The 66,341-nt window shown below is 43.4% G+C and overlaps 1 protein-coding gene across 2 annotated transcripts; it reads left to right on the top strand.

The window, feature by feature from the left end:
* The first annotated feature begins 15,002 nt into the window (after positions 1-15,002).
* Positions 15,003-62,230, top strand: LOC129385030 (uncharacterized). Of its 2 annotated transcripts, XR_011894640.1 has the most exons (4): positions 15,003-15,309; positions 23,481-23,598; positions 57,206-57,378; positions 61,362-62,230. XR_011894640.1 is itself a non-coding variant. In XM_072288088.1 (2 exons), the coding sequence occupies exons 1-2, from the start codon at positions 57,081-57,083 to the stop codon at positions 61,553-61,555; spliced, it is 492 nt and encodes a 163-aa protein (XP_072144189.1). In that variant the 5' UTR covers positions 56,162-57,080; the 3' UTR covers positions 61,556-62,230. The 2 variants fall into 2 exon arrangements, 1 of the variants encoding a protein (XP_072144189.1); XM_072288088.1 differs by lacking the exons at positions 15,003-15,309; positions 23,481-23,598 and having other exon boundaries at positions 56,162-57,378.
* The last annotated feature ends 4,111 nt before the right edge of the window (positions 62,231-66,341 follow it).

Here is a 66,341-nt window from a genome sequence, read left to right as displayed (position 1 = left end):
CGCTTCAGGCTGACTCTTGCGTCACCGCTTCTCAAAAACTTATCTCGGTTCACGTTTACCTTTGCACGCACTGCAGATTAACTCCAAAATACGGCTCGTGGCCCGCGGATAGCACGCTGACAGCCATGCGCAGACAAGGGCGGGCTCGTGGAGTTGACGCACGCTCTGCTCCCCTACGGGAACCAGCGCTGGATAGGCGGCGCGTCGAAAAGAGTGCGTTGCACGCCGCCCTGGCGACGAAACGCGGCATATTCCAGCCGCTCGACCAGACGACACACACGTGCGCGGCCGTATTATAGTTCGTATGTTTCCGTTTTCGCACCGCTTCAAGTGGACAGTTTTCGTAAAGAAGCTAGCGCCATCAAGTGAAGAAATGACGAAAGAAGCCTTTTAAGCTTTATATATTTTTCACAGTGTGTCGCGGCGAGCACGTGTGTTTCTTTAATGGTTGCGCGTGTGCCGTTGCCATGCGTGCGGGGCAGCCTGCCTCGCAAATCTTGCAGCTATGGCTCCGGTCGTGCTGCGCTATGGTTTCGGAAGTATTAGTTGGCCTAAAGACATTCCATATTTCTCTGGCTAGACATAAAAAATTCTGATGTTACTTCGCCACAGCAGTCAATGGAGAAGAAAGCTTTATCGCATCAGCTGACTCGCGCAAGCAAGGGTTTGAGTGCTCCGCTGCTGGATCCGTAACAACGCTGGCTACATTTAGCACTAATTACATACATTTACCGGATGCATCTCAGTGCCGAGTCTTCAGACGCATGCGCATTTAAAAAAACATAGGCGGCTTAGTCGTGCGTGCGCCGGCAGTATGCGCACACAACTCGTATTACAAGGCAGCTTCCCTCCCACATAATTCTTGGCAATGAATGGATAATATAAACTTTTCGTATCGTTCGCTTCGTGCGGTGGCATTGGAAGGGGCTTGGCGGTGGTATTGCGAAGCAAAAATGGTTGGTACATATGCCGGATGGTGCATGCTATTGCTCATTTTGTTTCCGACGACATGCCGACTGCACATTCTGCTGTTTGGTACTGGCTGCCACGGCTGACCGTCTTCACTATCGAATAAACCAAGCACACACGTGAAATTCGATTTAGAAACCAGCCCGACACCGCTTGACAGGGCGACAAGACAGGAACTTACTCCGCTCGCCTGACTGCTTGTATCCTACGCCGCCTCCGTTCTTGTTCGTAGGGTTTAGATGGAAAGACGCAGAAGAATACATCCTAGCTCATCCCGACGTAGTTGCGGCACTTGTATACGCAACGGTATCGTCGGCGTCCTTTTGTTTTCCTTCGACTTTCAGCGCACGCAACGCCACTACCAGTAGCAATTTTCGTCCGCGGGAGCGGCTGAGTTGTGAACGTTCTGAGCGCCAGGGCGGCGCTGTAGGTGTCGTGAAAACTCCAGCGCTGGTTCTCCATGGGCGATGGATGGATGGAAGGTGGGAGCGTCCCCATTGAAACGGGGTGATGGCAGGTGCCCCCATGCTCAGCTTTTTATTTTTGTTTAACGGTGTTGTAAGTTATTCAAATTCGCCATTTTCTCTAAATACGTCTTCTATACTCTTTTAACCTTATGTTACCTCTCTGCTTTTGGGCCACCAATCCTCCAATCGTCTTTTGCTAATTTCCACCGCATATTTATTTACATGACTATTGCTGTCTCTGAACCCCAGGGCCTCATGAAGCGTGACTGTGCCCGCATCGACATCCGGATGGATACTATCACGTTCCAGTATGAGGTGCTCTATTGTTTCTACATATTCACCACACACAGTACATGTGTCTTCTTCTTCGTTAAATTTATTTTTATAGCTTCGCGTTCTAAGACATCCTGACCTAACTTCAAAGGGTAGTGCGCTGCCTCTTGAGTTAGCATAAAACGAGACTCCAACTAAATGCTCGCCCCCTAGCGGCCGCGCCGAGAAACAGCTCATACAGGTTCAAGATTGAAGCGAAAGAGGGCGTCCTGTCACGGCATGCGCTGAATGCTTCGTAGTTCTCAAATCGTCCCGATGCCGCCGCGCGTAAGTCTGAAAATGAAAAAGAAAACCGGATGTCGAAAGACATGTACCACCATGCGTGTCATCACCGTGAAAAGACAGCAATGTATGATTTAATCTTTTCGCTAAAGAAGCAGACGACGCGTACCGCAGAGCGAGTTGGGTAAACTTCGCATTGCGAAAATGTGACAACTGATACAGTACCGATTTGTACAAAACACTTCCTTCGGGTTTTTTTTTTCTTCCGGGCGAGCAGAAAATTGCTTTCAATATCTTGTTGACGTTTCAAATTGAGGAGTGGGCTTTGTTTAGGCAGGTGCTTTGATAAATTATAGTGACGTGCTTAAGCTTAAGCTTCATTTGTTTTTGTTCGCTTATAGCTTTCGGCACCAGCATTGGTGTTACTATTACTTTAAGCAGCAGAAATATTCTCGGTAATGTTCCCTTGTCTGCAGCCACAGTAGCAGGAATGATAACTGTCTCAGAAGGTCTGAAGCTGATCGTGACATGTTATCGCGCGAGGCGACATATTGTTTTCATAGCACGCTTTAATTTAGTGGCGCAAGCAGAAGATGCTGCTTCCTCATTCAACGAATTGAGTTGTTAGTATATTTGCTCGCAAGAAATTTAGAAGCAACAGCAAACAGCGCTCGTTCCAGCTTTGGAGCGTTCGACCTGCGCACAGCGGCGCTAGTTTCTTTCTGACACTGCGCACACACCTAAATTCCATTATGACTGGTTCAGTTCGTTTCCAAGTCATGCACTTACTCTATTACAAGTAATTTTGCCCAAAAGAAAACCTTCGCTAAATCTTGGAAACCTGTTGGGAGGAACTCAACTTGGTCCGACTGGTTGTTATACACTTCTTTCGTTTCACTTCGGTTTGAGAATTTCTGCGGGTGGCATGCAGGTGTACTACTGATTGTGTTTTTGCAAGGAAGGAACCGGAAACCGTAAGATGTGAGAGGAAGTTCTTTTCAGAAAGTTCTTTGCAACATGTCCCCCTCCCCCAAAAGAAGGGGAAAGAAAGCGGTACCTGTCTCTATTTGGTCAAGATCTTCTTTGCCGTGTGCGTACAATGTATACAGCGCCAGTAGCGAAAACATTTTTCGTTAAGCTGCACACTTCCACCCGGCGAGTTAAAACATGGCGTCATGAAAAAGGATTATATGTACCCTGGCATGCAAATTGCTAACATTGCAACCAACCCGAAACAATGAAACATTGCTTTATTGTTTGTCATGACGCATTTTATTTCTGGGCTAAATACGCATGCTCACAGAGGGTGAATATATCTGAACCATATGACTGTGTTGTACCGGCAATTTAAAGCAAATGCCAAAGGAGAACAGTTTATATGAAGACTTTCTTGAAACATTTGGTGATGGTGCAATAAAAGCTATCTCTGAGACCACATGCAGACCCGATTTAGAGCAGTGATGACATTCGGAAAATTCTGATTTTGTGAAAATCCCGCTACATGCCCGGTGCGTTTAGGTGGTTGTATGATGCGCCTTCCGTTGGAACATTCCTTCACCGGCCGAAATGCCACGGATATATGAGGGCTCATGCGCTTCGCGTCGCGCAATACAGACAGATAACCAGTCAGTGAGTTCAAAAGATGATAAGGAGTGGTGAGGGGCTGTGTGGGTCGCATCACGGTTGATAATAATTCCGCGCGGAATGACAAGGTTCGAAAGAGTGATAGGGCTTATAATAGTTGGAGCAATCCTGATAAGGTTGATGAGGAGTGATAAGAGTTGATAATGGTCGGATCAAGTCAAATTAAATTGATAAGGACCGATAAGAGTTGATAAGGGTACGATCATGCCCGGTAACATTGATAAAGACAGATCAGGGTTGATAAAGTTCGGATCAATTGCGATGAGATTGATAATCACCGATAAGTGCTGATAAGGGTCGTATCGATTCCCATAAGAATGATAACAACAGATAAGGGTTGATAAGGGTCGGATATTGTCCGATATGGTTGATAACGACCGATAAGGCTTGATAAGTGTTTGTACTGGTCGGATCAAGCTTCGTAGGATTGATAATGACGCTGGGCTACGTGGAAATGAGGAAGTGGCACAATGATTACGCAAACTAAGGCAACTACAGTAGAGTTCTGGTCTGAATTTTTTTTACAGAAGGGTGTTTTATGCATTGAATAACAAAAGTATGTGGGATGCTCGAACATTTCGTTGCAGGCTTTGGGAATAAATATCTCCAAACTAGCGTCATCCTGAAAATTCTTTCAAAGTGGATACGTCTTGCAAACTCACCAGCTACTAGTCGTAAATTACAATATATACCATAAAGTAAATAACTGAGAAGTTAGGTAGTGAATTATAGTTAATTAGTAGAATAGGTATTTTGATTTCTCGTGCAAGTAATGGCCGCGTATGAGTAATTCAGCTCAAGGACTAGAAGTAAGTTGATCTGCTACGGGCGATTTGTGAAACTTATGAATAAGCTAAAATGAAACAGCCTATATGTGTGGTCCTGTGTTGAACAATACGAGGTATGACGTAATTTCCGTGAAACGAGTTTGCTGAAGGCCTCGAGGAAAACCGCTTCTGCGGTAAAACTTAGTTTGTCTGGTAAAAAGTGCTCAAAACGTTAGTGCTTGTGTAGGTCACCTGCTGTTGCTTGCATGCAAAGTATGGTATAATGTGATTCACCATTGATACACCAAAGCGATGTAACCACTTGTTTGCTGTTCCTTGATGCAGTAACCTAGGGTATAGTACGGTGACATCGCGGAGCATGCATGGTGATGATTATTGTTGTGTGCATCGAGACCAAAGCTAGTCATTCGGCTGACTTTCCCGAAACGGCTGGACACGCACGTACAATTGCTGCTCGACCGCTCGTCGTCAACGTGGTACATATGGTAAGTAAGCCGTGGCCTAGCTGTAAAGCGCCCGCTTCGGCTGCGGAAGGTTGTGGGCTCGATTCCCACCGCCGCCGGGCACCTGTGTACACCGGCCTGGCATTCGGCTTCTTTCAGGGCTGAGAAGCTTGGGAAAGAAGCCTGCGCCCTTAATTCCTTCCGAAACCCCCGTGGACACACACACACGCACACACACAAAAGGAAAAAAAAAGTGATGATGTTTGGGCCGCTCCCATGTCGGCTATTTCCCGTGTGACGCCAAATGTAACTAATTAGGTGGGGACGCCTTCGAATTGGAGGCAAACACCCCTTTCCAAGCGTTGAGGTCCCATAATGGTCTAGCACCAGGACGGGAGTGCGCTTGTACTCATTTTACCGGTAGGTACTGGTAAAATGGGTACAAAAGGTGCCGCCTTGGTGAACCATTACGTCCCTCTGATTAAAAAAACCAATGATGAATCTAACCCATGGTTCACCAAATCCCGACGCTCAGTGAGAAACAGGAAGAAGCACCACTATGAAAGTACTAAACTCTTACGCACGTAAGGTGTTAGGGACACACACATACAAGCAAGGCTTAAAAATTTACTGTTCCGCCCGGTCCTCAGCAAAAGATGAATAGTTCACTCAAGAATTACCATCTCTTCCAAAATCTAATCCTAGAAAGTTCTGGCACATAATAAGCCCAGATCAGGAACCCCAATAACATTTCTTTAAACAACAATAACACTCCCCTTCCAGATATTCACTGTGCTTCTACTTTCAATACTTATTTTTCTTCTACATTCACCACAGAAGACCAGTCCGATCTGGAGGATGTGCTGGAAGTAAACTACCAATATATGCCACCTTTAGAAATAACAGTTGGAGATGTCGTATGCCTGATAAATAACTTCAACTTGACCACATCTTGTGGCGTCAACGACATTAATTATAAAATTCTGAAAAACACTGTCATAGTGCCTAGTAAAATTCTCTTACATCTTCAGGCAAATATTCTAATATTTGCCTGAAGTGGCGTGCTGCCCTCGGACTGGAAGATAGGAAAGGTTGTACCCATATTTAAGTCAGGTAACAAAAATACGCATCGGAATAATACCATTCAATATCATTAACACCTATATGCTAGAAAATGCTTGAATATAGTAATTGCATCAAATGTCTATAGTCCCCTGGAAGCCAACAAATTTTTCTTTACTAATCAACACGGATTTCGGAGAAATTTTTCATGTGAGACTCAATTATTGAAATTAACAACTGGTTAACATACTAACATGGAAGAGGATGCACAAACTCATCGGGGTTTTCTAAACTTTTCAAAAGCGTTTGACCTCGTAGCACATTGCCATTTGATTTTAAGATTATCTGCTTTTAAATCAGATTCTCTTACACTAACATGGATTAGAAATTTCTTATCTAATTATCAGCAATTCACAACAGTTCATAATCTTTCCTCTTTCACACATTACTTCAGGTGTACCACAAGGCAGAGTTCTTGGGCCGTTGCTATTTCCAAGATACATAATGACTTACCGAATAACATTTCCTCACAAGTGCCCATTTTTTTTGGGCGACCGCGTTCTTTATCGTTCCATCGAGGGTGCCAACTATCATACAATCCTTCAAAAAGATCTAGAACTTATTTCTCTTTGGTGCATCACTTGGTTAATGAAGCTAAGCATTTCTAAATATAAAATTATCACTTTTAACCGCAAGCATACTAACACTATGTCTATTTATCACATAAATAACATCACTATTTTGCACGATACTCAATATAAATATCTTGGTGTTAACCTAACTTTGACTCTTTCGTGGTCAATGCACATTGCATACACATGTATCAATTCTTTGAGATCATTAGGGTACATGCGCCGCAAGTTACATAATTAAACTAAAGATATTCTTAAACAAGATTACCTAGCATTTGTTCGATCTCAGCTTGAACAATCTGCATTCATCCGGTCTCCCCATCAGAAATATTTGATTGAAAAACTAGAATATGTTCAGAATAGGGTTACGCATTTCATTTCACATTGTTATGATCATAATAAAAGCATAACACAAATTTAACTCGACTTCCCCCTCAGATATTGCATGATCATTGTGATATAGCCCTGCTATCATTTCATAAATACGTTCATAACGCAGCCGCATCAGTTCTGCATGTTGAACCACCTCATTACAGCTCTGAACGGTTGTACAATCGGTTCAATTTCATGTGCATCTACGGTAAACCTAATTCATTTTTATTTGCTCCACTTTTCTAAGAGCCATTCGCCTTTGGAACGACCTTACTTACACCATAGTTACAGAGAGTGACCAAGAAAATTTTCAGCTTCTTCTAACAACGAATTTTTCAAACAACTCTCATTAATCTAACATACTACATATTGTTTTTGTCATTGCCTTTCTCTTTATTAATGTGCAACTATGAGTTAAATACTGTTTTGTAATAGCCTAAATATATCCCGCTCACTCTGTAATTCTATTGTTTAGATTTTACTGTGTGAAATTTTTTTGTTGTTGAACAAGCTGTTACATTCAAAAGCCATCGGTTTGTACACGAACCAATCGAAGCTTTTCTTTCGAGAAACCCGTATGGGTTTCTCGAAAGAAAAGCCTCGCAATTGAAGAAAACTTCGTCCTGGCCCGAGATCGGAACCCGGGACCACCGCCTTTCCGGGGCAGTCGCTCTACCATCTGAGCTAACCAGGCGGCTAGCAGATGGCAGGGCGAAGTCGGATTTGTCAACAACTCGAAGCAAAGGCAAGAGTTTGACGTAATATTTCTGCGGAAACCCGCTCGGTGGAGAGAAGTAATTAGTAAAGGGAAAATGAGACATCCACCCAAACGTAGCTAAGTGCTACAAATGAATGTCTCATTTCCCTTTATTAATTACTTGTCTCCATCTCCTAAGCTACGAGGAGCTACGCAGGCAGCGCTTGTTGACACGTCCCCCTTCCTCGCGCGACGACCTCATTGCTGGCTTGGCTACCACCTCCGACCAGTCAGCGTTGCTTGCTGAAATGAAAGCGTTCGTTCGGGAGGAAGTTGCACGCCAGCTCTCCTTGATATCCTTCGCTCAGCCGCCGCATCTCCAACAGCCTGCATTGAATTTTGTGCCTCCGCTCCGTCACGCGGTCGAATAGGAAATTGCCGAGGTCTTGCCAGACCAGAAAAAACATCTTGCGGCTGCACGACTAAGCTACGTTGACGTCGTTGCGCCGCCTCAACAGGTCGCGGCTGCTGCACCACTCAGCTACGCTGAAGTCGTTGCGAGGACTCAGCCACTCTCTTCAAATGTGCCTTTCTGTTCTGCTGGCTTCGTGCCTAGACCCCAACTGCCGCCCGCGGTGCAGTCATGTCAGTAGCCGCCCCATACAACGCGTCCTGTGACATGGATGGAAGCTGCCCCGGAAAGCCCGGGGGCGTATTCCCGACAACCGATCAATATGCTTTGCGTGCGGCTACGCCGGTCACGTTACACGTTTTTGGAATCGTGTGCAGCCGCCTAGCGCCGCACCACCGTGACAAGCCAGTCCAACCATCCACATTATGGCCCCCCGTCGGCTATGTCGCCGACATTGCGCCCGATCGCAACTACCCGCCGCTCACATTCTCCATGCCGTCGCTCATTGTCGCTGACGAGACCTCGCCCCGTAACTCGGGACGAGGAAAGCTAATCGTCGCAGTCCAAGAGGCAAGGGTTGCGACAACGTCGACACAGAATCGACACAATCCTTCCGTACAAGCCGGGTGCATCTGAGTGTGCGCCTATTTCTGCTACAACCAGACATGCCGAAGGGAGTCGCGATCTCGCGTAGGACTTTGCTTCAAATCACCAAGAAGAGTGTTAGCGGCGACACCACTTCTGCGCCCACGTCGCTCCCCGGAGCGCTTGTGCAGCTCTCGGTTTCTTCCACTGAACCTGGGCTGTCGTCGAAACTACTGCCCAAGTTTGAAGACCCCTATACCGCGTCTCCTCGAACGCACATCTCCGATCAACTACTTGATCGAGCCCGTTGAATCATCTTCGGACATGCACCGTCGTGGACGAGACATCGCCTCAAGGCCTACTGTGACCCACTCATAGTGAAAAGCTGTTAGGTTCTCCTTTTTTTTTTCTCGGGGGTAATTGTAGAAAAGGATTGCAACGACACAGTGGGTCGTCCTCTTGTGCGCTTTTGCTCGTGAATGCCGCTCGTGCTGGAAGTCCGTTACCTGCTGTGACGGTCGGTCCCAAACATTGGTGACTAATAAACGTTTTTAGAAAACAAATTAAATTAAATAAATAAATGAATAAATAAATAAATAAATGAACGACCCTTTGGCAATAGCCGTGACATCAATATTTGCCAAGACATGCTCAATGCTTCTTGCCAGTTTGTGCGCAGTAAGTTGGTTATGGAAGGAACAAACATATCGTAACGCTACTACACTTCGCAAAACGCTTACTCTCCCAGCGAGCGTCGTCTGCCAAACGGCGAATGCAACAGCACTATAGAAAAGGTACTGAATAAAAGGGAAAATGTCTCATGCAAGTGGTAGAGCCCAGCGGCTACCTCCCCATTCTATCACCCCTGCTGGACGTAAGTGAACACGCATCATCCGTAAGACGATCTATGCTGGTTGTGAAAGGAGGACAATCGCAAGCTCCGTATACAGCCGCTCAAATACAAGACCCCTCTGTAGAAGTCGTGGTAAAAGCTGATTTGCAAGATAGCTGGTGAAAATTGGATCAGCACTTGTGAGCGAAATAATGATTAATTAAGGAGTGTCGGGCCCCTCTTAGTATGGCTGCCTTCTTTTCGTATTTACAACGTGCAATTCGTGATTACTAGTACTCTGTCGAAATATGTTGCCTTTAATTATTGTGTCGCAAACATTTTTCAAAAGCTAATGTTAAAGATAATCTGCGTTTTGTTTCGGATTTACCCATTACGTTTCAAGGGAAGCAAAGTGGCGAAAGCAATGTTTATTGAAATTTCAGGAAAGAATGTATGTGCTGAACAGGTATAAACGTGTCTGTAATGAAATATGCTGGTATTTGCTGGACGGTTGCAAGCTGATTGCTTCTCGAGCTTAAGTCTCGCATTAGTTCTTTCAGCTGAGAAATGGCCCCGAAAAGTTTGCAGACAGACGCGAACTTTAAGGATTTTCCCATTTTGCTTCCCAGAGCAGGCAATCACGCTTGCGAACCAGAGCGGCAGAATCGGCGTTGCTCTGCGTTCATAAAAGGGTTGATCCCAAGGGGATCGCCTTTCTCGTCTCATCTGCCTCACACTAATGCGCTGCACATTATGATTGAATGAGCGCTTTCTTCAACACTTTTATTCTTCTTTTCATTGCGCTCGTTCGCGTCTCTCAATAACGGTTATAGTTAAGTTTTGTTGTTCCTTTTACGGGAGCTCCATACTTTCCGCGTGCTCGCTTCCACATGCTCTCACGGTATTGCTGGTTTGCTTATTGCGTGTTACAGCGAGCTGCCTGAGAGGCGGCCTTGCTGCCTATGCTTGGTTTCAACGTAGCAGGGAAATATGGTTTTCAGTAATCCCACCTCTTCGAAAAACTTTGGATGGCGAGGACTTTTCCAATTGCTTTGTTCCACGATCTGAATTGTACTAGTGGTAGATGCAGCGGCATACGTGTGCGTGTACTGGCGGGTAAAAAATTTTTTTTTGAAAGGAACCTTTGAACCTTTGAACCTATTTCGCAAGGTTTAGTCGTCACTAACGACCAGGATTGGTGAGGAATGAGGCCAAAACTAAATCGGAACGAATTGTGTACGATGCATACAATATTTCTTTTTGCGTCTTATACCGTGTTTTTGTCTCATAAGTAATGAATTCAAGTCAGCAGAATACTTATACGAAAGTTTATATACTTATGCAAAAGCTGTTATGCTTGCGTGTCTTAAGTACTGCCTTGATTTAAACGTGGCAGCGCGGTTTTGTGTCTTCCAACTTATCAATCAGGTACCGCTGGTGGGGATCCCACAAGGCGGTGGCACATTCTAATTGCGGCCTTACCAGCGACTTATGTGCTATCATTTTAAGAATCTGAGGGGCAGTTCTAAGGGTTCGTATAAGTAGGCTAAGCATTTTCCCGGCTTTCCTGACGGTCATATCAATATGGCTGGAAAAGGACAGATCAGCAGTAATGAACCCCTAAGTATTTTTTTTTTCGTTAACCTTCCTGAATATGGAGTCTCCCAGTTTGTAAGTAGGTTCATTAGTGATTTTAGATTTATTGAATGTTACCTGGCAACATTTATCAGTATTCAGACTAAGTTCCCAGTTTTGACACCAGGAGGCTATGCTGTTGAGGTCCTGCTGGAGTACGTCTATATCATGTTGATTGCGAATGGATCTGTAAACAACGCAGTCATCTGTGAAAAGTCTAATTTGTGAGGAAATGTTTGAAGCGATGTCATTGATGTAAATTAAAAACAGCAGCGGCCCCAGCACCGAGCCATGCGGCACTCCAGAAGTGACTTGGACAAAACTAGAATTCTTGCCTCCTATAACTACGCATTGTATTCTGTCGTTCAGGTAGTCTTCAATAACCTGCATGACTTTCGCATCCAAATTAAGAGTGCTCATTTTATGTATTAACAAGTCATGTGATACGGAGTCAAAGGCTTTGCGATAATCGAAAAAGACCGCATCTGACGCATTCTTTTTTCAGCAGTATCGGCAAGCTCATGAAATAGTTATATCAGCTGAGTGGTACAGCCCCCGCCTTTGCGAAAACCATGCTGATATTGAAAGTAAAAATTGTTTCCTTCTAAGTGCCTTATTATATTGGTATAAAGAATGTGCTCAAAGTCTTTTCACATATGAAACAAAGGGAAATTGGCCTATAGTTAGATACGGAGGACTTGGAACCGCTTTTAAACACTGGAACTATATGGGCTTTCTTCAAATCTTTAGGGAGCACGCCACTTTCGAGGGTTTTGCAGAATACTATTTGTAAGTATTGAGATATAATGAAAGAACAGGCTTTGAGTATCCTCGGAGAGATTCCGTCTGGTCCAGTTGCTTTGGCTTCATTAATGGAGTTGAGACAGTTCCTGATACCCTCCAATGTGATAGTAATCGGAGGCATTATGTTTGGCACACTGGATGTAGCGTTGGGAAAAGTATTTCTATGTTTCGTTTTCAGAAATACTGATTTAAAGTAGTTGTTAAAACAGTCCGCTTTAGCGTTGCTTTCACATATCTGAATTCCGTTGTGAAGAATACTTGAAATACCTGCACTCACCTTCCACGTCTTTCTTAGATAGCCCCAAAATGCTTTTGGATTTGTCTTGATAGAATCAGCTAGTCCGGAGAAGTACATGTCTTTGGCGGTATTGATAGCCTCGATATATTCTATGTGTTGATGAGTTATTTTTCTATTTTTGATAAGCATGAGTCCTTCGCTTTATCTTCCTTTTAACCTCATAAGTCATCCAAGGTTTGTCTACTTTTACTTTGTCTGAGATGCATTTGAAAGGTACATGTTTTTCAATCAATGATGACAGCACGCTTTTAAAATAATTCCACAGAACGTTCACACCTTTGGATGAGTGTTGTGTAAAAGCCTGAAACGCTGCTTCCAAACCAAGACTGATTTCATTAAAATTTGCCCTAGAGTAGTCATACACTTTGCGAGTTTCATGGGTAGCAGGAATTATTTGTGGCAGAGTAAGCATTGCAGTGACAATTTTGTGATCGCTAATACCAGGTGAAACACAAACATCATGAACAACGCTCGGATCCTTGCAGAATAGCAGGTCAAGGACGGTATTTCCACGTGTATCGTTCATCACGGATTGATGAAACCCATATTTGCAAACCATATAAAAAAAATGCTGAACAGGTTTCGTCTATACGCATGCTCTAATCTCACTTTAAGTTCGGAAAATTGAAGTCACCTGCTAGCACAATTCGATTATCGGAAGCGAGGCCAGTGTATCATCCAGTGATGTGATAACTTGTGGTCGTGCGCTGGGTGGACGATAAACTACGCCCGACGCTATCGTTCTTTTATCAGGAGTGAGGAGCCTGCACCAAGCTGATTCATGATTACTGGTTTCCACGTCTGTTGCGGTACACTTCAAGAATTCCTTAGCTAAGACAAATACTCCGCCGCCCCTAGAGTTCCTGTCTTTTCTAAAGACTTAATATGTTGAAGGAAACACTTCGCTGTCTCTTATTGAGTCATCTAGCCACGATTCAGTAGCAAAAACGATATCTAGATTCGTCATCTGGAGTAGGGCATAAAACTCATCAACTTTGTTTTTAATGCTTTGGCAGTTTCTTAGGAGAACAGAGCATTCCGAATTTTGGGGCTTCTTATTTCTTAAGACTGGTCATTCCTTATTTAGTTTTTTTTACTGATTGGGTGTCTTCATCCCACACGAACGCCTCTCCATTTATAATTAGTTTGTCGTATGCCAGGGACAACTTGTCTTTACCATTAAGTTTTCTTGGTTTACCAACAGCCCAGAGCTTCTGACGAATTTCTCTGACACGCCGAGAGTAGTCCCGTGAGATTACATAATCAGGCCCTTTTAGTTTATTGCCGTTGCTTAGAATCATTTCGATATCCTTGCATGATGCAAAGTTTGCGATAATCGGTCATTTACGCCCAAGAGTATGTTTGCCTATCCTATGGGCCCTCTGAATCATCTCTACGGTTACTTTTAACGTCAAAGATTCCTGACAAAGATTCCTGACAAGGTTTTCCGAAGTTTGCCAGCTTTCACGTGGTTCATTGTCTTCGAAGCCGTAGACAATTAAGTTCATCCTTCTGCTGTTGTTTTCTAAGTGATCTATGTTTTTGCTGTCGTATCAACGTTTCCAGACCGTATTGCCATACCGCTATTCGTACTAACAGTCTCGCGTTCTATGCCCTCAAGGATAGCTATCCTTGACTCTAGGGAATCTAACCTTACTCTGAAGTCACCCATTATATTTTCAAGCTTATTTTGTCTTTCTAGAATGCCACTTAGTCTACTAGGAATTGTTGTTTGACCCTCTTGCAAACTTTGAAGGATAGCAGCCGTACCAGACCCAGGACCGGGGTCTTTTTTCAGTGTCGCCCGACAGCAACAACAATTTGGCGAAAAGCGCCTTCACCGACGTAACTAAATCGCACATCCTTTTGTGGGAAAGGCAGCAGCAGCAAAAAGCGATCATCACTTCTATAGCAAGGAATCGGAAGTCTTACCTGAAGTATGCAAAAAATGCCTGGTTAAAAACATGTTCACGCTATTGCCACTGCCTTTCCCACTGAAGTCGAAATGGTACAGATGGGGCCTTTTATACTGTGTGTCTTCTTGAAGGTCATGTGGTGGGCCCGTCGACAGGTGATATGAGTAATCACGCCAGGATTCTCGCACGTTAAAGCGAAGATCTGGCAGGCTGTGAATCGTATGGCCGCTATCTTGAAGGGGGTGCGTCCTTGTCTCCGAGAACATGCTGTTGTCGCAGTCACCGATGGCAAAGAGCAGCAACTGAAGCATGCAAAAATGCCTGGTTAAATGCATGTTCACGCTATTGCCGCTGCCTTTCCCACTGATATATATATATATATATATATATATATATATATATATATATATATATATATCATCAGAAGCCAACAAACAAAGACACTAAGGACAACATAGAGGAAATTACTTGTACTTAATAATTGAAATATAGCGATGATAAATTAATGGCAATGAAAGTGAATGAAAAAACAACTTGCCGCAGGTGGGGAAGGATGCCACGTTTTCGCATTACGCTTGCGATGCTTTAACCAATTTGCATATATATATATATATATATATATATATATATATAGGGGTTTTCTTCAAAGTTCAGCACGCAGGACCCGACGTAGCATACGCAGGAAAGAGACGACGAACTTTTTGGAAGACTTCTTTTACTTAACGTTTATGGCTGGTGGACCAGCCTTCGTCAGAGTAGAGTAAATATATATATAGTAAATATATATATATATATATATATATATATATATATATATATATATATATATATATATATATATCGCTCACGGCACTCACAACTTCGTTCTGCCTTGTGCAGGGCATTCTCGGATTCGCTGCACTTACAACTGCCGGCTGCATGCGGAGCAGCAAACTGCCGCGGTGATACTGACCAGTGGTCCGCCGAACTGCCAATGATGAGTCATCATCTGGAGCCACTATCACTCAACAATATGGCCACCACGACTGCGCAACAAATTACGCGCAGCACAGGAGGCCGCCTACGGGCAGCTACCAATATGCAGCGCGGAGCCACTTCATCGGTGGACACCGCTACAAAGGGATCATCGCACGCCTTCGACTTTTGCGGGCATGGCGGGCCCGACGGACCCGGCACACCTTTGTTCAGCCTTGTGCAGGTTAGTGCCAACGCGAGTTCATTTCGTGGCGACTATCGTGGTACTGTAGTCCTGCCATGCCCTCGGCGTTGTCGGAATATAGCGTATGAATGTTTTCTTGCTTGTCGTTTGATTTTATGCAGTGATGTGGAAACTAACCCTGGTCTCACGCATTAAGAACTCTATGAAGAAATGCTAAAGGGCCAAGCTAAGCTTCTTGATGAGGTTCTTGAACTCAAGAAGTAGTTTACTGAATTGAAAAATATGGTGCATGACTTGAGTGCGGCGCAAGAGAATTCCCAGGAACGATGTGCTTCTGCTTGCAATGACAAAGTGGAACATCGATTGCATTCACTAGAATGCATTGGGAACTTTCAACCCCCACCCCAGCAAAAAAAAAAAAAAAATACCTGTCAACCTTGAAGACCGCAGCAGACGGTCGAATTCGCTTATTCAGGAGATTCCTGAATGCCCTGATGAAACTGATGCAACCCTCAAGTAAAATGTAGTGAACGAATTAGTTACAGAAAAGCTTGGCGCAAAATGCGATTCCATCAGAAGCATTCACCGACTAGGGAAACAGTCCGGTAAAATGCCCATCATCATACACATTCGAACGTTAAATGAAAAGAAAGTAATATTAAAAAGTGCCAAAAAGCCTAAGGGATCAAAAGTGTCCTTATAACGTGATTATTTACAGTTAACGCTAAAGAAAGGGAAGTTGCTGTGAGATAGCGCTAAAACTGAAAGGCAGCAAGGAAAAAAAGTAATCTTAGTTCATGACAGGTTTATAGTTGATAAAGAACCATTTTATTGGGATGAATCGCAAGACAGGCGAGTAAAGGCAGGAGAGCGTCATTCGACCAAGCCGCACACATGACCTCCCCTAGCACCTAGTTACAAGCAATTAAGGCTAATAAATATTAATACCCTAAGCATGGCGAATAAAACTGAAGCTCTCGAGATACTTCTCCTGCAACAAGATCCACAGATCACTCTTGTTAATGAGGCTTGGTTACACGATCAACTGCCCGATGATGATGTCTTCCCTTCATCCTACACTGTTTTTCGTAAAGACAGGCGCAGTAGGGAGGAGGTGTAGCAATCTTAGTTAAAAGCTGTATCGACGCTGTGTTAATGGAAGACTGACGAAATAGAATGCATATGTGTTATGGTGACTTGCTTGGGTCACAGTGTAATTGTATTTGGGATGTACAGGCCACCAGATGTCACCCAGAATATCTTAGCACATTGAAAAATTACATGGCTAAATTTGAAAATAAGGCTCTGCCTATTGGTGACTTGAACTTACCTGGAGTAGATTGGGAGCGCCTTGATGCTGGCATTAATACCTAAAACATGTTAACATAGTTTTTTGACGTTATGCTTATGCATGACCTGTTACGAGTAGTTCACGTACCAACGCGAGTAGAGGGAGATTCCACCTCAATATTGGATCTCGTGCTTATTAACCACAATTTCTCTGGACACACTGCAGAAGTAGGAGAAGGTCTCTCTGTTCCAGTAACAGCTATAAAAATTCATTACTTCCTTACTTTAAAGACTACTCCAGGGCTAACAATGCACGCATAGTTCAACACATGGAAACATGTCTATCCGATTTTGATGATGCAGTTGTCGGTGTACTCTGGACATGGTTCAAAGAAATGTGTCATTTCTGCTTAGATAACCTTGTGTCAACGAAGTGAGAAAAGATTAACAAGCAAACACCTTGGCTAACTCGCAGCATTATTCAGATGAAACGCAAAGTTAAGCGATTAAAGAAACAAGAGGCAGCGGTGGCTTTGACCTATGATGCGCAGAACAATCTTGCTCAAGTAGTGCGCAGCTCGAGCGAGTATTCGGTACTTCCTTGCCTAACATTATTAAAAGTGACCCCTAGTAAATTCTGGAATTATATCAGCGAAAAGAACGAAAACCGGTATCACAAATGCCAGTCGACGGAATCAACGTAACGGATCAGAGAGCCATTGCCCAGCATTTCAAAGAATATTTTCAGAGCATGTTTAACACTTCCGTATCAAACTGTGCATCTAACACGACAGTCTTTTCACGTGCAGACGCACTCTTCATTTCTTATCCTGGTGTGATATCTGTGCTGCTAAGTTTGAAAACTAAAGCTTCGTGCGGTTCCGACAATATCCCAAATGTATTCCTACGACGATATGCTTTTCCTCTAGCTAAATTTCTGGTTATTACTTTTCGCACTTTGCTGACTGTACAACTACCCAGTGATTGAAGGACGGTCTGAACTGTTCCCATCTTTAAAAAGGGAGACCGCCTGACTCTAGGAAAACGGTCCTGTTTCACTAACTTCGCAATGCTGTAAAAGTGTTGAACATATCATAGCTACTATAGTATAACAAGCACCCTCGAGGGACGCTGCATATTGACGAAATATCAGCATGGTTTTCGGAAGGAATTATGAACCGTATCTCAACTTGTCGCAATATTTTAATCTCTCGCATTCATCCTCGATAGACAGGGTAGAATAATATGCTTTTCTTGGATTTTGCAAAGCCTTCAATAAGGTTCCTCATAGTAAACTCATTTCCAAACTTGAAACAATAGGCATTCCACACCTATTTGCTGTCACTATCATATACCTACACATTAGGGTCTTCACCATTAGAAGAACAAGAGCAACATATCTTGGTGTGACACTCACTTCAACGCTGTCTTGGAATCTTCATCTTGGTAATGTTGGTTTATCTATCTTCCGTAAGCTCTGTGTCCTGAACTATCAACTTAAAGCTTCTCCCACTAATGTTAAGCTCCTCTGCTATACTCCTCTTGTGCGGCCAAGACTGGAATATGCGTGCATTATACGGTATCCTCATACTAAGTTCAACATAGATAGTCTTGAACGTATTCAGAGAAAGGTCGTAAGGTTTATTCTTAATAAATTTTCCGCATTAGCCTCACCTTCTGATAAAATACAATTAAACGGCACTCCCCTATTATAGACACGAAGGAAAAATTTAGATTAAAATTTCTTCCCCAACTCTTGGAAAAGAAACGAGCGCTAGATGCATCCACATATTTGTCGCCCTTAACTAGCAGGCCCACCCGACATCACAATGAAAACGCTCTAACCGGATATTTTGCTGCCACAGACCTATTTAAGTTTTCTTATTTCCCAAGAACCATCAATAAACGGAACTGCTTTACCAAAGCAACTGATCAAACTGTGAAGTAACTTTTCTGAGCCTGTATTATGATACTTTTTCTTTGATGTTTCTTTTTGTATTTCTTTTGTACTTGTGTCGACCACCCTGCTCGAACCATAAGTGCGCAGTATTGCATAAATAAAAATGCATGCATACATACATACATGCATACATGCATACATGCATACATGCATACATGCGTCCATACATACATACATAGCTGTGCAAAGGAAAGAAAAAGTGGGATGGAGGCACACGCGCTCAGTTTTTCAAAGAGCCGGCTGGCTTCGGAACGAAGTAAGGATGCGGGCGATCGTGGCCTAATGCAATAAAACAAATAAAGCGATGCCGCAGATATGCGAGCTCGAGTTGTGAATCGATGCGGTGCCATAATCTGTTCTTCCCTCTTGAACGTGGTGGCCTAAGATTAGTCCATCTCTTCATCAGGCAAATTGTTTCTCCCCAGTTTTTCTTTCGAGACAATGCCCACCCGTTCTTGCCTGAAATGTTGCAGCTCCGATTAATTCGTTATCTTCCTAATGTAAGTGTCATCAGATGCCAAAGTTGTCCCAGAGGCTTCTTGTAGCTTCCTCAAGGAGGTCGCTGACTCATTTCTTTTCTGAAAGGTTAGATTCAGACTGGAATACATTTCACCGTGAGTCAAAAAGCAATTACTGCTGCACTAGTGGACTCAATTTTCCCTGATCGTTTGTATCGTGCGCCTTATTTAGGTCGGCCTTATGAGTATGTACTTAGGCGCGTCCGTAAAATGTCATACCCGGAGCTAAAACATTTTTCTTTAAATTGCATTCGGAAACACTTCGTGTCCAAACTTGGTTAAACTCGAGGGGCTGATTTGTGCCGTTTTACACGAACTGTCGACTCTGTCCACGTGACGAGACCATAGATACCTGTTTCATAGAATGTAGAGATGCTATATTTCTTGGGACACTCTCCAACGAAATATTAGAATGGATGTCGACCATTGCTAGAACATGAGAATGTAACGCTTTTGGTCAGTGAGAATGACATTAGGTGTTGAATTTCATTATCTTTATGAAACAGTCGTATCCGTTTGTTTACCTGTGTTATGGAATTTTGTGTTCTTAGTATATAGGTCGTAAGTTACATGTTAAGGTCCGTTTCTTTCTATCTTGCAACATTTCGAGTTCCATGCATTATTTCTTTCTTGCTTTTGTTTTCTTCTGTGACCTGAGATGTATATTCGCATTTGTTGATTGAAGAGGAGCACCATATCTTGAGCAAGCACCTCCTTATTTAGCGTTGCACATCAAAAAAAGCGGCATGATGGCGAAGAAGGTAGCGCTAAATAATGCATTGGACTGTCGGGAATCGACCAAGTAATGCGTGCACTCCTTGAGGGTCAGATCACCGAAGCCTAATAGCATTGGGTACGGTCTGCCCCTGGGAGAGAGACACCACTTTGGAAAACCGAGTGCTGATGGCGTTGCACTCCGGATGGAATAGTTCCGGGATAGTGACCTGTCTGCTCATAGCACTACAGTTACTGCTTCTGCGGCAGCAGTTACCTTGCTGCGGCAAGTCTTATAAAACACAATACTGGGCAGCCGCTGCTTCGTAGTAGAGAAGCACCCTTTTATGCCAGGACAATTTCGTGGGCACCGACCGAAACATTGAGCGTCACATAAAAGCTTGCTTGCTACCTTCTTAACGCCTGTGAGTGCGTCCTTATACGTGAAGTGAGAAATCGCTATTCGTATATGCTTGCTTATGCATGCAGCACTTTCTCCACGTACACTCGTCTTCACCAGTTGCCTTTCGATGTCTTTATCTCGAGCGTAAACTAACGGCGTTCTCAATACAGGGATAGGCGCGAAATAGGCCCTGAATAGCTCTGGGTTCCTAACTTGAGTGGCGCCTAATTCACTATTTATAGAATTGGTTTCAAGGGCAGTTGCGAAGCGATTTGAAGGGCAATTTCGTAGATTGCTAGTTATCTATTTTTTGTGGTTGGTGATACGGTATTCTGGAATGTTCAGCACGCAAAAAGGCTTTCTGTGTTCGCAAATCTGTTCGCGGATGCGCTGCTAGTGTGTTGTTCTTCTCCCTCCGCAAGGAGACTTTGTGAGCTGTTGCTTCCTAGAGCTGGCCGAAACGTAGTTTTTCTAGATAGTGGCATATTCTTATGGGAACAGCGGAAGAGCGCCTCACGTAAGCATGACAGTTACGTTACACACTTTGGTTTGGTAACTACCTCAAATGCTGTGTTTACGACGATTAAATGAACTTCAGCGTTATACAGTGGCGTAACCCGTGAATGGAGAAGTAACGTGATGAATACATCACCTAAGACAAAGAAAGAAAGAAAGAAAGAAAGAAAGAAAGAAAGAAAGAAGGAAAGAAAGAAAGAAAGACAACGCAAGACAACATGTTATGTAAAAAAGGATTCCTGAGTTTTTGGTTTCATTGTTTCGGATGGTGAAAGTGCCCCATACTAATTATGGCACGTCGAAATCCCCTGTTATGGTTTTACTTCTCTCATTCACACAGCTGGGAAGGAAATTGTGCACATGTATGAGCTAATTATCAGATGCAACGGGACGGCCGATAGACACAACAACCCGTCAGTACATTAACTACAATTCTACACGGTATACTTTCTTGACCAGCGATGTCGCTTTGTTTTCGAAGTGGCTGAATTCGCTTGGCAGCGATGGCCACACCCCCAAAACGGCCATCCCGGTATGCGTGAATCATTGCGTAGGATTAAAAACTATGCGAAAATTGTGAATATCGGGGTTTAGCCACTTCTTTGTCGAAAAACCCGTATATTGCACAGTATATCAGGGCCGTACAAAAACTGTCTTATACTTGTTGCATTAAAATACCATAACGCAAGTGGTGCCAGTTTTCACGCCTTAGAAGAGCTTGCTTATACATCAGCTTGAGAGCAAGCAAATTTCACAGGTGCGCAACTACATGCATGCAACAAATCAGTACTGTCACACTGCGGTTGCTACATTCGCGTTGTATTTTCTCTTCTAGCGTGGAACCGAGTTTGTGCGAGCCAGTTCAGTTCAAAACGGCAAGAGCATTCTTTAAAGAATTAAAGAAATTTAGTCTGACGTGCCAGAACTACGATATGATGATGAGGCACGCCGTAGTGGGGGACTCCAGATTAATTCTGGACAAATGAGGTTCTTTAACGCGCTCCCAAAGCATGGTACACAGGCGTTTCTGCATTTCGACCCCATCGAAATCCAGCGGCCGTGGCTGGGATTCGATTCCGCGACCTCGTGCTTAACAGTGGTGCAACGCATTAGCCACTAAGCAACAGCGGCGGGTAAGGGCATTCTTGGTGTACTGCCGATGAAGCGACCACGTCACTAACACCCGCCTAGACAACGACGGGGCCCGAAGCTGTCTATCGACGGACAACCAAGGACGTTCGAGGTGACAGCAACCGCCGCATACTGTGCAAACGGTAACGACCGCCAAGCCCAGGCTGCCGAAATTGCTGCACGCTGACCGTCATTGAGAACCCACTAATTTCGCCGAGGAACCAACGTCGACGATTTGCTTAGGAATAGCGTGGAGCCCTGTTTCTCTATCGCAACGTCGCTGCATCGTAGGCGGGTTAGAAGGTTGGACATCAGAGTTGGACATCCAGCAAGGTGATGCGACCATGGACGGATCTGTGGATCGTTAGACCCCTTTCATTTGCCAGAACAAGGTAATCGAATTCCCTTGTCTAGGGAACTAGTGAAAAGAACTGATTTAAAATGATCTCTTGAGTGTGTCTCAGAGAGAGCCCTGACTAGAATCTGACTACTTGCTTCAATATGTAAATAAGCCTCTTTTTTTCACTCCTACGTACACAACCCTGTGCCTGGAGGGTTTCTGGCCTGAACGCTACACCAAGCCAGGACAGGTCGCACGTGCACTTGCCGTGAAAACGGAGGACAAACGCGATCTGCAAGTTTATGGCCTCACTGGTGTCAGCCTTCGCCGCTGCTAGTATCAAGTCGTCGCAGAATCGAGCGCTTCGCGTGTTCTCTCTCACGCACGTTCCCTGAACTGCTAAATTCTCGCGTTGTTTTTGTGTTGCAAAAGCGTGACAGTCACGAACGACCTTGCAAACGCGTGGTTAGCCGCACTGTATAGCACGGCGTCTGAACACCAGAGCCGAAAATGATTATACTCACCACAGTTGAGAAAAAAAGAAAAAAAACGAAAGTGAACACACATGCGATTCGACATCGCGCTGTGGGGTGAAGCAGTTACAGATTGAGGACAGTTCGGGCGGGCCTTGTCTATCTTTATGCCGTTTGTGCAATGCTGTGAAGACGTGTAAATTGCCTTTTGACGGAGGAAAAAGACCTACGCTCGTCCAAACGACTTTCAGCACTTGAGGCTTTAAATGCTCTGCTCCCCTACTTAGGACTTATGAATTGTGGAACCAACATTGAAATTTGTAGCCCGTTGCATTGCCTCAATCTGTCAATCTTACCCTAGATTTTTATCCTTTCTTTCCTTTTATCCCATTTACCTATCTTTTCTAAATGTTTACGGCACACAACGCCGAGTCCACAACCATACAGAAATAACAATTAAGAAATTATATTCATGAGAAATACCACCGATATAAGAAAAACTAATAAAAAGATAACTATTTTTAACCAATCTTGTTACCAAAATCAAGTAATCGTATATCTGTCACTTTTAACGGACTCATTATTGTTTGCGCCAGCTGGCAAAATGTCCCATGTTTCTGTGAGGCATCGTGCAACACACTACGTCATGCACAAGTGAAAGTACCCCAACGAGTGATCACTCGAAAACGCGCTCCCAAAGGAGGGGATGTGGGGTAGTGAGAGACGGAGAGAAAGATAGATAGGGGAAAGACTTGCTTTGTGAATACATCATGCGAAAGGAATTTGCATAATCGCTAGATGGATGGGCACTCCGGTGGCATTAAGCGTTTTAGTCGAACGGCATGTTTCGTTTTTCTCGTTCCAGAACTCCGGCGTCAACTCAACGTTAAGCCACGTAGCTGTAGCCGACTATTCATCATCCCTTCATCATAGCTTACAAGCCGGGGAGGAACATTCGACTACGTGGACCACGCTTCCTTTCAGTAAGACATTCTTTGCATTGCTTTTTTTTTGTGCTAGCCGGCTACGATACAGCAGGCTTTGAGCCGAGAGCAGTTTTGCAGCGAAACGCGACATTCATTCATTATATGCTGCACAAGTTCCTGCTCTCAGCGGAAAGCTTGTTTCGAAAGCAGACCTTTGGGAAAGAATGCACGGGGATTGAGCGATGCTATATCCGGTACCTGTTTCATCGAGGGTCCTTCTGCGCAGTGAGCGATTATGCGCGGGTTACGATGAAAGGAGGAAGTTCAAAACCCTATGATAGATTGGAAATTGCGTTGCATTTGTTCGCGTATTATGAAGCGAGTTCTTACATTTTGTTGGGGTCGATAGAGCGACGGCTCGAATATCCCTGAAGTTACGCGATTCTTTTTTTCGCGGCAAATTTCAGGTCGGCAACAATGCTTTTACATACGGAAAGAATAGAAAACACCCGTGCTAACGCACAAAAGCTACGAAAAACGTCCTATGATGAGGATATCACCAAAGCGCTAAGAGGAAGCTCCATCTTGGAACCGGATATAATATTCTCATTTAAACACGCGCGGACCACAGAAATGCTCCCTCGAATGTGCCGGTCAGCATAACTGAGGTAAATATGTTGTATTAAAATGAAAGAGAAGATGAAAAAAAAAGGAACAGGATATGCAGTAGTTTCTCCCATTCTTACTTTATTTACAGCGACACTGTCAGGCTTTCACAGCGGTTACCGTCATCTTCTAAATAGCAAATTCTTTGCGAGGCGAATAATTTATATATTAAGCCATGCGAATCGCATGACTTATATGAATAGTGGCACTGGTGGGCACTTTTTTTGCCAAATGTAATATGGGGCCTGATGGTGACGATGCCTCAACAGAAATAAGAGGCAGACGCAGCAAACCTAATTTTGAGGTCTTAACGGCTGCCCAAGTTAAATGTCGCAATTTTGCGATTAGCGTCAGCAGATTTGTCACGCATCACACGCGTTTTTTTGCGGTTTCCAAATTATTGATGACATTCGCGAAACACGCGCTTCCAGTTTGTGGTAACCAACGCACTCTTGCAAGCGCTTCAAACTTTTTTCACGCCAACTGCATCGATTTGTTATTACGAGGTGAGTTTCCAGCTTGACGTGACTCGATCGTCAGAATAACATTTGGTGTTGATTCGTCCAATGTTAAAGAATTTACAAAGGATCACTGGAAGAGAACCCAAATATCACCGTTAACAGCGACGTAAATTTTGCAACAACGGGATCTTCGCGGATAGTTTTGGGTATCCTAATATATATGCTCCCACTGATCACAAACAGCGTCAATGCTATTTCAGTTAAGAAGGAATTGCCCCTCTAAGGGGAGATCTGCGTCAATTAAGGCCCTGTGTTAAAGTATGCGTAAACTTTACTTCTGTTAACGTTTGCAACAAATATTACAACTTGAGTTATACCCTTTGCATATTGTATATATAGCGGGCTCTTTTAGTTTTGCAGCAAATATTTTCAATGTTCGCTTCTCTTAAGAAAACTTGCCGCACTCGATGAATTGAGAAAACGAGACGCAAACACTGAGTTTCACTTTGTCTCGATATCATGTGCTGCAAGCTATTGATAATGAGTTAACTATCCCGACAGTTTATTTTTGCGCCTCTCTTAGAACCACTTTTGGATCCGACTATATTGGAGTTGCCCAATCCAACTCTACGTTTACAGATTTACCAGTATGTGCATTCATATATGTTCCATGACACCACGAAGCTACGTAGTTAGCTTCCAATTATGCCCATAAGCTACAAATAACACAGTACAATGGCTATTAAGCTCAGAAACGAAGTTGCACGTGAGGTACGCACAACAAACATGAGAGGTTAATGATGATGACAGTTGGCATTCATCTGCCCCTTTAGCACGTAACAATACAAAAAATTCAAGCTGGACTTTGAATTCCACGAATTAGTCGCTACATCGCAGATTTCTGCTCAACATGTTTTGTTAGAGGCGCAAGAAAAAGACAAATATGCGTACTTAATTAGGATATAGAGAGCAGCATGGTGGTTAGTTATGTGAACAGCGGTGAAAGTTATAATATATGTCATTATGTCTATATCAAATGCTTCGTTAGTCGGCAATTTTGGATGTCTCAGTCAAAGATCCTGGTAAGCTGGTAGTCGGGAGTCCGCCAACGGTGCACCAACCGTAGCGTACTCTTTCTTTACTAGTTCTGCGACTGTACTTCTATGACGTTACAAGTATCCTTTTCACTTATTTGTTATGGACCTTTTCTTTTTATTATCTACTAGCAGATCTTCATTTTAACTACTACCGTCCGTTTTATAGCTCACGAACTCTGACTCTTGCACATAAACACGTATTCACAATTTAAGTTTGTTCTAAAAAAATGAAGTGCGATCTCTTTTGAAAGTACTGCACTGCGTTGTTTCGTTTCCAGGTTCACCTGCATTTGTAACACTGGCTTAATTCAAACTTAAATACTTAGGAATACTATTCGTATATATACTGGCTGCAGAAATATGACGCGTTGTTTACACATCGATAACCATGCGATTGCGCGTAAAAGGCGTTCGTCGATATTTACTGTACAATTTTCTCGTTTTCTAGCACTGTATTTAACATATGTGTCCTACAATGGCACCATCTCACGTAGCAGGGTGGGTTGGCACGTATACACAAACGATAACCATCATCGCCAACATGTCTGACGTCGACCACAGTTGACGGCTTCTCCAACTTATCATCAATGCTTACAATTTTTCTTTCTCGTCACATTGCATAATCTTTTTCCATGATCACCTGCATTTACTTTCCCTTGGCACTCGTTCACTTACTCTGATAGACCACCTGTTATCGCATCAACATGGGACAGAACTCTCTGTCTGAAGTTTTGAACCCGCCCTTGGCATCGGCATGCAAGAAGCTGGATGAAGGAGGCGCGCACAGCCTCTGTGACGCTTTCAATTTAATTTGTAATTTCTTCTAGACAGTCACTTAATTTAGAGGTTCTAGCCCGTTTGCACCAACACCATGGCATTTGTCTCACTTGTACATACCAGGATCCTGTATTTTCTTGCCTTTATCTTTCCTTTTAACGCCGTCCTTCTAAAACATTTGCAGACCCGATCCTTTCCCTATATGCAGAGTAATTTTTAACTGCCTACAAATACGCCTGCAGAATTTTGTGAATTTCATTAAAGCGGTTTCTCGCTCTCTGTTGTCGCATTGCAGGAGTTACCTGTCTCTATATATTCTGCATATACTCAGTTAAAATGTGAGCTACCTTGCTTCGATTTTTCTTCAATGCTTCTGTTTTCGCTTGTCATAATGTTGTGCATATCATTTTTCTTACATCGCTCGTTACGCGGCCCTTAGCTTCTTCTAAAGCTTCTCTGTTAAGAGGGAGCTTTAGCATGGTGCGAGTTCCGATTTTTCTATTCTTATAGATACATGTAAAATGCAGAGACACTGTCGAGACGGAAGCATTTCACTGATTTGAATGAAACTTGTTGCATTTTACAGCGAAAATCACATGACAGCAACCATAGTAAGATGTCTTAGAATTTAAGAGCTCATACTTTTTTAAAACTATTGATGAAAATTGATAAAGTTAAAAACAATTGAAGCCTAGAGTTCACAACTTTGTAATTTTGCACCAGAAACAGGTAGCCCAATACTTTAATCTGCCTACGTCAAAGAATTTAGAACAGACGAATTTGAAATATGAATTGGCAGCTCACATAGAATTGTTACAGGGCTTACGAGGATTTAGTAGAAGTTCTACTCACAAATTGTTGGTATACTTAAGAGTGGCGTTTATTGCGTCAACCTCGTCCGCTTTCTTATAGGTATAGGTGAAGTTTGTGAAATTGTGAACTCGTTGTTCATTGCTGAGCACCGTGTGTCCCGTTCATCACCGTACTTCACTGCGCGTCTATGGCCGAGATGGGTGGTTTCATCTTGCATCATTTTAAAGCGAATGTTAGGAGCAGTATCAAGCCTTCGTGGAGCAAACGAGTGCAGGTTGACAGCCGTTTCATGAAGTCGTGATATCCATCGTTGTCGCCATGCTGTACGGAAACATGTCGGCGATAGTTTGTGTCACTATCATCAAACGCCGTTATCGAGGTTAAAAGTCTACCACGGAGGTATTGCTTGCGCAGCCCATTGATTTTCGCACAAGCTGTTTGCTTACTTTGAATATTGTCGTACACGATTTCTCCACCATCATTTCCATTTTCCTTAGGAAAATTACAGAATATGTGGGATGTCTGTAGACGTATGTGTTAAAATAAGTCTGTTGCTATACTCCTTAATTACGCATTGTCTTTTTGACTGCTGCTTTCGGAGCTGAAAAATAAATTTATCTCATAATGTATGAAAACCGTATAGTGCTCTTAGCTTATCCCACATATTTTTAAATTGTCGCAGTGATCACATGGATGTTATCCATTGTTGGATATTCCTTCGGTAAGCCAGCCACAAGTCAACTCTTTCCCTGATTCTGTTGTATATTGCCTGGGTGATTATCTTTTACAATACAATATCAAGATAATAGGCCTATGAATGAATAATTCTCTAGCGCTGCCTTTTTTCTGTGTTGATATATAGGGCTGCCCAGCTTATGTTATGCCAACTAATGTTAGCTAATGTTCGATGCGCGTAGTACGCGAAAGCATTACGATGATATTCAGATTCTTTCCTTCTACGTTCACCAAATCATTTTGCATCATTTGTGTCACATAAAATTGGCTCTGTGACAATGACACTGATATATTCTGCTTCCCCAATTACACACCAGAATACACACATAGGCAATCAAGTAGCCATGGTGGGGCATCCATATATGTTTCGGCAAATATACCATTCAAATGACGACACGACCTCGCACTAAACTTATATCGCTGAGAAACAGTTTGGGTATAATTCGATCATTCGTTCCTTAACATTAACAGCAAGAATTTTATTTTGGGTTGCATTTATCGTTCACCTTCCACTTCCATCAGCGATTTCTGTAGTGCCTTAGATAATGTAATAAAATCATTATCATCTGAAAACAAGAACGTGATATTTATGGGTAACATGAACCTAAATTTAAATGACACAACGTCCCTGAACTGCACGACATATTCCAGTTGTTATCATAGGTTCGGGTATGAATGCCTAATTACTCAACCAACACGTTAGTCGGCCGATGATGGAAGCTCACTCGTTGATCACCCATTATCTAACTTTTTAGAATGCCCGAAGTAGGCATTCTTACTAGTGACGTAAGACCATTATCCTACATTTTTCAAGATCAATTCTATTCTTTTTCCTCGCACCGTATTCTACTACAAACTTATTCTTGACAAAGAAAAATAATTTCGATGTCGTAACAAAGGTAGTCTGGTTCACAGTGAAGGAAACGAACGACCCTCAACAAGCTTTATCGTGCTTTTTGTTTGTACTTTTACAAAACTTCCATTTCTATTCCCAGAAGAAAAAATGGAAGAAGGTACTAGCGTCACCGCAACACCCGTGGCTTACTGATAGATTACTCAAAGCAATGCGAAGACGCGAGAATATTTATTTTAAAAAACACAAAGGACAGCTCTTTATTGTTAAGATGATACTCCGCTAGAAGAAATACTGCAACTATATCTGTGCACACCTGAAAAGAGCAAAAACAAGCTACTTTGAAGAAAATATATCGGAGTGTGGGAATAACTCTGATAAAAAATGAAAAATAGTAAATTCTTTCCTAAATAGAAACAGCAACCAAGAAACCGTAACTAGAATAAAGCACAGTGGCAATGAATACTAAAACCCCCGTGACATTGTAGAATCATTCAGTGACTCCTTTTTCTTGAACAACTCAGCTTCGGACAAGCTTTTTGACGACAAATTGACGCGCCTCCGGCATGCCTTTTACATGTTTCCCACTACACCCGATGAAGTGATCTCTCTAATTAATCATGTAAAAATCACAAGTGCCGGTATCGATGATATTAGACCATGCCATATAAAATTAGTTGCTTAACCGATATCTAATATCGTTGCGGATGTTATTAATTTAATATTTAGAACCGGGAGATTTCCTCCTGAACTCAAGAGCACCAAAGTTATGCCAGTTTTTAAAAAGGCATATTCTTAATTATTAACTAGCTACTGACCCATCTGCGTGCTGACATTCTTCAATGAGAAACCAATTGAGAAACGCCTAAAAATTTTCTGAACAAAGTAAACATTTTTACTAGTTACCAGTTATGTTTGCGATCAGGATATTCTGCAGATCCTGCTCTAATATTTCTCACAGATTATCTAAAAGAAAGTCTTGGTGATGGCAGCTATGCTGGCTCTATTTTTGTTGACCTTACTAAAGCCTTTGACACTGTAGATCAACAAATGCTCTTTTTAAAACTAGAAGCAATGGGAATATCTGGTCCTGCCTTGCTTGTTATCCGCAGTTACCTCGATAATAGAAACCATGTGGGGAGTGTTTTCGGTACCTACTCAAAACAAAAAAGCGACTAATATAGGGGTACCACAAGGGTCCATTTTGGGCCCACTCTTGTATTTAATTTATATATTTGACCTGCCTAATTTCATCACGCACTGTAATTGTTCGCTGTATTCTGACGATACTACAATACTTAACTCTGATAAAAGAATGAATAGCCTAGTAGATAAACTTAGTGCGGACCTTCTGAGCTCATTACACTGGTGTTAAACAAATTACAATTTATTCCAGCAAAAACTAAATTAATTGACTTTACGTCGCATCAACGATCATTAGTTCCTGTTCCTTCCCTCTGTATGCCACAGTACTCAATCCAGGCTAGCGATGACTGCATGTATTTCAGTGTGTCAGACTAGATAGAAACTTAAAATTCCATCGCCACATTTATGACGTAAAGAAGATGTCCTATGGAGTACGCATCCTCACTCGAGCTCGTCCCTTTCTTTCGCGTTCTATTCTCTTATCATTGTACTATGCATTCGTTCATTCCCATATCAATTACTGTATAGCTACATGTGGTAATACAGTGCTCATCTTTCGCCACTGCAAATTGTCCAGAATAGAGCAATCACAATAATAACCTTTAGCTTATACCTCACCAACGCCAAACAATTTTTCAAGCCAATAATATCATCACAGTTTCCAACAAAACTAAATATAATCTAGGTATCTGGTTATGTAAGCATATCAACAATCTATTCCTTTTTTCTTTCATCCCGTGTTCTTCACTAGATAACACTAACAGCACAAGATTTGCTGTTAACAAGAACTTAATCTTACCCAAAGTCCGGACTAACTACGGCAATCAAACTGTTCATTTCAGCGCTTCTTTATCATGGAACTCTCTACCATTTCCTGTAAAATTAATAACGCTGCACTCAGTTATTACAGAATTCAAAAAGCTTTTTTTAACCAACCCACTCTTACATAACATTATTTTTGTACATGCCACATTATGTATGCATTTTCGTTTCCATTGGTAAATAACAGTTTACTACATCACGCTTATTAATCACGTATGAAACTGGTTAAACATGCCTAATTTTTTTCATTATGTTCATATTTCATATGTTGCTTAATTGTTTTAATTCGTGGTCTATTGTTCTTATACTTAATGCATTTTTAACGTGTTTATATAGTTTTGTAGTTTTTACTGTCATTGCTGCAACTAAGTTTACTTTTCCATTTGTGTATACCATGTATAGGAAGCCCCAATTCAGTCTCCGACCCCGGGACCTCCTCCTGTACCTTGCATTTTGTAATAACTTTTGTTTAATTCTGAAATTCTGAAACAACTTTAAAAACTACAGCGTACTGTCGTAAGGCCTCTGACGACTCAACGAAATAAGTCTTATAATTGTATCGTGTACTGCGTTTTTTAACCATTTTTTTCGCTGAACATCTTGGCTAAAGTTAGCTGGAACACACGGTATAAGCACTGCCAGGTCTCTGGTACACTTGAATTCATGAGGCCTAAAGTAACCCAAGCTATCCTAGAAAGTACAATACCCCCTCCGTCTTTTATCACTCGACTGCTATGAACCTGCTCGGGTTCCTCGCATGAGTTCAATTCTTGACGTCAGTAACCTGCGATCACTGCCCTTTATTCTACACGATGCGGCGACAGGCACAGAGTAAAAGTCGATTATCTCAGTTCCGAGAACTCTACCATTACATATGCTCTGCTATTTCTGAAGTAGATGGCCTAGATCTTAATTGCCTCTCCTCCAATCGGCCTTTTCTATACCTTTAACATCGAAGCTAGCTTTGAGTAAAATGTAATAATTCGAGCTTCGCTTCGTGTTTGCTAATTAACGGCCTTTTCGAAGAACTGTTACAATTTCTTATATCGTGGCTGGATGTTGTAGATTATATAGGTATACAAACTTTAATCAATGCACGTCATTTAAGTTTATTTTAGTTACTTGGTGAATACTGTACAATTTATCAATCTTTCCAACCACGTCTTTAAGCATTTGAAATTGTACTCTTTATTGTTTGTTATCTATAGTGGCTGTATGGCATGGGTTGTTCCATTTAGAACAATGGGACGAAGCGGGCTAATTGGTAGCTGGAGCTCGCATTCATGTTTGCAGCGCGAACTTAGCACACGCACACAGAAAGCAATAAGTAGACTGAACGAACATTGGATCGCAGCGCTTGACGAATTTACTAGTTTCGTCCTGTGTGTGTGCACTAGGCTCGCGCTGCAAACAGTAATGCAAGGTCAATGTCCTAACATCACTTGAACTATAACACGGAAAAATTCATAATAACACGTCAAACAAGTTACACGTGAGGCACACGCAAACAGAAGAGACCAAACGAAAGCTTTCACAGAAACAAGTAAAGAGCAAGGAAATTTATTTGTACGTCTTGTCCACTGTTAGCTGGGAGTCTACGAAACGGAGCCCCGCGCATATTGCTGGTGCTTACCTTCACTCTTCTCGCCGTGCGCATTCTGCCCTCCATTTGCATGTATATTATCCTTTCCGTTCTCCGTTCTCCGAGCCCATAGTCCACTTGTGGCCAAAATCTTCTGTGTTTCTTTTGGTCTTTATCATTCGCTACTCTGCGCATCCACCTCCATTTAAGAGCAGTTTATAGGCAGTTAATCTATACTTTACTGACAGATGCACAGCTCCTCTTGTGGACCTGCCAATGGGGTCCCCGGTATACTCGAACGTTGCTCGTGCATGAGCAGCATGTAGAACCACCTGATGACCGTCTGTTACATGAGGCAATGCATGATACTGTTTTAAGCATCGCAACCACACAGAATAACTGGTGTAAAGAATGCGAATTCAGGTGTTCACATAGATCTATAGGGTTCAAGAGGATCAGCGCCCTTCCTCGAGTGACTATATTCCATAACAGCCCGCTGCACAGACTGCTATGCAAGGCCGAAACAGCTAAAGAACAGATAGGTTCCGGCAAATGCCTGATCGGCTGGTAAACTGGATGACTAACTACTACGAACGCCGTAAGAATCAACAGCTTGAATGTACAACACATTAGCGGCAAGCCACATGTTACATGCATGGCACCTCGTAAAGCTGAATCAAACTGCAAATTTGGGCCGTACATCAGTGAAATCGTAAAGATGGCCAGTCGATGCCCAAGCGCTACAACACTTTGGAGGAAAGCTGTATATGTAGGTGCAGGAGCGATTAAGAGATTAAAGGGTCTCCATCGAATTAATTGGCTGAATATGAACGATTTTCTTCTTCAACGCTTGAAGATTTTTTTGATTATCATTAGAATGCAATAGAAGATAAACATGTTGTATTATGTCCCTTTCTGGATTTAATAAGGCATTTGACACGATAGACCATACGTTGCTATTTGAAACGTTAGCTCATTTGGTTTCTGCGGTCATTTCAAAAAGCTTTTGTCAAATATTTTACAAGCAGGTTTCAGTGTGTTATGCTTGATAATACGTACGGAGAAGTGAAGAATATTACTTTCGGTGTACCTCGGCCCACTGCTATTTAATGTTTGTGGGTGTAATTTGGATTTATTGCCGATGAATTGAAACATCTTTGAATACGCTGACAATGCAGCGCTCGCACTTGAACCCCCTAAATATTGCACAGGTGTTCAAACGTTTCAGACAGATATAACTAACGTAGCTGACTAGTTCTTGCAAAATTGTATATTTTTTTAAACCTTCAAAGTACAAAGCTGCCAGGTTTAAAAAAACCATAAAATAGTTGCTTTAACCGAACCACTGTATCCGCACTCCTCACCTTGTTACCCATGTGATTGCGAAGTCATGCAAACAGACCAAACAGTTCGATATTTGGGTCTCCACTTTGACCAAGACCTCACTTAAAAGGGTTAACTTAAAAGGGTTAACTTAAAAGCGCTTGCCCTCGACTTTTCTGTGCCCCTTTGTCCTGCTTCTCGCTGCACCACTTAGCACTCTTAACCTCCAAGTGTCTTCACCATATGTTAGCACCGGTAGAATGTAATCATTGTACACTTTTCTTTTCAATGACAGTGGCAATCTTGTTTACTGGGTGCTTACCGCTGTCATTGAAAAAAAAGTTCACAATCATTAAATTGTAGCGGTGCTAACATATGGGGCAGACACTTGGAGGTTAACAAAGAATTTTAAGTGGTGCAGCAGGACAAAGGGGCACAGCAACTACGAGTGCAAGCGTTTTTAGATGAACCTTTTTAAGTTAACAAAGAAGCTCGACAACAACTTAAGGACCGCGCAAAGAGCGATAGAACAAAAATGTTATGCGTAACATAAACAGAGAGGAAGAGAGCGGGGAAGATTACAGAGCAAACGGGCATAGCCGATATTCTAGTTGACATTAAGAGAAAAAGTGAAGCTTAGCAGGCCATGTAATTCGTATAGGGCAGATAACCGGCCAATATACACCCCACCTCAAGTAAGTGAAGCTTCTTACATTCCCCTGTAATAAACTTTCTAAATAATCTGTTTGGTAACAAAAGGCTTAGTTACGTTACATGAAACATCGAATGCTGTTATCAACTGTATTTCAACTATACACTGACAAGCTCGTAAACGCGAAACAACGAAACCGGGGTTGTACCTGGTACACCATAATAATGACAGTAATGAAACAAAGTGCCAGCAGTTGACAAGTTGTACGTAGAAGACACAAGTTGTACGTAGTGTTCGTTAAAGGAGCTATGTGCAATACTGCAGCATTGCAAATCCTTTCAAGAGAATCCAAACTCGGTGAAATAGATCAAATAATAATTTTTCTTGCCTAAATCAAGGCACCGAATTTGGTGGCTTCCTAAGCGAGACATGCTTGTTCAATGACTTTAAAATATTGTGCATAAGTGATCTATTCAATTCGTTTCCGCAGGAAGAGAAGCGTCTGCACGACGACCACTATAATAATTTGGAGGAGTTTCCGCTTGCATCAGTCATTTTTCCTATTGACTGCAAGAACTTTTTTTGGTCCCTCTAGTGTTTGAACGGAATGAATGAATATTCGCCAATTTGAGATAGGTAATTGTCTAATCGAACACGAATTGAACAGAAAAGGCTGTTCGATTTGTATTGAAATTTTGAATGGTCGCATATTCCTAACTATTGTCAACCGTCCAATGCATCCGGCGCTGTTGGTTGTGTTCGTTAACTGAAAGGGCTGTTGTGATGAAATGGTTTCATGACAATTTGGTAAGCTATGAGAAAATTTGAAATGCAAGATTTCCACAATCTGTCAAAAACACGTAACAGCTGAAACATAAAAAAATAAAAGCATCAGAATAAGAACCATATCCACCACTTACGATTGCACGTAATTATGAGAATATCAGGTGATATTAGGATAGAATAGATGTTGAAAATAGAGACGATGAGTGATCTTCCGGCTTCCGAGAACACTTAAAATGCCCCATGTTGCTACTTGAAAAAAGAGCAGAAAATATGTGTTGGTTGAGTTTCGCTAATCATCTTTCTTGGGTTCCTGTTTTAATTAAATGTGTGTTTCTATTACTATAAATATAACGGAAAACAGTTTAACGCATTGTACGCGGCTATGTGATCCATATATTGTGAGCAGCAGAACTTCCTGTTACTAGAATATACTGCGAAAAATAACTCCCATCGCTGGACACCACCCATATTTATTTGTATATGTAACAGAAAGTCAAATTAAATGGTTAACAATTGCAGACCCCAAGCAATGTGGGAATCTGAGTGAAGCTTTCATTGCTCTTTTCGAAGAACGCTGTTGTAATTTAACGACGATCTGCGAGTATAAACAACACGACTAAGTTGGATACATTTTCACAGAGAAATGGATATGCCTAGATAAAATGTGTGGCACTTGAACATGTGAACCCCCATATGACGACGAAGGATTGGCGAGGACGGCATCACGACGATGGAAGGACAACGACGGTATGATGACAATTGAGCCCCATAGCAGCATGACGACCCTGGCATGAAGAGAATGGGATGACCAAGTTGGAATGTCATGGCGGAACAAAGGCCGTGGCATTATGATGACTACATATCCACGAATGCATGGTGACTGTAGAATGACTACGCTACGACAACGGAACGACAAAGGCGATATGACGACGATGGCATGACGAATATGAGATGATACTATTGAAATGATGGCGATGGTATGACGACAATGGTGTGATGACGTTGTCACGATGGTGATGGCAGGCGACAATCGGACGACGCAGCTGGATTGACGACGATGGAACAACCAAGACTGCATTATGACGACGGTAAGACCCCGAATGCATGACAATGACTGAACGATGATGACGGAATGACGATGATGGACTGACAACAGCACGATTACGGCTGCGTGATGACAACGGCTAGGTGACGATGGACTGATGGCGACGAAGTAAGGCTGACTGAGCCGGTGATGGCGGCGTCGTGCCGACCAAGGGACGACTAAAGAACAAAGACTTGCGGAACAATGACGATGCCTTGAAAAAGTAGGAACGATCACAACGGAATAAAGGCGATGAAATCACAGCAACTGAAGGACGACGGTCTATTTTTGTTCGAGCTCACGTCCACGCCTACGTACATCACCTGCCACCCTCGACTCCCACTAGATCTGGTGCTGCAAAATTGTGCAAGACAGCACCTTCGTATCCACAATAAAGTTTGGCAGCATCTTACACTACTGTAACACGTGAAGGCGAAGGCCTGCTGCACATTTGGTAATGCACCGTCTCGCATCGTCGCGTTGCTGCTTCGGCTTGTTTTCGACCTTTGGCTGCGGCTTCTCACGCTCGTATAGCAGGGTCAGACTCGCACCAAGGACGTTTCTCTTCGACTTTATGTTGCATCCTTTCAGCAGGGGATTGAAACGTATGCTGTTTAGTGTGTGTGGGTGATTTCAATGAATGTGTGCACTGTTCGCTTCACTTTCTGATTGCTTGTAGCCTCAGCTTTACGGGGGTGAGAACCATGGCATTTTTTGCTTGCTTATGGGGGTATGAGCCGTTGCTTACCGGGGTATGATCCACTGAGAAGGTCACGTGTTCTTTTTTGCACCATTGGACCCGAGGACGCGTTTTTTTCAAGGCTGTAGGGGCTATGAGTCACTTAAGGCTTTCGCCTTAATATCCGCCAAGATATAGACCGGCCCAGAAGCCAGGAGAAACCCAGGAAATTAGGCGAAGAAAGCTTCGCTTTAAATGTGCAAAAGTTCTGGTCTTAGATGTCAACAATGAGAACTTAGGCAACTACTGCTCTCAATGTCTTAGTAATATCGTGAGAGCAACGACAGACACGACGGCTATTTAGCACCATGCCACGGAGTGATCCTGCGGAATTTGCGAGGGTAGCTGCATGTGCATATAAGTATGCTATTGCCCGAACATTATCGGCTAGGCTGTTCAGGTTTCACAGGACAACGCCTTGTTGAATGCAACGTTGTGGTGCTCGAAAATGTGGATGCCATACGTGAAAAAGAAGGCATGAAAATAAGGGGGTGAGGACGTCGGCATGTAGGACTACGCCATGGCAACGAAGGATTGGTAGCGCTGGAATGAAAGTGGCCTGTTTTGTGTTGTAGCTCGAGCTCGCACTATGTTCGGGACTGGCACATAGCGCAGGACAGCGGCCAGCAGTCACAAGGAGGCTTGAAATGACAAAGAAAACATTGGAATGATCAGAACGGCCGACAGCCCTGCTTGCGGCAACTGCGGCTGCGAGGAGACAATCAAGCACCTCCTTAAGAGGAAGCTTTAGCTCGGGTACTCCTATCTAAATACATGTAAAAGGAGAATTCGTTTTTCTCGGCAACCACTGCACCAAATTTGACGAGGTTTGTTGCTTTTAAAAGAAAAACTTAAAATCTAGTGACTGTTGGTTTCGAATTTTTGATTTGGGTCCTTAATTTTTTATTAAAATGTGACAAATATCGCAAATTTTCAAGAAAAGAAATTATCAAGTTTACAACACTGTAACTCTAAAACGAAAAACGATAATACAATTCTTTGAATCGCATCTAATAGTACATCTAAAGCGGACAAAATTGATATGTTATACATGAATCTAAAAAAAATTAGTAATATGGAAATACAGCTTTTGCAGAACCTTTGTAAACAACGTAACAAATTCACGTAAAATATAAAATCACATATCAGATTTGTCCGCTTTCAATTGTCTAATGGATGCCGTTTACAGAACCGCGATATCTGCTTTTGATGCAGAGTTATGAATTTGTAAACTTCGTTCTTCTATTTTTTTCGAACTTCCGAATTTTTGAAAATTCTTTTCACAAGATCCAGGACCTAAATCGAAATTACGCTTCCAACAGTCACTAGAATTTAACTTTCTCAAATGCAACAAACTTCATTAAAATCGGTCCAGGGGTTATCTCAGAAAAACGTTTTTGCATTTTTACATGTATTTGAATAGGCCGCTTCGGAGTTTGGCCCGAGCTAAAGCTTCCTCTTAATGACTGTCGCGACTGTCTCTATTACAGTGTGACAAAAAAAAGTGCTCGAAATAGCACTTCAGAAGCTAGACGATCGCCCCTTCATGGAGGAAGAAGTCTCGGTACGTTTGTCTCGATGGGTTACAGAACTTAAAAATTCTGCTCCTATACACAGGAATGTGTGAATTTTGCAGACCGACTGGCTAGAGCTGTAGCGGGTTGCACCGCGTCAATGTGTGAACTTAGCACCCCCCTCCTCAATTTTTTTATTCCTTTTTTCCTTCTGTCCTCTTTTACTATGTTTACCCCATTTTCATGAAAAAAAAATATCAGAGCACTCAACTCCGAGGCCACAACAATAGAGGTGAAGTAATTAAGAAATTCCATTCAAATAAAGTAATGTCGAGATAAGGAACACAAATAGAACGATAATGTTCGTTAACCCTAAACTTCTCACTAAAATGAAGCCTTGTTCTAATAGATCATTTTCAGTGGACTCATTACTTTTTGCTCGAGCTGGCAGATTATCCCTTGTCCTTGTGAGGCATCGTGCCACACACTATATCAAGCGCCAGTGATAGCACCCGCGAAAGTGAGCATTCGAAAACAGGGCCCCAAGGGAGGGGATGTATGCGAGCGAGAGAGGGAGAGAAAAATAGATAATAAAAAAAATTGCTCCGTGAATATTTCATGCGAGTGGAATTTGCATAATCGCTAGATGGATGGGCACTCCGGTGGCATTATGCGTTTCAGTCAACAGCACGCTTCGGTTTTCTCGTTACGCAACTCCTGCGTCAACTCAACTCTAAGCTCAGTCTTTTTAACCGCCCATTCATCATCCCTTCATCAGTGCTTACAAGAAGAACGTTAGACAGCGTGGACCACAGTTTATTTCAGTAGGACACTGTTTGCTTTGTTTTCTATTTTGTAGTAACCGGCTGCGACCAGTACGCTTGAACTGAGAGGAGTTTTACAGCGAAACGCGACATTCATTCATTCTTTGTTGCACAAGCTTTTGCCTACGCCCTCAGAGAAAAGCTGGTTTCGAAATCAGAAGTTTGGGAAAGAATTCACATGGAATTGAGCGATGTGATATCCTGCAACCGTTTCACCGAGAGCCCTTTTGCGCAACGAGCTATCATGCGCGGGTAACAATGAGGGGAAGAAACGAAATACCCTATGATAGATTGGAAATTTCGTTATATTTGTTCACGTTCTTATGAAGCGAGTGCTGGCATGCTCTTGGGAGAAAGAGTGACGGTTCAGAACGTTTTTGAAGTGACGCGATTGTTTTTTCACGGACAAAGTAAAGTCGCCAATGATCCTTTTGCATACGGAAAGAATAGACAGCCCATCTCTATGCTAATACATGAAAAGTTTTGAAAAAACAACAACATAATTTGACAAGTATGTCACCAAATAGAAAAGAGGAACTCCACCTTGGGACCAACTACAATATTCCTATTTAACTACACGCGGACCACAGAAATGATGTCTTGAAGCAGCCGCGTAATACACACGAATGAAATGTGTTGTGTGGAAAAGAATGAGATGAAGAAGAAGAATAAAAAAAAAAAAACGGAATACTCAGTAATTCTTCCATTTTTACTTTATTTAAAGCGTCAGTGATAGGCTCTTACAGTGGTCGCCACTGGCTCTTGAAAAAAGCTGCTTCTTTGCTATGCGCACAACGTCATTGAGGTCATGGCCTCCGAAGTACGTGCGCAGACGTCACCATGCTCAGGGTTCGTGTGATACACCATACCATGGACTTTCTTAGTACAATGAATGGAGAGAACTCCGTTGCTGCAATCCTTAAGCTGCCGTGAAAATGATGGGTAGTACACTGACTTACTTAATCTTTGTTCTTGTTGCATCATTTGTTGCAATTTTTGCGTAATATTTCTTTATTCCGGAACTCCAATCATAGATTTCAAACCCCATGAATGATCTTTGCAAATTGCTGCATTTATAACGCCATGATTGGTTAGAAACTATCCATTTGCAAATCGACAAAGCTTAGGCAAATCTATCTGCTGCTCATAATGTCATGGCTGGATGAACCGGATTGGATTATCTGGTGCAGCATGCCAAAACGACGATTGGATTATGAGGCACGTCGTAGTCGGGGACTCCGGATCAATTTTGACCACCAGGAGATCTGTAACGTGCCCCGAATGCACAGGACACAGGCGTCTTACAGTGAAGCTGTTTATGCGGACCTTGTGCCGTCGTCGTCGGAGTTCGCTAAAGCTATCATGATGAGCAGTGGCTCGAGCATCGTCTTCCACATCTGGCTCCGTTGCCACTCTTTATTCCAGTGTAGAACTTCACTTCTGTCATTGCAATGGGAAGGCCGCGTTTACGGGGATATGAGCCATTCCTTAACGGGGAATGATCCATTCATTGTCGTAGTTGACGGACCGATTTAATTTTGAATAAATTTTGAAGAATCGCAAGCGGCAATGCCGGGTGGATGCTGCTAACCGTACCACCTAGCAAACTCGAGACATCGAACGCAAGCGACAACGGCGGACTGCGGGCATACCGTCACAGACGTCGTTCTCTTCGTCGCAGCCAAACGTGTAACCTCATTAAGAAACACAAAGACGTCAATCGTCAAACCAATCCAACCAATCGTCACAATTATTGTAGCGCGCGCATCTCCAGTGGTGAGCCTTGCGCTCAATATACGGAGCTTTAGATTAGCGCTTCCGCACATTCCATCCCAGCTACATATATGGGAAGACCACGAGTGGTGCGCACTCCTGAGGAAGAAGCTGCCTACCGCGAGTTTCAGCGAGAGTTGGATCATGAACGGGCTTATCGTCGTCGTAGGGCCTGCCTCACGCGCAAAAAAAAAGAAAGAAACACTGGGAGGACCGCAAAAAAAAAAAAAAAAAAAATCCCACCTAAAGCATGCTCACCACGCGATGCACGCAAAAGCGAAAATGTGGTAAAAATATGGTGAAACGAAATATTTAAAATAACGACTGCTTGCGAAGTTTGACTTGCGTCGTGTAACACTCGGTGTAACTAACACAGATTCGCTGTTCGAGCATCTTCATGGACTGGAAGGGGTGGTAATTTTTTTGCATTTCGTCCGCATCGATGCGGCCGCCGCGGCCGGGATTGGATCTCGGCACCCTGTGCTCAGGAGAGTAACACCATAGCCGCTAAGCAACCGTGACGCATCTGGATGAATCACCTCATTTGCCGCTCCCGTCGCACCGTGGTTCGTGCGCCGGACTTCAAACTGCACATTGACGCAGGGGAATTACTTGCATCAATAGTGGCGCTGGCGGGCATTGCTTTTTTTTTCGCCATTTGATAAATACGACCTTATGGCGACGGTAGCTCAACGGAACGGACAGACTGACACAGCAAACCGAGTTTCGAGCTCTTAAATGGTGTGGAAGTTACATGTCGCATTTTCGCGATTACTGTCAATAGAATTGTGACGCATCAGACGTGTTCTTCTCGCTTTTCAAATTATGATTTACATTCGCGAAACATGAGCTTCCAATTCGTAATAGCCAACGCACTTTCGCAAGTGCTTCAAGTATGTCTTATGCAATAGTAATATAAGGAAGTTATATAATATTACGAGACAAGTTTATCGTTTAACGTGGCTTTATCTTCCGAATATTATTTAGTAGCGAATAGTTCAAAGTTAAATAATGGACAAATGGCCACCGAAGCAGAGCCTGCGTATCACCCTTAACAGCTGCATGTTAGTCTACCTGGCCTTTTAAACGGCTGGTCCTTTCGAATAATTTCGGGTATCATAATGTATATGTTCCCACGGGGAAACAATATAGCCACCGCTGTTGGAGTTAAAGAATTGCCCCTCTAGTGCGATGTGCGTCAATGAGGGCAATCTGATCTCGCGCAGTTTGAAGGAAATTGAGGTAAGAAAAGATTACCCGCCATCCCGGCACTGATAAAGTGGATGTCCAACGAAGCTGTTGGAAACCACCACTGCAACTGCTGAGGGGGTCGCTTTATTGCTCAATTCCTCCTCCAGCGCATTATTCAGCCACAGGAGAATACGCACGTGCGGACTTCCCCTGTGCTAGAATTCCACGGAAATACGACCAGCGGCAGCACGCCGGCGCTGGTCGCACCGCCGTTTCTTTTCCCTTTGCCGCTCCTCATATTCACGCTGCTCCTCTGGAGTGCTAACTATCTGCAGCCTACCCGTAGCGGTGCTGTAACAACAATAAATTCAGTTGCTAGGCTGGTTCTTTCATATACGACAGGCTAGTGACGTCGCTCCCCTCGTCGCAAGCTGCCATCGCCACGGAAGCGTGCGCAACGTTAATCTTTCCGGGGAAACATATTCAGGGAGCTCTACGTGCTTGGCATGGTTATCTGGAGAGCCTTAACATCAATGATATGCTTTGGATGCTTGCTTTGTGCTTGTTCTTTATTCAAACGAATGCTTTCCAGCATGTTATATGCGTGATACCAAAGAACGTAGGCGCTTTTCGCTTCAATCGCTGAAGGTATCTTTTTTCCAGTGAAGACGTCGCCGCGAGAAATATCGACCAACTAGATAGAGGCTAACAGCTTCGCTGCAAAATCTCCCTCAGTTAAGCTTGGCACCGAGGATTACTGCTTGTCTTACCCTTTGTATGTGGTATAATTAAAGAGATTTTATAGCTTTGTTGTAAACACTCTCAGCGTTCGCTTGTCTTAAGAAAACCTGCAGCGCTCGATAAATGGACACTCATGATGTCTCACTTTGTGCCGTTGCCGGCAAGCAATTCATCATTAGTGAAATAGCCCGACAGACTAGTCATGCACCTCTCTTAAGATCACTTTGGATTCCACTACTTTTGAGGCTCCCAATCAAACCCGACTTTTGCTAACTCACAACTACATCCTTTAACATTATATGTTCTGTGAAATTAAGAAGCTATGTAGTTAGCTTCGAATAGTGGGAATATACGTACGTCAAAATGGCGTAAATATAGATCTGCAGTTGAAATAAAGCCCTATGTTAAAAGCGTACATGCACAATCGTTCTCAGCACCCGCGGAGAAAGTAATATGTTGATTATGCCACGCAGTGCGTCTCCGCCCCAATGCAGATCGGTCGAAGTGCCTTCGCACAATTTTAACGCGTAAGCATTCCTTGGCGAGCTCTCCTGCCCTGTCACGCGAAAAGTGCAATGCCTTGTATCCGCACAAAAATGAGTAATTTGCAAAGTTAGGACGTTTAATCGTTATGATACTGTAAATGGTTATGATTGGTAGCTTTTAAGCGATAACGAACTATTTGAAGCAAAAGAATTAAAAGAAAAGAGAATACCCATAGGCATACATAGGGCTCCTTAGAATATGCATGGGGGACGCTTATAATAAGGTTGGGTGAGCTTGAAATTTGGGGTTGGGTCAACTTGAAATTTAGGCGTAGGCCAACTGAAACTTGCGTGTGGTTCAACTTTAAATTTGCGGGTGGGCGAATTGAAATATGCAAGCGGGCCAACTTGAAATTTGTGGTTGGGTCGGCTTGCAATGGGGGTGGGCCAACTTAAAATTTGGTGGTGGGCAAAGTTCAAATCAGGGGAAGGGGGCAACTGATATCGGAAGGTGGGCCAAATAAAGTTTTGTGGTGAACCAACTTGAAATTTGAGGGTTGCCTCACCTAAATTTGGGAGTGGGCCAACTCAATTAGGGGGTGGGCGAAGCTGAAATTTGGACGTGGGCCAACTGAAATTTGAGGGTGTGCCGTCTTGAAATGTGGGGGTGGCCAAGTTAAATTCGTGGTTGCGCGAACTTGAAATTTGGGTGTGGGCCAACTGAACATTTTTGGGTGGCCCAATGTCAAGTTGAATGCTGCTGAGCGTCCTTAGAGTTATGAACACCTCGAGGGCAAGCGAGTGCTTTGAGATGCTTCGTGCGTTTTCATTGGGCCTTAAGCAGGAGACACACGGTACGATTCGGCGTCCGATCCGACATGTGGCGCTGCATGCTCCGGCATGCGGCATACGACGATTCGGGGCACACGGTGCGTGCATCCGAACGATCGAGCGGCACGTAAGCTCCGCCGAGACCCAGCCCCCCAGCTTGTACGCTCGAATGACTTCATATCCACGTCGAGAAACGCAATATAAACAACTCTGCACAACACTGCCTCGCTTTACGTGAACACTGTCAATAAAATTATGCCCCTGTGAGTGACTGAACGCTTCGCGACGGCGCGTTGTCCACTGTCGGCTCCGCTGACGGCCAGCGACAAGGCCGGTAGGCCTAGCTAGGCGGATGCTGCGGCCGACAGCGCTTACAATACAGCCAGAGCTTGTCGAATAGCGCTTATTTTTGCCAAAACGATTAACACTGTACACTTAGGTCGCCCGTAATGAAATACAATTGGTTTACTCGACGCAGTTATTGCGAAGGGCAAACGTGCAAGCGAAGCGATCAGCCTCGCTCAGACGGTCGGTGTGCGCTGCCTGCCCGCGAAATGCCCCCGCATCACGGCTCCCGATCTCGCCAGCAGCCTATACTAGTGTACTAGGCGCTGCTTTGCAGAACAGGCACACGTTAGAGATAATTTTACTGAATTGGTAACTATTTCGTGTCGGAAACAAACGGCAGCTGGCAAGAAAAAAAAGAAAAGATGGCGAGAAACTGGCTCGCCGGCGCCGCCTCTGAGGAGGGAACGTCAGAGAAGGTCACATGCCAGCCGCGCATTCGTTGGCTGCGGCCAAAGGACGGTGCGGTTGTCGGACGCGTCGGACGATGAAAATCTGCCGGGCTCGTCGCACGCCGGGCGTCCGATCCGGCGCTTCGGCATGGCGAAACCCCTCGATTCTGGCTGCTGTTCCGGCGCGTCGGACGCCGGTTCGGACACCGAATCGGGCCGCCTGTCTCCCGCTTTACCGATGCAGTCAGAACACAGGCGAGACCTTGCGTGGACAAGGAACGCGCGCATCACAGGCTGGCGAGAGCGACAGCGAGAGGGACATGGCATCGCGGCGATACACTCTCCCCTCACGCAATGCCTCACGCGCTACTGTGACAGCTGGTGTTCCCTTTCGACCACTGTGCTCCGTCGAGGCCCGCTCTTGCCCGGCGTTCCGTCTCAATTGGCACGATTGCAATGAAGGGGCCGGATATGCGGCTAGAATATCTGACAATTGTCTACTAAAAGCTAAGCATTATTTGCCACCGGAAAGGCCATGGGTAGACGTTCATAAGCTAGGAAAAAGAAGTAAGCAAAACTAAGCAATAACGAAGGCACGGCCGAGCCAAACAATGCATGCTTACGCTTAGTAGACAATTCTCACAATTTCTGTACCTTTTTCTACACATAGCGCCTCAGTGGCAGAGCGCCGTCCGCCCCACTCAACCTTATTCTAGTATACTCTACACGGGACGAACATAAAACAAACACGAGATGTTGATGACGATGACAATTAGCATTCGTCTGCCCCTTTATCACGTAACAGTACAAGATGAGTCTAGCTCAGGACTCCGGCTCTGCATTTCATTAGAGGCGAATAAAAAGAGAATTATGAGCGCTTACATAGGATATAGAGTGTTGTCTGGTGGTTGTGTTATCTATCACATCTTGTTGTACATACATCGATCCGCTTTCTTGTGCACAGTAGCATGTAGCGGTCGATTTCATTAAAGTGGTTTCTCGCTCTCTGTTATCGCATTGCATGACTTACCTGACTGCATTTATTCTGCGTAATCTCAATGCATAGGTGTAAAACACAGAAACTGTGCCATGAGAGAGGCGCCTGATCAATTTGAGTGAATCGTGTTGCATTTTAGAGATAAAATTTAACTATTGCAATCGTAGCAAGCAACATTTCAATATTCAGAGCCTTCACAGGCTCTGAATGTATTGCTGAAAATTGGTAAAGTGAGAAAAGACATTAAGGCACAGAGTTAACAAATTCCTAACTTTGCACCCGAAACTGGGGCACAGTACTGTAATCTGCTTATCCTAAATCATCTACAGCGGACAAATTGCACATATGAATTTGCCATATGGAAATTGTTAGAGGGCTTACGAGGGTTTTGTAACAGTTCTACTGACAAAGGATTAGTATATCTGGAAGTGGCATATATGTCAACCTCGTTAGCTTCCAATATCTTGTAGGTGCACTTTACAGAATTGGGATCTTGTTATTTATTAGTGAGAGCTGTGGCGCGTTAATCCCCGTACCCCGTTGCGCGTCTCCTGCCCAGGTTGGCGGCTTCGCCCTGCATCAGTTCAGTATGAATGACACGAGGAGTACCATGCCTTTGTAGAATAAATGAGTGTAGGTGCGCAGCCGTTATCACGGCATTGTCTTTATGAAGTCATGATGTCCACCGTCGTTGACATGCTGTACCAAAACATGTCCCCATCATCATACACCGCAAGTATTAAATGCTAGTGTCACCCGTTGATTTTTGCACAGAGTGTTTACTTTGGGCAATAATCTTCCATGGTTCTTTCCCCATGTCCGGACCTACTCTCTGGAACATTTACAGCATATGTGGAAAATCTATATAGGTACGTGCTAATATACGTGTGTTATTATACCCCTTCACTTCGGAATGCCTCTATCGCTGTTCGTATCGCTGTGAAATGCACGTATAGTCTGCGGATCGAGAAATTATCTTAGTGATGTCAACGATCTCATCCTTTGTTCTATAAGCCAGCCTGTTGTCTGGGCTGACTGCCTGAAATAAAGTCTTCTCCTGATTCTATTGAAAATTATCTTCGTTCTTTCTTACAATGCGAAAATGAAGCAAGTGGGCCCTTGAACGTTAAATTCAATAACGCGGCCTTTCTTATGTATCGATAATATATAAGCATTCTGCCAAGTCTCTCGTACACTTGAAATCGTGAGGCCTAACGTGCGAAACTTTTTTTCCAGAAACTGCGATGTCCCCTCCGGATTTTACCACGCAACTGCTATTTCATTTCTGCGCAGGTTTTTCTCGTGAATTCAATTCTTGACGTCAGTAAGTTGTGATCACTGCCCTTTATCCTAATACCCGCACATCCTATACGATGCAGAGTAAAATTCTATTATTTATTTTTCACGAACTATGCCAATATATCTCCTGTACTGTTTCTTGAATCGATGATTTATCTCAGTTTCCTATCCTCCATCCCGCTTTTTACATACTTTGGCATAATGAGTCAAGTTTAGCCTTCCTGAGTGGCAATTTTACGCCTCGAATTACCCTTCATTCATAATCACGTTGAAGTGTGGATAAATATACAACCTTTTATTTATATATTTTATTTAGCTTTATTCTATTTCTTTGCTGAATAGTCTAGGATTTTTAAATGCTTACAGTTAAGTTTTTAAGTATTTGAGTTTCTACTCTTTATTTCCATCTATTTCTCTCACCAGCTCTCCAAACATCACTTCAACTATACCAGGAAACAATTGAAGCGAACGCACTGAAGAAGTCACACATGAGGCACAAATATGAAACCGAAAGGAAGCTCTCACAAAAATAGGGAGAGAAAAGAAATTGCGTTGTATATCTTGTCCGTTGTCGATCGGGAGTCTACGAAACGGAGTCTCGCCCATATTGCTGCTTCTGATCCTCCACTCAACCCTCACCGCACGCGTACTGCCTTCCATTTGCATGTATATTATCTTTGCTGTGCGCCGTTCTTCGAGCCCGCAGTCCACTTATGGCCACGAGCTTCTGTTTTTCTCTCGGCCTTTATCATTGTGTATTCTGAGCATCCGCCTCCGTTTAGGAGCAATTTATAGGCAGTCAAGCTATACTTTACTGACACGTGCACAGCTCCTTTTGGGCACCTGTAAATGTGGCCCTCTATATACTCGAACGTAGCTCCAACATGAGCAGCAATAAAAACCACCCATATATACTCGAACGTAGCTCCAACGTGAGCAACATGTAAAGCCACCTGAGGACCACCGGTTGCATGAGGCAACGAATAATGCTGTTTTGAGCATCGCAACCATACAGAATAACTAGTGCAGAGAATGCGAATTCAGGTGTTAGCATAGATCTATAGGGCTCAAGAGGATCAACGCCGTTCCTAAAGTGACTAGGTTCCATAACAGCCCGTTGCACTGACTGCTATGGATTGCCGGGGAAGGGCGAAACAGCTAAAAAAACAGATAAATTTCAAGACTTAGGCCTGATAAGCTGGTAGACTGGACGAATAACTGGTATCTCAGCTGGAATGTACAAGACACCAGCTGCAAGTTACATGTTACATGTATGGCAACTCTATCGTAACGCTCAACCAAACTGAAATGTTAGGTCGTTTACCAATGAAGTCATAAAGCTGGCCTTCCGTACGTGACAGCACTTTGGAGGAAAGCTATATATGTAGGTGCAGGAGGGATGAAGGTATTCACGGCCCTCTGTCACATTCATTGGTTGCTTAATGAGCTCGAGGAACTGTGGCATAAGTTCCTGAAGCTCGATGAGAGTGGCTTGCGAAGAAACAGTACACAGATGCCACGTGTTGCGGCACTCGGCCAAAACGTTTAATGATGTCTGCTAAGAACGATGTTTATGCTTAGCGACCGGTTGCAAGAATAAAAGCACACGGTCAGGTTGGTTACATTTTCCCTATCGGACCTTCCTCGCTCAACAGAGACTTGCGGCGCTCGATGATGCGTATCGCACGAAACGCGACGATGACATGGTAGAGGCGGAATCACTCCGACAAAGTGACGACGGCAAAGAGCGGCTACAACGCCATGACGACGGTGACAGAAGGACCACGACGGATGGATCACGATGTCGTGATGACAACAATAAGACGACGCAGGGATAAGAGCGGCATGACGACGAAGGAATGACCACAAGGCCATGTGGGCGATAAAATGATTACGGCGTGTTGATGCTTGAGCTCACGCCCATCACAGGCCGGTATAGGACACGTTGGCTAGCAATATATTGTCACGTGGTAGCGCTGTATAAAGAACACAGTAGCAATACTGTGGAAGACGCAACTAACTTTTATTGGGTGATCCTGCGCCCACAAAAACAGGCTACACTTAAAGAACGGCGACAGCGGCAAACACAGTCGGCGATCGTCAAAGTCTGATCAGCGGGTCAAGTGCGTCGGCTTTTATAGATCAGTCGTAGAATGTTCCAGAGTAATTGCTGGGACCCGCGTGCCTTCCACAAAGTTCTACGCCATTCGCGTCGCGCATACATGCAATCAGATTACACAAGGTTCGGAGACAACAGACAGCGAATAGAAGAACTTTCGATACATGTAGACGCGTCCTGCGCTGAGTGATAACATTTCTTTGACGGTAAAAGCGCTCATCCGTAAAAGATAAACGAGTGTACGTGTCAATATCATATATATATATATATATATACCGGTCAATCTTTCAAGACAGCAGCTGCAGCCAAAGCGCAAAATATGGAACAGAAGGCCTTGCTTTAAATATATTTGTGTATTGTGCTTTGGGTTGAATTGGTGCAGCAACAATTATTCGTTCTTGCACAAAGATAGGTGGGTTGTAGGAGATTCACTGTGTAAGCGGAATGAGCTCAATTTCGGAGTCTTGCCCCTAAATGGAAGTTTGCTCATTCAATTGTGCCCATAGACAAATGGTTTTGTTGGAATAAATGCTAGCACAATGCTTGAGGGCGCCTGAGTGCACGAGAGTTCGTGAAATACTCCTCCTTAATCCTCACACATAATATGTCCCAGTCGCACGGCTTGGAGACTTCATGATCATATCGTGTGTTTGGCGCGTAAAACCCGAGAACTTATTTTTTGCACCACTACTTCCAAGCATAAAGTGAATAGCAGGGGAAATATGTCTGTTTGTTCATGAGAGCTTGCCTGACACATTTCCATCTTCAACATTTTTCGCCAAATAAACTTCCTAAGAATCGGTTGTATTCGGGATTTTAAGCTACTCCATGTGCTATGCTTTTAAGAAAGGGTTGCGTAGATCCACAAGTCTTCAGGAAGATATTTTCTGTCTAGTGCCGCTAAAGGTCTGCTCAATACAAAGTGCCCTAACCGATTATTATGACTCTGGCGTTGCCCAGATCTTGAAATCCAGTATCTCTGTTGACCGGGGATCCTAGCAACAAACTGAGCAATGGACACTTGCTGCTATTTCTTCTACATTCGGGAATAATTTGCCTTAAAGTGCAGTTGAATGCACATAGCGTTTGTATACTTTTGCGCACTTAACATTTCGCCCAGTCATCATAAATATTAAACAATCTAACACAATAAGAGCAGTGCTTTCATTAGGTCCACAATAAAAGCACAAGACATGTGACGATTTAGCCCCGCCATAAGGCAAGTAAGAAAGAAACTGCTTGATTTTGGGAAAACTCAATATCACTTTCTTTTCAGATAAAGTATAAAAGGCTGTTCACCAACATCAAATGCTTTGTGAATCACCCGCCGACTTATAGCGTCAAAGAAGTTGAACAGTCATCAGCTCCAAAGTTTGCTGTGATGTATGTTTCACAGTTTACTGTTGTGATCACACATCCCAGCCGGTCAGATGGGTACTAGTAGCCATGAAAAATCGTTTTTCGTCTCGGCTCATTCCTGTTGATATACAACTGTAATTGGGCTATGGTAAATTTACCTTGGGGCATCTTATCCATCTCCTGCGCACTCTGTAAATAATTTTCTTATAGACTTGACAATCTACTCGACACCATCTGCGGACAATTTCCAAATGGTCTTCTTTCTCTTATGGGTGATCTTAATTTTCCAAATATTCAATTGTCTTTACTACTTCATGCACCCCATCCACTTTCTGCTGAATTGAGTGACTTCTTCAACATGTGCTCATAGTTCTCGCTTTTAGAGCTATCTCTAAACCAACCAGAATTGTGTAAGAAGATATGCGAACAATTTTGAGTTAATATTAACGTCCAATATTTTGTACGTACCTGGCTTAAGTGATAATTTACTAATGCAATTTAGCATCAACTCTCTTATTTCAAAGACGCATGTTATCTCTAACACTGCCCTTGATTATAACAAGGCAAATAATGCTGAGTTGTCAAACTTTCTGGACATTTTCCTTAATAACTGACAGCTTTTCGAAAAATAAGGTTTACGAAATAACGAACAAGTAATAAGCTTGTGTAACCTCACTCCCCGCCTTAGCAACACACGAGTGTCTTTATCAGAATGCAATAATTATTGAGCCACACCGTATTCCTAAGGTAAGATTTTAACTAGTCAAAGTGCCAACTTGATTAGCACAAAAGGTTTCAAAAACACCGTTCTTTATGCATCAATTATGCCCTCAGTTTTTTAGCAGCCACATGCCCACTGAATAGAGGTCACTCAACTCCACAAGTCAGGCAATAAGAATATACCTCATAATTATCAACCTATGTCATTATGCAGCGTTCTCTGTAAATTACTTGAACACATCCTGTCTGCAAAATTGACCTCGTTTCTCGAATCTAATTCTTTTCGTCTTCTCAACATGTCTTTCTTAAATCGTTCTCTTGCAAAACCCAGCTATTCTCTTTCACTTATAATCAACACACACTTTTGCGACCACAGTTATTTGGAACATTGCGTCTTTCTTGATTACTCGAAGGCATTCGATAAAGTATGTCCCGAACTACTTTTCTTTAGGCTAAACAATTAAATATAACTTCTTCATTTTCTTAACTGGTTCGAGTATTTCCTGTCTTCAGTTTGTTGAGTACAATAAGCACCGATGACATATTAAGCCTGTCCACTGCGGCCACGTTTAGGTCCACTCCTGTAGCTTGTATGTATTAACGACCTTCAGTATTACGTTTCCTCTAACGTTCTCTTATTTCGTGATGATTGGAATATTTTCCTTGAAATTACTAATAATAACAACACCAATGGTCTACAAGGTGATCGTGACTCATCATCTAACTGGTGTAACATGTGGCTGATAGAACTGAACCCTAATATAGGAGCCGAGATGCGCCTGTAACACGCTCCATATTCACCTCTCCCTGCCATCTTCTTAATAACATGGTTCTAGAATCTGTTCCTTACTACCGATATCTCGACATCCACGGTACTTCAAATATTTACTGGAAACTGCATGTCAATAGCCCGGTTAACGACGCTAATGCTTGGTTATCTCCATCGTAAATTTTCTTCCACTACTTCCTCTCTCATATTTTACTTTAAAAACCTCTCTTCATAAAGACATTTGGAATACCTGTCATCTATAGTACTTAACTGAACTGGTTTAGAATAACACCGTTACCATTATAATTTCCAGATATGACAGCACAGTTAGCATCACTAGCATGACAAATATACTTGCACTGCCTTCACTTGCATCCCGCCGCAAACTTTCTCGCCATTTATTGCTTCACAAAATTTATTATGATATTCCACAGCTACACTATCATCTAATGACCCCACCACCCTACATGCATCGATCATGCCAACAAATTCGGTATTGCGCCGTGTCGTATAATCACCTACCTGCACTAATTCATTCCCCGAACGTCAGAGGACTCAAATAATGTTTTCTAGTCGGTTGCCTCCATCCAACACCAAGTTTGTTTTCGCGCGATAGTAGCTAACACCGTATACTCCTACCTGTACCACTGAGCTATTTATTGCCGCCTGGCCTTGAGGCTACTAATAAATAACACCCTACCATCATTTGAATAAAAACAAGACTCGACAGGGGGCAAAAACGCCAGATTTGGCGTTTTGCCACATATACTCAAGAAAAGGCGTATAGCTATAAAGTTGAAGACATTACACACCAAAAAAAGTAACTTCATATGTTTGGATAAAAGCAGAGCATATTATACTCTAAAAATATGACACTATGGGCAAAGGCGGCATATTTATACCGTGAACTTGATACCATGCAACATGAACAAAGAACATCGCGAGTAGCGCACGTGCACGTAAAACAACAATCACAACGTGAGACAATGTTCACACGTTTTGTACGTACACACGACCGCGCCCAACCACAGCAGAGACAAGTTTTACAGTCTACTACGCCCGAATCTACCTGTAGCGACTGCCAGGTGGCCTGCTGAGCATGCATATACAGCGTCCTATCACACAGCGCATGCCCACAAAATGCTCTGGATACATTATGATTCTGGCGGTGTTATGGTTCCAAAAGGAAGATTTCTTGTCCAATAGCTCAGGTCGAACTTAGTGCAAATCTTTTCCTGTAGCTCACTCTGAACTTAATGTAGATCGAGGCGCCTTGAAACAGTAGGTGATGCACATAAACGCGAACGTGAGCTTGGACGGCAACACGCCGTCATTGTCATTACATCGCCTTCATGCCATTGTGATATGTATATCACAATGGCATGCGCTTCATTGTCATGTCATCGTCATCTCATGTCATGTCATTGTCACACCGTCATGGTCGTTTCATCGTCGTCCCGTCCACTCTGATTATTTTAGCATCGAGATCCTAGCTTCATCATTGCACTGTCACGTAATTTTCTTGTAGCGATCCCATGCAGTGTCGTCATCGGCGGCATGTGCATGAGCAGCAAGCTTATGTGGAGCGAGATGATTCCCATTGAATATGTGTCCAACCCGGATGAGTAACCAAGAACAGCGTTCTGAGGAGACACCAATAAAATCTTCGCTTCAACAAATTCCCACAGCCATATGGGATTCGTATACCTTTTTAATGCAAAGCATTCTTTTACACCTCCGAGGCACTTTGCGGACCTCTGTAATAAAATGAGGTGCATGGCCGACACTGCAAGCGAACCTCTTCTTTCGAGCACGGCAGCCGAATGCTATAACCAATAGGCCATAATCGCACGTATATCATCTCGTGCCTACTAGCTGTTTGCGACGTTTGGAACGTGCGCCAGATGCCATTTTACGGTGTTCTTTCCTCGTGGCGCTGAGACGCGTTGTTAGACTTCAGCGTCTCCGGGACAGCCAACATTCCCCAGTACTTTTCTCGTAAAAGCTTTTATTTTATTCTAAATTCTTAAGCCACGACATGAATATGAAGCACGCCGTAGTGGGGGACTCGGGAATAATTTGGAGAACTTTAGTTTATATAAAGTCTGCTCCAATTCACGGTACACGCACGTTTCTGCATTTCGCCCCAATCGAAGTACAGCAGCCGCAGCTGAGATTTGTTCTCTTAGTAGTACAATGCCAAGGGCACTAAGCCACCAAGGCGGGTATCCTCGTAGCAAGTAGCGCTATGTATATCAACTGTGCGTTGCTGTGCCACATTCATGATGGGCCGGGACGAAAAGATTTTAACATACACCTTATGATACAGCCATAGGTTACGTACGTTGATTTTTTATTGCGATAACGATTATATGGACACTCAAGGCGAAGTTCCGCCGTCGTCGTCGTCGCTGTGAGGTTCCGTATGAAGTGCAAGTGCAATAAGATCACGGCCGCATGCTGTGTAGTGCAAGGGAAAGCTGAGAAGGATGGTCTTCTCACGCTCGTGCCTTTTCATGCTCGCATGCGGGCAGCGCGCTGTAGGTAATATGTGGTGGGTTCAAAGGCTAGCCGACCCGACATAGCTTCGTATGCGCTGTGTTCTCGTGCGCCTAGTTCGCGTTGAAGCGACAGGCAGCACGAAGAGGAAGAGGAATTCGCTAGCTGCTCCTACCGCTCTTCATCACGTCAGTGTTCTGAATGAGATTGAGAGGTGTTCACGTTTGCCTGTGCGTGCATGACACAGTGCTTGTTATTTTAGTTAGTAAGCGAATGTTTACAGCAGTTGTAACCCTAATAGAACTACAAACCTTACTGAGTATAATTGTCTAATAATTTGCCATCGCAATCAATGCTTTGCCTTTCGGGCAAAAGTGCGAGTATTTTTCACCTGGACTTTCATGCTAGACGGGCAGCGCTCGCTCCGACTGTATGCTCTGACAGTTTGGAACAGTGTATGATGAATTCGAAAACAACCAAGCTGCATAACGCTCGTACTCATTGTGTCACCCACAACTCTCTTGTCTATGAAACCCCAGAACAAGTTTCTTAAGTTTTATTCTTTCAGACATGTAGACAGCAGCTAAAAGCTTGAAACGTTGTATTGACCTCTAATCGCTCTATTTGAGGCTTGATATGCACAGTCGTCGTAGTGGTCATGCGCAACCACTACTAACAAGAAAACTCTGGCCATTGCTGGCAGTCAGAATGAAGCCTATAAAATTAACAGGGAATATTTCAACAATCTTGGTGACAACTTACAACAAATGATAAAAAAATATAACCGCAGTGTGAATCCAAGAGCGCTAACCATGGGCTGTTCATCGAGCGGTGGTGACATAGTTTTTGCCAACCACGCCGAGCGCTCGCAAAGGTGCTTCCGGAACAACGTCATTCGAACACGTGCAAAGCCGGAGTTACATTGTGAGACGTGGTGAAAGCGCTGACCAAATCAGGACAGAAATCATAATGTGCACTGCAATCTGCAGTCGTTCTCAAATTCCCCTCTCGAAAAGAGAGCTCTTCGCTGCTGTGCCACTAGATGAGTTCACTGCCATAGCGATCGCTGAAGCCAGGTGGTAATTTTTTGTTAAAATTTGGGCACAGCACATCTCACTATGACATTAATGCGATTAGCATTGTATGCAGCCGGACGTATTCCTCCTCTTTGAGCTCCCGCTGCTGTTTGCGGCAGGGGCCAGATTGGCTATGGTCATATAGTACAGCAGAGCTTCCAGTTGTGAAAATCGCGAAATATCATGAAGGCCCTAGAAACATGTACTACGTCGTCCCTCCGATAGGAGGGCGCCAGATTATAGACGAATGTTTAGGCCTTAATCGCAAATCACAGCAGTAGTAGATTATTCGGTGTAATGCTGTTTTATGAGTTTACTGTGTGCCGCTTTGCCAGCATGTCATAAAACTCAAACATTCATCCACATACACTGCTACGACGGGCCCAACTGTGGAAGCCCCACAGGTGAAGGTGTAAACGTGAATTAATGAAAGGGACCGCTAAACTAGAAATGGACCTAATCTGCTGATGGGCGAAACTGGTATACCGCATCAGCTCAAAAAGTTGCGAGAGCATTGAAAGAGGTGGGCTAGTGGGAAGTAGAACCAGCTGACCCGGAACAGGCGCTGTAATGTACTCCAGCCTTCATGCGGCCCCCTCTTTTTTACTGCGAGAGAATATATCCGCAGAAACGCCGTGCAAGCCATGCACGAGGCATTGCGCCAAGACAATTGCCGTGCACTGTGCAAAAAAAAAAAAAAAGAATAAGAAAGAACACTCAGCGACAGGCAACCGCCATTGGATGCCCAGGGGACAGCGAGATGAGACGATATGCCTGAAAGGCACGAAGCTTCTCACCTCATCCACCACACTCCGGCGACCGAGCCTACAGCACCTCGGTGGGAATAGTAGTTACCGAATGCCTGCCTCAGGTAAACTGAAGATATGCAACGTGGATGCCAGGATTCGAACGTCGGGGCCTTCGTGAGTGCGAGCCTTGACTGATTTCGAGGCGCTTTGCTGCGTGCACAGAGATTGAAAATTATGCAAGCGTATTCAGAGAGTACGTGCTTCTTTATTTAATTCGATATGCAACATAGCGTAAACCTTTTATCATACTTATATACTATATGACTTGCCCACATTTCTATTTGCGGAGCCAGGGTTCAGCATTGGCAACAGTGAAGTTTCCGCTGTCTTCGTCGCGGTCAGCCCCGTCGACGGAAAATGACTCGTTCACGTCTGCCTCGTGCAGGAGCCGTGGCACCAAGAAATCCTCGGCCGCCATCCTGGCCGACTCCTTGGGCTGCGGCGATGACCTGGCTCCACGACTTTCCAGCTGGGTGAACACTACGACAGTGGAGGTGGAAATGGCGATCAGCAACCAGATCACCAGCGGTGGAACAACGGTCAGCCACGAGTGCTGCGGTGAGGAGCGGATGCAGAAACATTCATATAGTTTCCGTGATTTGCAAATGACGACTTAACCATATTTGAGGCGCCAGCGAGGACTCACTTAGATTCACGAATACATTGTTATCGTTGTATTTTGTCACTTGAAGCGATCCGCGGTCCCATCGTGCTGTTATTAGTTAAGCTTAGCGCTTCTTATATGTGCACACAGTATGCCCAGCAAAAAAAAGAGCAGTGAAACTTTGATTCCTGTGTCGTGAATCGTACCTGTTTGCACAGTCTGTCATGAGACTAGTATGGAGAACATCAACATCATTATAACCCTACGAAATCGAAAATACTGGTCGTCTTGTGGCGATCGCCATGTATTCGTAAGCTGCAACATATCCAGCTTTAAGTCGAGCGCACATGTGATGCATCCATAAACACTACCAAAATTCAAGCAGAGTCAAATCCAGATCACATCTGCGTAATGCGAAGCATGCGCAGCGTGGTATAGCCATATAAGTGTTCTGCAACGAACTGATTAGGAATGCAGCACATGGTTTGTGTTAACAAGTGTCCCATTTTCGCGTTTAGAATGAAGTTACACAAAACTCGGTGCAGGGAAAACACAGGGAAGGCGGGAGGTGGAAATCCAACACGATGATCAAAACAAATTTGTCGCCTTGAAAAAGACAAGTCCACTTGTCGAAACCTTGGCTCCCGTTTTTACCTTGTTCTCGTTTCGCTCATCGTCACAAAAGTGGGTGGAAAGTCGTTCACTGAGTATTGTTGATCTAAAGTACTACAACAAAGCTTTATCAGTCTGCTGGTAAGGCATAGAGTAAGGTTCACGTTCTTGCGACAGAGGTCGGCCATTGTACTTGTTGAGCGCGACAGTAAATGAGCGTCTCTGTGGGGACTGTAGTGGTCACAGGCTGTGTTGTCGGCTATTCCTACACCGAAGGCGTAGGTATTGGTGAACTTGACGCCCAACGATAATCTCTATCCCTTAGGAGCAGTTCTAGTAGTAACTGAAGATTTAATTTAACGCCGAGGTGGTGGTATACATGGTCTAACCCTTTAATTCTCATTATAGGAAACACTATTCAGAACTGTAAAGTATTTATTTCTCATGTTTATAAGGTCACTGGGAACACCTCGTTAAAAAATCCGAAGGTATAATCAGTGAATTAAACATCCGATGCTGCATATATGCGACACTGGGAAGTAATGTACAAAATGGATGCCAAGCCAAGCCAATGATATTCTTTATTTTGTACTGTATCGTTCGGCACGTATCACATAAAAGCTGGTACAAAACGTAAGTCTGCCTGTTGGCAGTCTACTGCCGTTAACATAGAAAACAGTTGCGGTCCTTGTTCAAACGAAGCATTACTCGATATTGTGATCAGGAGACATACGTATACGCCTTGGGCATGCCATTCAGCGGTTTTGCCGTACATTTCAGATGGGTCAGTGTTCCTACCTATCTGTTCTGACGTAGCGATGGATTTTCAAGCACATTTTTTGAGTGGTGCGGCATTCTCGATAGAACAACGCCCTGGTGAACGCTTGCGGTACAGGATGAGGCTCTTAGCGAGAGAGGAATCTTGGATAACTAATTATTTATCTATACACACCTAAACACACGCACGCACACACACACACACACACACACACACACACACACACACACACACACACACACACACACGCACATACATACATACACACATACACACATACATACATATGTACGTACGTACATACATACGTACGTACGTACGTACTGCAGCCCAATTAGGTTATCGCAGGAGTGGGTTTGTACAGTGAATATAACAAAATATTTTTCTGCACATATACACTTCATAACTGTAGGAATTATGATAATTTCAAGATAAAACATAAGATGAGTAATAATGAACGCAGCATGAATCAAATTGCCTTTTACAAGAATTTCTTTAAAGGCAGTGACCTAGTTTCACCTGTTAGTAAGTTCCATTTTAGAATCGTGCGAGGAAAGAAGCTATACTTAAATAGGTTAGTATGTGGTTGAAATTGTGCAAGGTTAAGTTTGTGGCTATTCCTAGTAGCTTTCAATTTATGAGGAGACAGATACTTGTTATTTAATGAGTAGCGTGGGGTGTTAGATTATGTAACAACTCAAGGCTTTCAGGATCACGGCGGTCGGACATAGGTTGTAGACCTAGTGGAACAAGGTCAGATGAAGTTGAAAAATCTCCAGTCATAACTGGGGTATATGAAACTGTTTGCTTTCTTTTGAACTGATTCGAGGGTGTTAATGTCAGATACTTTATAAGGGTTCCAGATGGGGCAATCATATTCGAGAATGCGTCGGATGAGCAATTTATGTGATAGCAGTATTGTTCCACGCGGAGCTTTTCGCAATGTACGATTTAGATAGCCCATTTTCGTTAGTTCTTCATTGCATGTGCATTCAATATGCCTTGACCATGACATGTTAGATGTGAAGATGAGGCCAAGGTACTTGTATTCAGACACCGTTTCAAGGGAAGATCCATTAAACGAATGGTTAAACAAAGAAACAGAAGGGCACTTGCTAAGATATAAAGGGGCTGTTTAAAGAAATACTTTATAACTTTATGTTCGTTGGCCATTTGTCGCACCACCTGCAAAATTGCGTAAACTAATCGTTCAGTGAAAGGTGGTCAACATTCGTGTTAATTACATCATATAACACACAGTCGTCAGTTTAAAGGCGGGTTTTTGCGGACATATAATTCGTCAAATCATTTATATAGAATAAGAACAAAAATGGCTTCAGCACTGAACCTTGGAAAACTCCGGACGTCTCACTACAGAGGAGTTTGAGGAATTACGTGAACCATACAGGGAACGGTTATATAAAAAGCTAGCGATCCAGTCAACCAAGGAAGAGTTAAGTATAGCGCGTAGCTTATGGAGAAGCTTTGAGAGCGTAACAGTGTCGAATGGCCTTGGAAAAACCTAAGAAGTTGGCAACGATTTGATTTCCACTGTCGAGAGCGTGTGAAATGTCATGCGAAAATTCTACGATCTGAGTTATTGTACTAAACTCGCGAACAAAACCAAGCTGGGCATCACTCAAAATGTTACTATTTTCGAGAAACTCCATAATATGCTTAAAGATTATATGTCCAAGAAGCTTACATGATTGAGACGTTAATGCAATCGACGACAGTTTAATGGTGATTGCTATGTTGCCGAATTTATACAAGGGAGGAATTCAACGGTACGGTATTACCGCAACGTTTTCGTGTAGCGATAACAAGGTGAAATTAAAAGGTGCGTTTCGCAAGACAGTCATGCACGGAACGTACTCCTTCTCCACGAACTTTACTTTTCAAATAATGGAGCGCCGCGATGATCACAAATCGACAGACATTTAGCGGGACGTATGAACATTGCTATATCCATACAACATGTTAGTGCGTAATATGAAGATTACGGACTGAAAACTAAAACTGCTATATAAACTAGGAACCTAAGTCGCTGACGCGCTATAGTATCGCCTCCCGGCACAACCGTGCCTCCCGCCAATTATAAAGGTGACATAAAAAAGTTGCCGATTGCATAGCGCAGTACAGTTAATCTAATGCAATTATTGCCAGCCCCGTAGATTGACGCGCAACGAAGATATATTGGTACATTGTTAGGCATCGAAATAATCGCATGCAATCTTTTTCCCGCATGAGAATTTTTCATACTGTTGATAAGAGATTTGGCGTTTATGTTTTGTCCAACCACGTTCTGTAAGCCTGTAAGCACGAGGTCACGTGATCCAATCCCGGCCACGGCAGCCCCCATTTCGATGGGGGCGAAACGCGACCATGCCCGTGAACCGCGCAGTGGGTGCCCGTTAAAGAACTGCAGGTGGTCGAAATTTAACTGGAGTTTCCTACTACGGCGTGCCTAATGACGAGATCGCTGTTTTGACACGTAAAATCTCGATTTTATATTGTACTATAGCCTTATGTCCCTCTATCGTACAGGGTCAGAGCTTCGCACCTTGGTTGATGGCTGCCCTTCCGATTTTTCATCGCCGATCTGCTCCTCTTCGTACGCGTCATCACCTGCACGGGACCTTGGGCACATGCCAGCTGACGAATCTTGCAGCGCCATGAGTCTTGCATCCGTGGATGCCACCATCTCCATGCTCCAGCATGAAGAATGCCATGCTGCATAAGAAACAGGAAGTGAAGTGGTTCACTAAGCATACTTCCAAGGACAAAGTTTACTTGCGAAATTCTGTAATTGTGGAGACGCACTGACTCACATGACACGGTGTCTGTAAATAAACAAACAATGTGTTCTACTGGCGTATGTGGGCCTATCACTTCAATATTTAGTGCTGATTATTTTCAAATTCAACATAATAATAGTTTAAATAGTGCAATGGTCCTGTTCACCATTCAAACCAACGGGCCGCAATGTACCCTGCGTTTATCATGTTTACGGTTAACATTCAAGCAAGGGATGGGTCGTGTGATTCCTCTAGAATGAAAAAAAAAAAAAATGTTCGCATCTGCTGAAAAAGGAAAAAAAAGAGCATCCTGGTGATGGTGCAGAGAAACATCAACGTTTCCTTTGCTTTAGACGAACAGGTCGAGGATTCGTGACGCGTATGCGGTTAATCGCGCGTAGAGTAGCCAGAAAGAAAACGGCCCTAAACGTTGCAATTAACCTGAGCTTTCCTATCTGGGAGCAGAAACTTCGTTATCAAATGTATTCTGAACAACGGTGCGCATCTGTGGCCGCAGATATGCGGGCACCTGCAGGGGAAGCCCGTAATTCTGAGAAAGGAAAGCACGAATGACGGCAAGAAGAACACAAAAGTTGATAACCGCTCACATCTTTCCTCGTTAGTCAATTCCTCCGGTTCGCCGGTGTCGAACATGCCAACAAGATTGTCGTTGTTGTCCTCCTGAGTGGCTGTGGCGCATACCCACAATGCGGGATTGGCCATGAATCGGGTGGTTAAATTATATCTATAAAAGACAAGGGAATTCACAATTCAAACGTTGGAGCAGAAAAAGTGAAAATTTTCTGTGTGGGAAAAAACCAATCAGAAGAAAACCGTGCGTAAAAATATCAAATAAATAAATAAATAAATAAATAAATAAATAAATAAATAAATAAATAAACAAATAAATAAATAAATAAAAGAAAGCTATGGTGATGAGGGGGGGACGATCAGTCTAACATGGTAATCGATTGATTTCGATTAAGTCATTTTGGATTGCCAATCAAACATTTCTGCTACTTAACTCACTAATGGAAGCTCCAAAAGATAGGATAACGGGCACTGATAAATTTAGGCCAATATTGAGACGCAGGATTTCCAGTAATCGCTTTCTTATAGCAGAAGAACGCCTGCAAGACAACAGACCAGATCTGCATAGATAGAAGCTCAACGTAAGTATACGGCAGCGCAGCAACGTGATGGGCACCTAATCTTTTCGCGTTTGGCAAAAGTCTCTGTGCCAAGGGCATAGAAGATGTCGGTCATATACAGAGTTGGTAATTGCGGAGCCTGATATTGCCTGCATAATGACACTCGAACGAAATCTAGCAGCAGTGACATGAGCGGTCAAAGGGCAATAAGGGAGAATCGGGACACTTATATGTGGCCCGATTCTCTAGCCAAGCCATAGATATATTGATGCATGGCTAGAGAATCTTCAGGTTCATTTATATTTAGAGCCATGACCAAGCACCCAAATTAACCGCACGCTTCTCAAGTACCCAGGTACCAATGAATGAAACGTCCTCATTACGCGAGAATCACGAGAAGCAGTAAGGGATGAGCACATTGATAACGAATCAGTGATTATCACAGCTCACGTAATTGATGGTGCTAATTTGCGTAATGCCAGCACCATTGTCATGTATTCAGCAAAAAAAGATCTGCATAATATCTGGCAGCCTAAGAGAAAAAGAAGCGGGGAAAATATTGCTACACCGGGCTTTTCTTGATATTGCGAAGCATCTGTAGCAATTACGGTGTTTGTTTGAAGGCCCTGCCGATGATACTGTAATATAGCTTCTAGAATACGATGTGGAAGTAATTTTTCGTTATTAAGAAAAATGTAATCAAGTTGAATATTCGCGGTAACAGCTCTGTAAGGAATCGGAAGTATATCGCATATGCATACGACCAGAGAGCCAAGTTATTGTTGCACGAATATAATTTGCGGAGTTTGCAACCGCATTCAGATGGCAATAAAGAACGGCGCAGGCTGTGAAATAAATAAGTTTCGAGAATGTTGCAGTGGTGATTCATAAATTCCCAAGAACATTTGCGGTGTCTAAAGCCGGAACCTGCACGGAACAGGAGAAACACGGGATTCTAGATAAAGAACAGAATTTGTAACAAATTAGGAAGGCCTAAACACAAACGTAATGCTTCTCTTTCTAACAGGATTAGAGGACGGGTCTCGTAGACTGGAGCTCCAAAGAAGAGCCCGCAACCAAATTCTAATACAGGGCGAACGTACATACGATAAACGATTAGGTGTGTATCCCTTCTCAATCCTGCTAGACGATTGCTCAGCCTACGCAATATGCCAATTGCACGGGTACCTTTCCTATATTCACATGATCTATGTATGTGCGCCAGTTGAGAGGGGTGCTATAAATCATTCCAAGGTATTTATCATACTCTACCTGAGGTCTTGAAGGTGATGAGACAATGAGATGTGCACTGTGTCCTGTATCAGAAAGACGAGAAAGGCACATTTGCTGGAATTTAGGAAAAAGTGATTAACATCTAACCACATGTCACGAGCGCAAAGGTAAGTTTGCAGTCGTTGGTATAACGTGTGGATATCGTTTGCGGCTGCGAGAAACGCAATGTCGTCTGCATAAACATAAGTTGTTACTTCTTTATAATAGGTAAGTGTGCTCATGAGAATATTAAAAGGCACCAGGGAGAGGACTGAGCCTTGGGGTCCGCCTCTCGTTTGTTCATACATAGGAGGAAAAAGTCGCTTTTGTAGAATTAAATTCTCTTTCACCTAAATATGTGCGAATACACGCTACTATATACCCAGCAGAACAAAAGTAGCTTCTGTAGCAATAAATTCTCTTTCAACAAAAACTAAGTGAATACACGCTACTATATACCCAGGAACACCACAGGATGTTAACCGATTCATCAATACAGTGTGCTCCAGGGTATGATATGCTTTAGGGACATGGAGAGTCAATAAGGCAGCGCATTGCTCATGACGCCGAGCGAGTTGTGCTCGGCTTTCTAAGTCAACATGGTCATGTCAGCTGGAGCAGCCGGCCCTGAAACATATCTGACCGGGACTAATAATGAAATTACCAATATATTTCATCATACAAAGGTGAAGAAGCCTTTCAATATTACTCCGCTTGATATAAGTGTAACGGGCCAATTGTTGCCTAGTATATACCCTCACCCTTCTTCCTTAAGCATCATTATTGCATTGGCAAGCTTCCACTGCAGAGAAATCCAAGCACCTTCAATTGTCTTCGTCCTCTACTACTATAGCGACGAAAAACCAGTTAAGTCATCGTTTTCGTTCTGCAACATGTCTCATTCCTCTGCTTCGGATCAACGAAGCTCCAATTAGCAATCAGCCCCTTACCCCTGTTCAATGACTCCACGGCTGCTGCAATGACTTGCATTATCAAGCAGAAGGATGCATGTGACGAGAAAGCGAATTCCAGCAAACTGAGTACACCGTAAGTACACATTTTAAGGAGCTTTTACGTTCTCCTCCCTCGAAAGCGAACTTGAGCTATCCCTGTAGTGATCGCGCGGGTCGGCGGCAGCACTTGCATAAGCACGGACAGTGATCTGAGTGACTAACCGGCGCATTAAAGGTAAGCACGGGCACAATGGCTGTGCTAGCATTTTACTGTCTCAAAAGACAGCACCCGCAGTCCACTTATTACAAAGAGTAAATGAACAGCCATACTTGCAGTAGCACGCGAAGTGATGCATGAGACGAAGCAGCGGTTTCCAGAGAAGTGATTACTTTAAATTATGGGGTTTTAGGTGCCAAAAGCACTTTCTGATTATGAGGCACGCCGTGGTGGAAGACTCCGGAAATTTCGACCACCTGGGGTTCTTTAACGCGCACCTAAATCGAAGTACACGGGTGTTTTCGCATTTCGCCCACATCGAAATGTGGCCGCCGTGGCCAGGATTCGATCCCGCGACCTCGTGCTCAGCAGCCCAACACCATAGCCACTGAGCAACCACGGCGGGTAGAAGTGAGTACTTTAGAGAGAACTTACATTACATGGCTAAGAAGATATTTTGTAGGCTATAGGCGAACGGCATTCTCGTTTTCTTTAAAAATTAATCTAGGCCCATTGGCTTATTAATCGTGTAACCCTGCTTAAGAGCGTGCCCGGGGAAAATTCATTTGTGCCTACTCGTTCATTTATTGCGTAAATGTGGGTCCGCGCGTCTATGGGGAGTGGTTTAAGCGATGATCTAGCAGATTTGAGCGAACTTATTTTACGCGGCTGAGATGATATTTCCCAGGGCTATACTGTTTTTTCGATTTTCTGAGGAAATTCATTTGTGCCTATTCGTTCATTTATTGCGTAAATGTGGGTCCGCGCGTGCGTGGGGAGTGGTTTAAGCGAAGATCTAGCACATTTGGGCGAACTTATTTTATGCGGCTGAGATGATATTTCCCTGGGCTATAGCCTTATGTTTTTTCGATTTTCCGAGAAAACTCATTTGTGCCTATTCGTTCATTTATTGCGTAAATGTGTGTCCGCGCGTGCGTGGGGAGTGGTTTAAGCGAAGATCTAGCACATTTGGGCGAACTTATTTTATGCGGCTGAGATGATATTTCCCTGGGCTATAGCCTTACGGTTTTTTCAATTTTCCGAGGAAATTAATTTGTGCCTATTCGTTCATTTATTGCGTAAATGTGGGTCCGCGCGTGTGTGGGGAGTGATTTAAGCGAAGATCTAGCACATTT

This window comes from Dermacentor andersoni, chromosome 5 (assembly GCF_023375885.2).
Source record: "Dermacentor andersoni chromosome 5, qqDerAnde1_hic_scaffold, whole genome shotgun sequence".
Lineage (NCBI taxonomy): Eukaryota > Metazoa > Arthropoda > Arachnida > Ixodida > Ixodidae > Dermacentor > Dermacentor andersoni.
Note: the sequence above shows the minus strand (reverse complement) of the source record. Positions and strands in the feature narration are given on the sequence as shown.

Coding starts and splice junctions, on each gene's coding strand:
- LOC129385030 (XM_072288088.1), top strand. CDS start 57,081: ATGACTTGCCCACATTTCTATTTGCGGAGCCAGGGTTCAGCATTGGCA. Junction 57,379..61,361: donor GGTCAGCCACGAGTGCTGCG/GTGAGGAGCGGA, acceptor TCTATCGTACAG/GGTCAGAGCTTCGCACCTTG.